Source organism: Pan paniscus, chromosome 16 (genome assembly GCF_029289425.2).
Source record: "Pan paniscus chromosome 16, NHGRI_mPanPan1-v2.0_pri, whole genome shotgun sequence".
Taxonomy (NCBI): Eukaryota; Metazoa; Chordata; class Mammalia; order Primates; family Hominidae; genus Pan; species Pan paniscus.
Window position 1 is genome coordinate 58040940 of NC_073265.2, and position 71257 is coordinate 58112196.

Sequence of the window (71257 nt, forward strand, 5' to 3'; positions counted from 1 at the left end):
TAACTCTGTAACTTTTTTAAAGGAAGCTTTTAATGAAGATACACCACTGAGTCTTGCTTTAAGACCAAAAATATCCAAACATAGTATCACATTATATATATCTCATAAGAAAAGCTATTCTATCAGGTAACAAAAATGAAGCTTCCCCCTCACCTAGCAGTTCATCTGGAATGCATCTTGAAAAGATCAATGGCCTGTTGGACTCAAAGAAGCCATCCCCAAAAAAATTGTATAAAAAGATTTATTGAAATTTATCAATGACAAACAGACATAAAACTCAAAGTTTGGCTCTTCTGAGGGGCAGGAGAAAAACTGGTGCAGATGTTCTTTTATACAGATGAAACATGGGTTCAGAAATTACACGTCACTTCTAAAGCAACCAGAAGAGGGACACGAAAGCAAACCTGTACATTCACTAGGAATTTGCAGTCATTTCAGATTTCCACTAGGTAAGAAAATACAATTTTGCGTTAGTTTTTCCGTGCTCGGGTGTATGAAAAAAAAAACCCAGCCGACATGCAGCAACGTCTCCAGCGCTTAGGTCTGTAAAAATGTTCTAAGCACAGAAGTACATGTGGAAGAATTCTCTCATCATTTTTTGTAAAACAAAGCGTTCTAATATTTTACAGAACAAGATAGGACAGTTTTTTTTCTTTTAAAGAAGTTGAAGTTTGAAGGTGTGTTTCTTCTAATTTTAATTACCAAATCCATTTTCCTTGTAACTTAACACAACAAGCCTGCTGTTTTCAGCTCTCTGGCTCATAAGCTCAAGAGTAACATCAGAGTCCTCTTTGTAGAGCGAAGCCCACCACCATCTGTGAAAGGGGAAAAGGGATGAGAGATGGGGAATGTCCCCAGACCAGTGCCAAAATACGCCTTTAGGTTGCTACTTACAAACCAGGGCGTTGGATGCCTCTAGCAGGCCCGAGAAAAGCAGGTATCATGTGAACCAAAGCAAAAGATATGGCTGGTGCTCAGCCCCTCCTGGGCATTGAGTAACCAAACTGAGACCAGCCACAGCTTTCCAACCAACCCAAGAGACTTGGGAAATACCAGGAAACGTAAGAGAACTCCAAACCATCCTCTTTGAGAGTCAGGAACAAATGCTCACTTAGTGTGTACTTAGCTATCGCATTTACAGGGACAAAAACCAGACACAAAGAAAAAGTAGGGGGAAAAAATAAAGAGTGGCAGTAAAAATAGTATTTTATTCCACCCCCACCCGCCATCCCTCCCCCCGCAACCCCCAGTACACTTTTCCCCTCTCGTTCCCACAGCAACGTTACAATCAGAAAAAAATAAGTTTCAGGGGGCAGGATTGGAGGGGGGAGAGGGGATATGGGTAAAAACAGTCAAATCACAATAGGAATTTTTCAAAATAGGTTATTCCACTTAGTCATCATCTTCTCCCTCATCTTCAGGTTCTCGTTTTCGCTTCTGACCCCTTTCTTCTTCTGGAAAAGTAAGAAAGTGGCATTTAGATTAGTTATTAATCCCACCTCTTTAACTCAACCCACCCAGTGAGAAGTCAGGGGACCCACGACTAGCAAGCTGTGCCATCCTTGGAAACCGAGGCAAGACATCTGCACAGCTGGAAGGGGAACCTGAGGCCTCTGACAGGAGTGTCCTGCCCACTGCCAGGGGCCTCTGAGTCTAAGCAATCTAAGGCCAAAGTGAAAGGGCCAGGCTGCTACCAGCTGAGAGTAAAAAGGCTGTCATACCACCAAGCTCTTCTTCATCTTCCTCGTCATCTACCTCTCCATCGTTATAACCTTCTTCATCCTCCTAGGAGAAAGGACAGACACCAGAACATTAGAAATGCCCCGCCTTGGGATATGCTGAGGAAGCCACACAGAGCACAAAAAGGCCGGGGTCACCCCCAGCCTCTCAGAGCCCCCACCAAGACTTGACATCTCGGGAGGAATGTAAAGCAGAGGTTCTTAATTTATTTCAGACCAAGGACCCATTGGGAAATCTGCAGAAAGCTTTGAACTCCTTCTCCAGAAAATGTCCGTATCATTTATAATATTTGCAAGCAGTTTCAGGGGGTTATGGATTCCAGGACCCAGGTTAAGAACTCTGATCTGAAGTCCCTGTAAGGCAGGCAGCTTTCCAGTCTGCACGTTCTCTGAGGAGAACAAGTTCCCGAGCAGACTCCCTGACGTGCAAAGTAGGCCATCCTTTCTTGCATCTGTCCTCAATCTAGTTTTGGCTTCAAGAGAAGACCCCAGTTTCAGCAAATCTAGATTCTGTGGGCAAGTCCAACGTCACCTGACCCAGCCCCTTCCCTAGCTTGCAAACTTGGACCACCTGGAAGGGTTGGGGAAGATAAATTCAAGACCCCCTGAGGACATCATTCCCAACCGGCTTGAGATTCAGCAAGATGTATGACTTTCTTTCTCAACACAGGGCCCTTGCTTTCCTCTGCTCCTGAAAGTATATGCAAGTTGAATCTCTGCTTGTTAAACCTGGTTCCTGAAGTTTAAAAGAACTTGGTGACAGATTTCTTTTTTGTCAAGGGAAACATTCTTTTAAAATGTCACCAAAGAGTTCCCTCATCAGTCTGTTTGCTAAGGTTCTGGTTTTTTTTGCATGTATAAGCTCTGCTTTACTGAAAGCTGGAAATATGCAGATGGTCAGTGAGATTATTTAAAAAACAAAAAACAAAAAACAAAACCCACAACCCTCCCCCCATCCCCACCCCCCCAAACCTCACATGCAGCACTCCTGTGACAGGAAGAGGAAGATGAAACAGCTATTAGCCAATACAACTTACTGCCCTGTTCTAGGGGAACCTGTTTTACTAAGACTTTATTTTTAAAATACAATATTCTTTAGAGATGAGCCTAAGAGTCTAGACCTAGGGAGAAGACAAAGCCAGCAGCACAACTAAACAGAAACCAAGCTCATCTGGCCAGCTTTTTTTTTTTTTTTGACTGAGTCTCGCTCTATTGCCCAGGCTGGAATGCAGCGGTGCCATCTCGGCTCACTGCAACCTCCGCCTCCCAGGTTCAAGCGATTCTCGTGCCCCAGCCTCCTATGTAGCTGGAATTATAGGCATCCGTCAACATGCCTGGCTAATTTTTATATTTTTAGTAGAGATGGAGTCTCGCCATGTTGCCTAGGCTGGTCTTGATCTCCTGACCTCAAGTGATCCGCCCGCCTCGGCCTCCCAAAGTGCTAGGATTACAGGCGTGAGCCACCGCGCCTGGCCTCCGCGATTCTATTGTCATTGGCCTGTGTCTCTCAAGCCTGGGCCGGCTGGCTGGAACTGGAAGACACTATCTGAGTGAGTCCATGTGGCAAGCGGATGTATCTGCATCCTCCATTGAGGGAGACAGGAAACTGCGGGGGGAGTTGGGAGGGGACACAGGCGCCTTGTCCATGCTATTGTCACTTTAAAACTCTCTAGTTCTAACTTTTGCAATTAGCAAGAGTTGATTTAGAATTCTGAGCAAGTCATAGAAAATGACTCTGCTACAGAGAGACTCAGAACACACAAACACAAAACCCAACACAGTGCCAGGAACCTGGAGGAGGGTGTGAACGCCTACAATAAGCAGTCAGACACTTACCCCTTGTCAGACACTGTCCTTAAGCATTTTACTTACACTTCACTTTATCCTCTTAACAACCCTGTGAGAAAGCTATCATGATCCCTATTTTACAGATGAAGAAATAGGCTCAGAAAGGTCAGGTAAATTGTCTGGGGACACACAGCTTGCGAGTGGTAGAGCTGGGACTCACCCCCTCACAGATCTTGTTAAAAAACTGGGAACCAGCCAATCTCTTTAGGAAAATGGCCAACTCCTGGTGCTCTATTTCCATAGTGTCACTCTCTGATTTGGGATCCAGCAGTGTTATTCTGCTACCTATCAGTTCAAGGCAGACTTTGGTTTTCCCTAGCACAGTTTAAGTGCTCAATGAATTATCTTAATTAGCATATGAAAGCAAAAAGCAGAAAATGGGGCCATGCATTCTGTACTTCTTCACATAGAAACAACGGCCAGGCTTACCCCAGCAGGTTCAGTCCCTGCCTCTAAAATCCTCTTCCCCTCTTCTAATCCAGCCTCCCCAGAGCTTACTGCAAGTCTTGTCTCCCCAGAAACAGCCCAGCGAAAGGCTCTGAAATGGACTCACTTCACTACCCATGGGGGAGCGACTCTCCTAACCAGGGCTCCGGGGCTGCCAAGACTGATCACAGAGGCAGTCAGTGGGACTGCCTCAAAGGGGCAGACGGTGGCCCTGCCCAGCCCAGCCTCCTTACCTCCTCCTCTCCACTCACGTCCTCCTCTTCACCTTCCTCCTCCTCATCCTCGTCCTCCTCGTCTTCCACTACCTGAGCATCTTCATCATACTCCTCCTCTGTGCAATTGAAATGGGGAACGGAAACAGAACTAGTGGTGAGCTGGCTCCGCCCCCCCAACAGCACAGGTCCCTGTAGCGTCTTCAGTGTGGGGCTCATGACCCTCCCACACCCACCTAAGTCCAAAGATGGAACACACTAACTCTCATGAAAACAGTGCTGACATAATTAAACACATCCTGAAGTTGTGCCAAAGATAAGCCCCCCTCACAAGTGTTATGCATGTGAAAGGCCCCTTCTGGAGGCCTCTCACACCGAGACCACCAGGAAATTGTCAGAGCACAGCAACAGGTTCCGGGGCCCGGGAAAGCGGCAAGGTCAAATCAAACTCCTCAGGTTAAAGGTGAGAGATCTGAGGCACAGAGAGAACTGACTTGTTCAAGGTCACGCATCGAGTCACTAGTTGAGCTGGGCCTAGGGGACCTGGTCCCGGGACTGCCAGTTTTGGCTCCTTTCTGCCATATCACAAGATCCCCACCAAGGCAAACATGGTCTCTGAGTATCTTGCAAAACACTCCCAATTGAACAAAGAAAACCAAAATCCTGTATCTGAATTAATTAATCAGGCAAGTGTCTCCATTCTCAACTTTATCTGGCCACGAAGATGCATGGGAAAGCTGCACTGTGCTGGTGGCAAGGGAGAAGGGGAGGGAACAGGACTCCCTTCTTTTCCCTCCTTCCTTCTTGTAGGCCTCGACTGCACACCACACTGCCAGGGAACCCAACAAGTGGCCTGCAGTCCTCCACTTCTGAGCACCTGGGGCTCCTGAGCACCTGAGCCTGTGCCCCTAGGTGTGGGGCTGTAGGCTGCAACCACCAGGGGGCCCCACAACCCCTCTAGCTCTGGACCTCCTCTCCACTACTGAATACCTAGATGGGAAAGAGGGGTCCTCAGGCCACACCCTCTTCTCTCTCTATCCCCTCCCTCCCTCCCTGGGAGAGTGTCTAAGTGCAGGTCACACTACAGAAAGACTGTAGAATCCCACTCCCTGGGGGCTTTGGAAAAGGGACAAAAATTGAAGTGGGGATTCAGTTGGATGGTTTTAAAGGAGTTATTATGCAGTTGGAGAATCTCAGGATATTTCCATGAGCATGGGACTCATGCTTTGTTCTTTTAGGGAAGTCAACCAATGAGACAGATTAGGGACTATGGAAAACAAAGCAGACAGCCCCACTCCCCTCCATAGCTTTGGAAGGTGGTAGCTACCAGACAGCCGGCCAGCCTTCAGTAGCTGGGTGGGGGCCTCCCAACACCCAGCCCACCCACCTCTGCAAAGCCAAGGACGAGCCCCAAGGCCTCAGCTGGGCCCCTGCAGCCCTGGGCCGCACCCTGTCACCCACCATCCTCATCCTCCTCCTCATCATCCAGGCCCTCCACGTAGCCCTCAGCATCCGAGTCAGGGGCCTCCTTGTCGTCCCGGTCATAGCCGTCGAGATATGTGAGTTGCGGGAGGAGCTTGAACACATTTTCTCGGTAGTCGTTCAGGTTGGTTACCTCGCAATTGAAAAGGTCTAAGCTCTTGAGGTTTTCTAACTTTTTCTGCAAGCGGAAAAATGAAGCCAACAGTAAGTGATTTGTGGGAGGAAGGTGGAGGAACAGCCCTAGCAAACAGGCAAGGATGCCATGAGATAGCATGGGCAGACCATGACTTCCAGGTGATAAGGAAGCTTGGATTTGGCTCTGCTTAGCCACAGTGTTTGCCCAGACATATCACCTGCAGTTTGTGGGCCTCAGCATCTCCATCTGGAAAATAGGGGGTTGGACTGGAGGATCTTTGAAGCCTTATCCAATGTTAACACTTTTATTCTGCAATTACAGCTTCTGTCTTAACAGTGATTGACTTGAAATTAGCCTGGGGCTTTCTTGGTGCATGAGCCAAGAGGTTTACTGCCTCTCCCTGAGACTAAGGAGCCAGAGGGAAACCAAAAGTCAACTTGAACTAACAAACTAACTCCTTCTGCATCTGATAATGATGATGATAAGGGCGGTTAACATGGCACTTCATGTACTGAGTCACTTTATCTCACAACCCCTGTAAGGTAGAAATAATTATTAGTTAATTTCACATATGTGGAAATGGAGGGCACAGGATTTGGTAATTCATCAGGCAGCCCAACTTCAGACCTGTGCTCTTACTCTTTGAATACTGCCTGTCAAAAAAGGACAAGAGAAAAAGCAATGGAGGACCCCAATTCTGTCCATGGTATTTGACACGATGTGCTCTGTCAAAGCTTTACACCAGACGGGTTCTAGCCAATGTTATCCCTGTTTGATGGTAGAGGAAACTGAGGCCCAGGAAGTGAAGGGTCATACTGCTTGCAAGTAACTGAGCTACACTTTGGCTTCCCACCTCACCCACCTTTGAGGCACCAGGTACAAAAAAATCCCATCCCAGGCTGAGTCCCCATTCCAAAGGGGGCCAGGTCTAACAAGGGAGTGAAACCATTGCTCCTTGGAGTCAATGTCAGGAGCTAGGTTGCTCTCTCTATGACCTTGCAGTTGAGACCTGGGTCATTCTCAGCAGAAGCCAAGGGCAGGGAGGAAGTCTTGACAGTGGTCTGTGTGGGCAAGCCCAGCACCTGCTACCAAAAGCAGCTTCCCGCCCCAGGAAGGTAAGGCAACACACACTGACAAGCAGAGGCGGAGAAAGCACTGAGACACGTGTGATCTGGGCAGGGGGCAGTGGAGAGTGTAAACATGGACGTGCCTGAGTGCCTGACCCCTAATGGTGACCGAATCACAATGTTTTACAAGGATTTTATATACTCAATCCCCATACCTCACCCATATACAGAACTTCAAAGACTTTTTCCTTTTGTAATGACATTATAAAATCAAGACTTCCAGACAGATCAAAATAGTTTGGCTTTTTCCTAGGAGACCAGTGGAAGGCCTGAAAAGAAGTTCTGTGGGAAGCACATTCTACTAGTTGGCCCCAATGCCATCGATGGACAGGTAAAGAGCTTGGAAAAGAAATGCCAGTGTCCTCTTCTGCCACATTGGCCACCAGCAAGTCCCGTGAGCATCCATGGAGAGCAAGGAGTGCCTTTTGGGACAGAAACCCTGAAAACTCCAGCCCAATCTGAGGGATACCCAACCTCCCCTATAAACCCAGAAGGGAAATTTGGCAAACGTGGCCAATTGTCCTCCTGGCCTTTCCCCGATTCTAAGATGCCTGAGATGCTGCTGCTGCTTTTTTTTTTTTTTTTTTTTTGGAGACAGAGTCTCGCTCTGTCACCCAGGCTGGAGTGCAGTGATGCGATCTCAGCTCACTGCAACCTCTGCCTTCCAGGTTCAAGAGATTCTCCTGCCTCGGCCTCCCGAGTGGCTGGGACTACAGGCGTGTGCCACCACGCCAGGCTAATTTTTGTATTTTTAGTACAGATGGGGTGTCACCATGTTGGCCAGGCTGGTCTCAAACTCCTGACCTCAGGTGATCCACCTGCCTTGCCCTCTCAAAGTGCTGGGATTAAAGGTGTGAGATACCACGCCCGGCCTTATGAGGTGACTCTTATATGTATATTCACAACAGGTGTATTTACTTCATGTGGTAGTATTTCCTATTCCAAAAGAGTTGTTTTCAGTGACACATCTTACAGTTGATTTCCTTAAAATCAAAGGAATACAGCGAATCAGATCCTGGTAATTATAGAAAGCGTTGTTCTGAACATGACCTGCCCCTTTCTGGCTGGTAAATCAGTGAAGCTTAGGGGATGTCTATCTCTACAAGGATGAGCAGAGGAGCCAGAAATGCTACCCAGGCCCCTGAGAGCCTGTTCACTATCGCACCAAGGACTGGTGACCAGGGGTCACTCTTCTCCACACCACGTTGAGGAAGGCCTGCCTGCACGAGGCTCTCACACCACACGGCTCTCAGTCATTCCAGGGTTCTATGTCAGGACTGACTCATCTCTCACAGTTCAGGGGCCAGCGACCCAAGGAGAAAACTGGAGTCCACTTCCAGGGCCAGTTTAATTCTTGGATCGCTCCTCCCTTCCCAAAAAGGGGCAACAAGTCATGCCCTGAACCTGAAGACATTACAGCTCAGGTTTCCAAAGCTGAGCAGAAACTGAGTGGAAAAGCAGGAGACCAGAAATTGAAACTAGGGTTCTACGCTACCCGTACAATAGCTGCCCATTCTGTCTGTGACCTTGGTCAAGGTATTTAACTTCTCTGGGTCTCAGTTTCTCTATGGACTCAGCAGAAACAATAGCTCAATTCTATCTCATAGCACATCATGAGAGTCAAAAAATTAAGTGGGAAAAGGACAAATGCAAAAGTAGTATTTGCTGATGCCAATTCCTCCCACCTCCTACCCCTGCAGGGAGGGGAGGGTCCGAATGACTTACCAGTGGCTCTATTGTGCTGAGGTCTTTAATTTTGTTGCCACTTAAATTTAGATGCGTGAGGTTCGGACACTTTTCTGCCAATACTTCCAGGCCCCCTGAGACTCTGTTATCGCTTAGTTCAAGCTAAATAAGGCAGGGAAAGAAAAAGCAGAAACAGCTTTTAAAATGAAGGCTGCCGGCTCAGAGCTGCCGGGCTTTCCCCAGACGGGCAAGAAGGGAAAGCAGTCTCAGGGAATTGTCTGGCATGTTGGTGCAAGCACCTGGCTTTCCCTTCAATTACTCTTTCTAAACATAGGTAATAACCCTTCCCACTCCCCACCCCCGCCTCCCAGCACACACAGACTCCACTCTATTTACCTTCTTAAGTTTGTTTAACTTTGGTAAGTTTGCGATTGAGGTGAGGCCTACGTTGATTGTACTTAAGAATTCCAGTTCTTCAAATTCATCTGTGAGGCCTTCGAGTTTGCCTTCATTCGACCGACTGTTGTCCAGGACAAGTTCTTTCACCTGAAAGAAGGCCCGACCGTGTGAGCGGGGCTGAGGAATGGGGCTGAAGCAGGGGGAGGGTGTTAGAGGACTCCTCAGAGGACAGGGAGACAGACGCAGGAAGCAGTCAGTCACTCCGTCACTTCTTCTAGCTTTCCGGATCACTGTGCTGCCAACGACCACAGGATGGATTTGCCCACCCTGACTTTTCTGCCTTTTCAACATCTGGGTGAGAGGAGGCCTGTGGTGAGCCGAGCTGCAGAACCAGGGGGCCACTCCAGACAGGGGCCTTGGCTGTACCGCAGAAGACAAATCCAGTAAGCCCTGCTGCCTCTGCAAGGTTGGTGGTCTCATTCCAACCCTGCTCTCGCATTCTCCCAAAACCCACATGCACCAGCCACAGCGTTGTTAGGGACTTCTGGGCCTTGCCCCGCCACCCCAATGCCCCCACGAGACCCCCACATGCCCAGTTGCTTTCACCCACTCCTGCCATCACAGCAAAGCCTGCCGCTGTAGCTGGCATTCACATGGCAGTACCCATGTGGCCTGTCCTGAGGCAGGCGCAGCAGACCAGGGGCTCCTCCAGCTCTCCCACCTCTAGCCCAGCACTGTCCAACAGAACTTCCTTCAAGAACGGAAACAGTCTGTACTGTCCAAGACAGGGGCCACTAGTCACATGTGGCCACGGAGTGTGGCCAGTGAGACTAAGGAATAGAGCTTTTAATTCTATTTAATTTCAATTAATTTAAGTGTAAACAGACACAGGTAACTACTATATTGGATAGCACAGCTCTAGACTTTGCTCTTCACGGTCCAGCATAGACGTGGAAGGAGAATGGAAACCCACAAACTTAGGATGGGCCCATAATGAAATGCTGAGATCTGTCTCAAAGTCTGTGCTTGGAGGCACCTCTGTGGCCCTGTCTTTTTCCCCACTCAGCTCCCTTACCCACAATTTGGGTCCTAAATCCTTTATTTCTAATGAGGTAGAACGAATAAAAAGCCACCCTCTCACAGGGTTGTTAAGAGGTAGACTTAGCTGAAGGTGAAACTGCAGGTTCTAATGAAGAAGGTAGAAAGACAGGCCGAGGAAGAGTAACCAGGTCGCAGGCATGAAATGACCCTGGGAGTAAGCAAAGGAGACCCGGCGTGTGGCCCTCCAGGCAGCTGGCCCAGAGTTCTCCTTCCTGTCCCAGAGCAGCCAGCTTCTGGGAAACCTGGCCTCTCTGGACTGGAAGACACCTTAAATGTGATCCCTGCCTGCACCTGGTATCTCAAAGAGTCCCTTCAGCCCAGGACACAGCAGCCCAAGCTCCCTGCAGGTGCCAGGAAACACTTACCAATGTCAACTGGATTTGTTGCCTCCCTCCCTGGAACTTCCATGCACAGGCCCTGATTTCTCACCAATGGGTCACATGGCACAAGCCTGTCCTTCTCAACAGCAGTCCAGCATTGTTCAAAGGGTTGCTCCTGCCCCTCAGGGCCTTTTCTTCTCTTGGATAAGCAGCCAGGCTTTCTAACCTGTCCCTGTCCAGGGCTGCTCCTGCTCCTTTGAGCAGGCCAACATGCCTAGCTTCTTCTTTCTGGGCCCAGAATGACTAGGTGCCCCTCTTACTCAGGCATCTCTGGGCCAAGTAGAGATATGGGGGAAAGGAGGTGGAAACAGAGTCCACATGAGGCCTGCTATGCCCCTCCTCAGCCCCCTCTTGCCAGTGGGCAGAGCAGGGGAGCACTGGGGTACACATCTGGATCTCAGAGTCCTGCAGGGCCCTGCAACTGCCCTGCCTTCATTCTTCACTGGTGGGTGGAGGCATGCCGCTCCGCCCGGGACAGCAGCAATTTGTGGGTTTCATCTAGCACAGCCCACAGAGCGGGAGAGCCAGGGAGCGCAGCCCTCTCCTGGAGCTAAGGAGCTCTCAGCCTAGGAAATGGTCACCAAAGCCCACCTTCCTGTTGGGTCTGGGAGGGGGAGGCTCAGTCCTTTCCCACCCCCTCAGTCCCTGAGATCCAGATGTCCAGGTCAAGCCACCTTCTCAAGGTCATGGCAAGAGTGCCTGGGAATAAATCCTGTGAGGCCTTCTGCCCTAGGGCAGGAAAGCAGCGTAGAGCCAGGAAGCCAGGCCTTAGGGTACCAGTGCAGATGGAGGGAGAGTAACTGTATTGGGGGAGGGGAGCCATCTCCTTCGTTTGCAGTAAACACTGGAGTCACATGGCCCACAGTCTTCTTTAGTAATTGGTTTCCTTGGAAGGCCTGGGAATTCTTGAAGCTCCACCAAAGCAAGGCAAATATGAGAAGAGATTCCAGTCTACCCTCAAAGACTGCAGACATGCGGTTTTTCTAGACGGGTCAATGGCTTCTCCTTACTGCCGTTGGCCGAGGAGAGGAGGGCCTCAGAGAGCAGTGCTGGGGAGCCCAGGGAATTCGTCCAGGAAGTCGGCCTCCTTCCTGGAGAGGAACAGTGCTGCCTGCCACCCCTGCCCACAGCCCAAGGGGCTGCTGCTGGGGTAGGCTGCCTAGGAATGCTACAGATAGACATAGGTTTCGGAGCCCTGACGAGGCCACTCCCTGGCTCCTACCACAACACCAAAACTGGTGGCTGCTCCTCTGGAGGACAATACTCAAGCAACCACTATTAATGCTTTGATTAAAAATAATCGTCATATCTTTCTCAAGCACTCGCTAGGCACACTCTAGGTGCTTCATACACAGTCCCGTTTAATCCCCATAACCACTCCTTGGGGTGTGTTCTCTCCGTTTTAAAGGCACGTCCGAACTGCTTATCCTAAAATCCCAAAAAGAAGGTCACAGGAGGGTGGGTGTCTACTGCACTCAGGTGGCTAGTGTTAGCCACAAGATGAGGAGGGACCCCTGATGGCTTCTTGGGACTCTCTCCAGACCCCCAAGTCAATTCTACAAGTTCTTGGCTGTGTTGGGGCTCAGAACACAATACCCAAATGTAAGGGGCTTTGGCGTGCTGGGTACTTTGAACTAAAGGAGATTGGAAGGCCTCAGAAGCAAGCTCTGTGAATTTCTCTTGCCCTCCTGTCTCTCACCCTCTCTCCCCAGAAGTCACAGAATCCAGAACTTCTCTTCCCCAAGGCGGGTCACAGAAACTAGAATTCCTCTCTCCCAAAGCAAAGCCGAGAAAGGTTACTCTCTCCTGTCCCTTCTCCCTTGAAGACCCTCATTCCAGAGAGGTCCTGACCCATATCTAGGAGGAAGGAATGCTACACAGAGAGGCCACAAAGAATCTGAACAGACAGGCCTTGCTGGGTTCCCTCTCAGCCTACACCCCTTTGTCCAGTCCCATTTCTTCATGGCTGTCTATTCTTCATCAAACCTAAGTATAAAAATAGGCAGTTTCCCTGGGTCTTTGGTTCTTCTTCTCTGAAGGTTCTCATGTCACTTACAACTTTGATTAAATAAATTTGTTACACTTTTCTTTTGTTAGCCTTTCTTTTGTTATAAGTGTTGGCCATGACTCTTACGACGGGTGAGGAAAGGGATCACACCTTCCCGCCCCTACAGCTGTAACTGTTTCTTTTCAGCTCCTCTTCTAACTGTTCCACCACCCAGGTGGGCACCACCCCTAGAGGTCTCTGCTCTGGTTACACATCCTTAGCAACCAAAGCACAGAGCCTAACCCTGCCCTGGCTCATATGACGCTGCAGGAGGGGGCAAGGATACAGAGAGGGGCCTGGGACCCTGCTCTTCCCCAAATAGCAAGAGGTTGCTTCCACTCCCTTGGGAAATCCCCATCGTTTTAAAGGTGGTGTCTTCAGAATCCCCACTGTTTCTGCATTTCCTCCCTGGTTGGTTTCAGCACCGCGCAGGGTGAGATCACAGAGGGGAAGGAGGGGACAGGGCTTAGACCTGAGGTTGCTGATACCACCAAAAAGCCCAAACCACATGGGGGAAAGACCCACTGCTTCGTCATGAGATGAAGAGGGGTCCCAGTGAGAGCAGCAGGTGAGCTGTGAAGTATCTGAAATGCACCAAACAGGACAAAACAAAAATGTCAGCCCAACAGCTGCCTGTGAAAGACATCCCATCCCCTTCCCTGCCTGCCTCCATGAGGGCCACACTTTCCTAGTGCTCCAGTTTCAAAGCCTAGACCCACCCCTGAACTCTTGCTACAATACCAACCCATTTCCTCTGTACTTGGTTCTAACCCTTCCACGCGAAGAGAACATCCCTTTTCCACCCAGGGTGTGTTCTGCTTTAAAAAGAAAAAAAAAAATCAAGGCCCACTTCCCCTGCCAAGTCCTGGGTGTGAGTGAAGCGCAAAGTTAAAATTAAACTGAAAATTTGTACTTTTGTAGACTTTTTCCCAATTCCACTGACCATTTAAAAATATCCAAATGTGGTTACTCTACCTAGTGGAACTGAAATTACTCTGCTTGTATCAGAAGCTTTTCCAACACCCCAAAGAGAAACCTACACAGGACCCAACGCTTCATTCCTCAAGTGAATACCTAAAAGGAGCCCTCATATTCATAAGAGAGGTCAATGAGGAGGCAATGAAGGTTCCCAAGATGTCAGATTGCTGGGGGTCCTGTACTTCCTGAAAAACTTGTCCCCAAAGCAAAGACCTGTCAGTCATTTTTCACCAATGTGACCTGAAAATTCCATGATAAACACAAATACGTTATTACTCTAAGGAACAATTTGTTGCTTAAAACTGAAATCTTATCTTTACAGATCTCTCAAATTTGGCCTTTCCCCTCTGTTCCCAACGTTGCAGCACTGGTCACTGTCACCTCAAGTCACTTCAAGCCTGCTTTTGCCTCCAGACCAGGTCTCTATGACTGTGAGGATGGAAGTGGTCAAGAGGCAGCCTGGATTACTGGGAACAGGCCTCGACCTAGAGGGCTCCACCGAACTGGCTCCATGATCTCAGCTCTCTCCCCCAGGCCTCAGGCTTCTGCCTCTGTAGAAAGGGGATGATGAGATCTGTTTAACCTATAAAGAGTAAACTCCAGCCTGGAAAACATTCCTGGCTTCTCACTGCCTTGGGAAAAATTCAAGTTCCTACACATGACCTCCAAGGTTCTCCATTCTTGGAGCTCCCTCCTCTTTATCCAACCTCAGCACCCCCAGTCTCTCACTCTTACCCTACAAATCCAGTTCCCCTCCCCAGGAAGCCTTCTCCAACCCAGCTCTGTGCATCCTGGGGCACCAAGGGCAGCTGCTGCATGAATCATTTAATCGTGTATTAAGCATCCGATCCTCCTAGAGGTCAGGGACTGTCCTCCGTAATCAGCCTACCAGGGAGCGGAGACCAGAGCAACTGCTTAACAAATGTCCTGTTTATTGCGCCAGGTATAACATTAGGTGCTGGGAATATAGAGGTGAGTGAAACTGTCATGAAACGTATTCAACAGTATGACGAATTAAATGTTGAATGAACCCTATCTTTTATAAACACCAGTGGTTTTTTGGAGTCTTTCTTGTGCCCACGACAAGCATAAGCCCCTGAGAGGCAGGTCAGCTGTGCACACTCCCCCTGACCTGAATGACCCAGTGCTCTGCATGCAGGTCTCCAGCCCTCTCCACATGGGGCACACCTGCGACACTGTTGGCTGAGGGGACACGGAAGAAACAGTAAGCCAAGGTCGGGGTCCTTGCCAGCAAGAGGTGTGGTGGCCGGCTGGGAGGAGACAGCCACCAGTAAACAACTCCAGTCCAGTGTGCCAGGTAGCAGGACTGGGGCCGGGCCAGGGTGCATTCTTCAAATGCCTCTACCAGATAGAACAGGCATGCTAAAGGCAGATGAGGGGGACCCAGAAGGACCAACAGAGGAGATACACTATATCAAAAGCCAGGACTGGCTTACAGGGCCCAGCATAAAATGAAAAACACGGAGCCCCTTGCTTAAAAATTATTAAGAATTCCAAGACAGTGACAGCAGCGCACTAAACCAAGTGCGTGCTGCACGGGTCACATGCCTGTGAAGCTGGCCCTGATTAAAGTGGACAGTTTGGGCCTGAAACAGAGCCCTTTGAAGGACAGGACCAGAGAGAAGGAAGCTTAGAGTAAGAACTGCTCCTTCTTTTTCTAGTACTTCCTGAGGCAACATGGAAAGGTGGACAGAAGGCAGGCTCTCGAGTCCAAGAGAACTGGCTCAAGTTCAATTTTTCTTCTTTTTAGCCCAGCTTACCTTTCTGAGCTTCCGTTTCCTTTAGTGACTATAATGTCCATCACCTAGGGTTGGATTAAATAAGAATGTACTTGGAGCATCCCCAGCTTGGAAAAAGCCACTTGCCTTCCCCTTTTTCCACGGCTATCTTTACTGTTGTGTACAGTCAAGGCACAAGAATGGAAACGAAGGGCAGGTTAGCAGATTTGAGTCAACTAAGCTGTCTGTACGGCTTCCTTATAGTAAATACGAGGCCTCTTAACCTGTTGGGGAACCAGGAACGGTGTGCTTAAAACCAACCCCTTTGGATTTTTACATCCACACCTTGTTTTGTTTTTCACACTAACCCTGACCACCCTTGATTTTCTTTTCCTTCACGGAGCAAGAATTCAATAAATATTTGTAGCTTTGGTTTCAACCTTGTCAGTCCCTGACCAATTTGGTTTTCAGGTTCCAGTCTTTGCACACAAGAGAAGACTCATATCAAATTGACCCTGTGTTTTTTGGTGCTCGTGGGTTTTAAATAGGTCAGCTTTTAAATGGGCCATCCCCTGTTGCAGATCCCATTTCAGCTAGAAGGCCAAACTGTCTGAGACACCAAGGTTTTAGACTGGGGTGATAGATGCTTGTGATTTTGTTGTTTTAACCATAAAATCGATGGTTTTGCTGAACAGCCAGTGTGGCAAAACCTGCAGAAATCAGTCAGGTTCCATGTTGGGGAAAAGTGAAAGCTCTGGCAGAAAAGTTGGACATTTTGAAAGCTAGAAGGGCCTTAGGGATCTCCTAGGCCAGTGGCTTTCTACATTTTACACCGTGGCTCAGTACACACGTTTTTATGTGTGTATAGGCATACACAACTGAAAACAAAACTTAACACCTGCAATTACTTTCTTATGTTACTTAGAACAAAATATGTGTAACGTGACCTACAGTCTGCAAAACTCTGGTGTAGGTCAGTTCTCTTTTTTCAGAGGAAGAAGCAAGGTCCAAAGTTGGGGCCAGAGTCACTGTGAGCTGGGCGATTCGTTTCCCTGCAGCACACACCACCACCAGGCATCAGAACTCACATCCCCAGTGGAAGACCATGGAATTAACAGATCACTCGTGTAGCTTTCAGGTTTCTGCTAACAGGAGGCTATTCTGCAGCCTCAACAGTAGTAGACCCAGATCTCCACACCTCTAGAAGATCTTTTAAAACCTTAACTAGGGGCAGAGTCCCCTATTACTTTAAAACAAACAAAAAATCTCCCCAAGAAAAAAGCATCCAAGTCTCTGATTTTTTTTTGTTGTTTGTTTCCTACAATAGAGCTCTGAAGGCAGGCGGGGAGCACATGGCCCGGGGAAGTCGGTGACGCCATCCTTATTATTTTAGGGAGCCAAGGAACACAAGCTGAGGCGCGCTGCAGCGGTAATTAAGCTGTCTGCCAGGGCCCCGGCTCATAGGCTAAGCCGCCGGCGCGGGGAGGGCCCGCATTAACATAAACCCTGTGACTTGCTCCTGCACCGCCTGGAACCGGCTTCCTCTGTCTCCTCCCGCGGGTGTGAGAGGGACTTGGGTTTCTGCTTCACCAAAGCAGAGGAGCTGGTTCCACCGCAGATGTTCCTCCAGCCAGAAACACAGACTCAGGGCAGTACTCCGCAGGCTGGCGTGGCTGCAGGACCTGAGTTTTGGGCTTGCCAAATGGGCCTGTTTAGCTGGTGAATCCTAGCTGGGCCCCTCCCTGATATTGTTCCTTTGCTTCCTCCCCCTTAAACCTCCTTCCTACCTTCCAGCTGGTATAGACTCCACATCAAGGACCTGTCAGTTCTACCTCCCGCAGGAAGCCTTCCCTGACTGACCAGCCTCTAGCCCAGGCCTGTCTGGTTTAAGAGCATGTATAGCTCTTTAAAGTGTTCACAGAGGAGCAGGAACTATTTTGGGGTCTGAAGAAAGGAAGGAGGGGTTTTGGGTCTAGCTTTGCTGGGGGATGGGAGCTGCAGTGTGGAAAAGGGGAGATGAAGGTTTTAGAACTGGCAGGGTACACGACCCAGTGAAAATCTTACAGACTCGACTCTTTTTATTTTGAGACAGTTTCATTCTTGTCACCTAAGCTGGAGTGCAGTGGCGTGATCTCGGCTCACTGCAACCTCTGCCACCCAGATTCAAGCGATTCTCTTGCCTCAGCTTCTCAAGTAGCTGGAATTACAGGCGCCCACCACCACGTCTGGCTGATTTTGTATTTTCAGGAGAGACAGGGTTTCACCATGTTGGTCAGGCTGGTCTTCAACTCCTGACCTCATGTGATCCACCTGCCTCTGCCTCCCAAAGTGCTGGGATTACAGGCGCCCACCATCACACCTGGCTAATTTTGTATGTTCAGTAGAGACGGGGTTTCACCATGTTGGCCAGGCTGGTCTTGAACTCCTGACCTCATGTGATCCACCTGTCTCCACCTCCCAAAGTGTTGGGATTACAGGCATGAGCCACCGCACCCAGCCGCAGACTCGACTCTTCTAAATGGTTGTTCCCCTCCTACCTTCAGTGGATGCTGGAAGACTGAAGAGGTAGGTGCTGGAGGACTGAAGAGGTAGGCACTGGAAGCAGAGTCCCAGCAGGTGGTGTGTGAACAGTAACCAGGGAAGAGAAGGAAAGGGGGCCAAGATGCACCAAGGTGTAGTGCACAGAATGCTTGTCAGGAACTCTGATGACCTGGGCTTTGGTCCGCCTTGCCGCTAACTTGCTGTGTGCCCTTTGGGAAGTCACTACCACTCTCTGGGCTTCTCCTAGTCCTCTAGTCCATACACTGGACAATAGAGCCTGAGTGCAGAAATAAGGTCCCTCTAGTTTCAAAATTCTCTCGGTACATACACTTTGAGCCTGAGTGCCCACCCCACATTCAAACTCAGTCACTGTTCCGGAAAGAACGTGGCCAATTTCATGGGTCAAGGGGCTCAGGATTCATCACTGAGGGATGCCAGGAAGGAAATCTGGGACATGGGGCAGTTACCCTGGGTAATAAGTGAAATGGGAAACTCAATCATCTAATCTCTTAAAACATATCAGCACCCCCAAAATAAGTACAACTATATCAATTTGTAAAATTAATTACAACAAGTTTTTAAAAACCACACATCAGGATATAAAAACACCCCCCAGAGGCTCCGGGTGCTGGGTTCTGAATGTGGGAGTCCAGCATTGTCCCATCTGATGTCTATCCTCTTACAGGTCATTGAGTGGCCTCCAAGATGCCTGGGGTGGGAGGAGAGGAGAGACCAGGATCACCAATCACTACTCAGATCCATGAGCTGACAATTCGGTGATTCAAAACACAAACTACAGCCGTTCTCGGTGATCTTATTACAGAACCACAGCACTGCACCCATGCAACAGAAAAGCCACAGAGAATGAAGACCAAGGCCTAGAGAGCAAAGAGGGTAAATCCTGCTCAATCTTCCTAAAACGCTGCTTTGATCACATCACATCATGTCTCATTACTCCCCTGTCCAAAAGCTTTTAATGGCCACAGGGATCAAGTGCAAATCCAGAGTACGATTCCCAGGCCCCCACCCATCAGTGCTCCCTGGCAAAACCCCTGTGCTTCCTCCCATCTCAGCCCTCTGCTAGCCTCCCTGATGTGCAGCAAAAATAATGACATCACTTGGTGTTGCATGTTACAGTTTACAAAGTGCTTCTCCCCTCATAGACAATGGAAATTTTACCCCTTCTGGCCCTCCCAGGCAACCTGCCCCTGTCCACCAGGGCCCTGAATGCTGCTGAAGGCCAGTCATTCTTCTTCCTATCTCTCCCCCAACACAGCCTTGCTAAGGTCTGAGGTCTCAGTGTCACCCTGGTGCCCTCCCCAGAGGGGCTGGCTTTCAGTAAATGCTTGCTGAATGGCCAAACAGGCTAGGGGAGGGGTGGGGTGTGGGTGGGGAATGGCTCTGGAGAATCATCTAGATTACAGAAGGCTAACCCTTTATTCACTTTCTGAGGCAAAGCTCCCCACTAAAACCACTCTTAGAAAAATCAACTGTCCCAGCTGACAGATACGGTTAATTCTGGCTGCTGAAATCAGATTGGGAGATTGAAGCCCAGCTTGGCTGGGACCGCTTGTGGACTGCGGGAGCTGTCTGCTTAGGAAATCCCATTGGAGTATTCAGGGAGCAGCCCAGGGTTTCTGCCTTGGAGTCCGGGATGGACCCCGAGTGGAGGAACTGTCAGCAAAATAGAAGTTAATTCATTTCTTCAGTGTTACTATTCAGAGACCCAGGAGCTGGCAATTCAAAGTTTCTGCCTATTCCAGCCCCCAGCATAACCCATCTAAGAAAACATGCCAATCAGACTCAGAGGCCAGGATGCATCCCACAGCCGTGGTGTAAGCGTCTGCCCCATTTTCAGATAGCTTTTAAAAAATGCTTCAAAGAACTAAAGGACCCCATCAATGCCACTTTTGGGGAACCACTGTATCTAATCCAACTTCCCTATCAATTGACGAAGCTGGGTGGAAACTAACTCTGTGACTCACCCAAGGCTACACAGTTACCCCACTGTAGAATCGAACCTTAGGCCATTCTCTCAAGACTCCAAACTTAGGGCCCACACCCTCAAAGTCACAGGACTCTCCATCCTCCTTGAAGCAAGAGGAAAGAAAGGTGGAAAATAAAATTAGCTGTTAGGAAGAGCCCAGACCTGAGCTCAGCCCCTGCTCTCCCCACCACCACCTTCCACACATCCAGGCAGAGCTGCAAGTGGAGAAGAGGCAGGGAAAGCTAAATGGCCTCACAGAAGAAACCTCGACCTTGGCCTCCTTCCCTGCCACCTCTATGCAAAATGACAGCAGCATCAGCAATGACAGAAGCAGAGCAAACGCCGCCTCGGCACTGAAGCCCTGTTGTCCAACCACTAATGGGAAATCGCTGATTTGGGCAGAAATGGGAACCAATCATGCAGAAGAACCTAAGGCTGGGGCTGAAAGTTTTTTCTATCCAAGGCCACAAAACAAATTAGCCAGGGGCTACACATAAGAAGCAATTTAACATTAGTTATTTCTCCCTTAGACAAGTGTGAAATGTGCAGCTTCCTTAAATCTGTGAATTACACATGTATGGCAAAAAATATTAGTGATGCAAGAAATGCTAGCAGTATATGTTAACTCCATATTTCTAATTGGAAGGAGGATTAATAAAAGAAATGGAATGAGGGAAAGCAAGGAAACTATGGGGAACTGAGGGGCTGCTGGAAGGAAGGGGAGAGGGAGAGACAGACACAGACAGAGAAAGACACGACAAGGGAAGAAAGGAGTTGGAGGCTTGGCAGGTATTGCTGAACTTCCAGAGTTCCATCCTCTTCATCTGGGTTTGGTGGTAGAACTTTACCTACACTTGTTGTTTTTTAAAAAGAGTGCAGGTTGAGTTCATTGTTGTTCACAAGTCTATGGCTGCTTTAATCTCAAAATGCTAAAAAACAAAAACAAACCCCAAACCAAAAAACTATGAAGAGAGTCAGGGAGGGTCCACATTACTCGAGACAATGTAAAAAGGAACTTAATGATTTTAGTCTTCATCAGAGGCTCATGAAGGAGGCTTCTACCATGGCAGCCAACACAGATGAGCCATCGAAGGCTGTGCTGATAGGAACACGTGGGATGGACCAGGGCTCCTTGGTCAGGGTCCTAAAACACTCTGCACTGACAGGACTAGACCTGAAATTCCAAAATTTAAAGAACAAATTTGAGGAAGGCAACCAGGGTAGGAAGGCATCTGAAAACTGGGATACTAGAAGAACAATTGAAGGAACTAGTGATGTTTAGGCTTGAGGGTAGGGGAGACCATGATTACTATCTCTCTCCACTTATTTGAAGGAATGTCATGTATGTTTATTGTGTTTTCCAGTGGTTCAAGAACTAAGATCAGAGTGCAGGAATCATAACGAGACAGCTTTCTCCCCAGTGTACTTTGTAAGAAGGCCTCTAGATCATTATGGCTGTCTCACAAAATAATGGGCTGCTCTGAAAACTTGGGAGCTTCCTGTCCCTGTATGAATCACAAGGCTGTAAGTGACCGTGGGCAAAGAGCTTCATACATAAAGAGTGCTGGATGCTTATTAGATGAATTAATAATATTGTATGATAAAGCCCTGCAAAGAGAGCTCTGAGTCTTTTCCCCTCTTAAAATGCTATGATTTGATTCTTTCTTCTTAAGCATTACTTGCTTTAGGATGCAGGCCCGATACAATCATTCAACAGTCCGTACAGAGTATTTACTACATGCCATGCCAGGTACTATGCTAGGTGTTAAAGATACCGTGGTAAACAAAACTAGGTGCCTGTCTCACAGATCTACATTCTAGCAGGGGAGCCAAAGAATAAACCAATAAATGTATACACATGTCTATAATGTGTATGAATGCTGCAAAGAAAAAAAAAAAGGACAGAAAGGCACCAGGCGCGGTGGCTCACGCCTGTAATCCCAGCACTTTGGGAGGCCGAGGCTGGCGGATCATGAGGTCAGGAGATCAAGACCATTCTGGCTAACATGGTGAAACCCCGACTCTACTAAAAATACAAAAAATTAGCCAGGTGTGGTGGCGGGCACCTGTAGTCCCAGCTACTCCGGAGGCTGAGGCAGGAGAATGGCGTGAACCAGGGAGGCGGAGCTTGCAGTGAGCCGAGATCCCGCCACTGCGCTCCAGCCTGGGCGACACAGCGAGACTCCGTCTCAAAAAAAAAAAAAAAAGAAAAGAAAAGAAAAGAAAAGGACAGAAAAGCAATAGTGACAAGGGACACTACTTTAGAGAGGGTAACCAGGAAGGCCTATCCAAAGTGAGCTTTCAGCAGAGACGTAAGGCCAAGTCAACAACTAGGAAGGGCCTTCCAGACAGAAAGAAGGAACAGCCAGGGCAAAGATCCTGAGTGGGTGGCATGCTTGGCCTTATTGGGGAACAGCTAGGAAGCCAGGTGGGTATGAGAGAATTTGTGGAAGGGAAGGAAAGGAGGTGGCAGCATGAGATTGGGGTGGAGAGAAGGCTGCTGTAGGTTACACACCTTTACCCACAGGGGACATTCCACATGCAACTGGTGGTAGGATAGTGGGTTTCACAGGCAATGCAAGAAGAATTGCTTAGACCACAGGAAAGTAGTTAAGACCTGAGATCTGGCCATAAGCCTAAGAGTTACCTTGCTCTGCCTTAAAGGAAGAAGAAGAAGAAAAAAAAAAAAAAAAAAAGCAAAGGAAAAAAGTGAAGGAGAAGAAGCTTTAATCAGGACTGTGCTTGCCCCATGTTTCCAGGTAGAAATGGGCCTAATCTACACCCTGGACATCTCCTATGGGAGAATGTTTTGATTATGGGGGTTTGGACACATGAGAAGTAGTCGGAAAATCTGGTTTGGTTTCAGGCTTTACTGCTTACAAACTGTGTGGCTTTGGACAAGACTTCACTGAGACTCAGTTTCTTCACCTGTAAAATGGGACGAGTCCCTACCAATCCCACCTGTCTCCATGGGACCCAATGAGATCATGGGTAAGCCAGGCTGTCCTAGAGGTTACTATGATTAATTTTATAAGCATGTTTCTTACCCAAGACTTTGCACCCCAGAAAGCAGAGGTGAGGTATTATGCAACTGATTCCCCCACACTGCCTTGCACTTAGCTTTCAATAAATGTTTGCAGAACTGAAAAGCATTAAAAATAACCCGGAAAATGTTCTGCCATTTGTTTCCTTCCTATTAAACTGTAGCACTTTGCCAGAATGCTCCAGAACAGTCTCTCTTCACTGTAATCCTTCACTTTGGAGGAAGAACCAACTGAGTCACACCAGAGGTGTGTGCTCAGAGGATAAACTCTGAGGAATGGGGACAGGAACAAGGCCTGACTCCTCTGGGGAAGGCTCCTCGCTCTCTGTGCCCCCAACCTTTCTCAAACATCCTGAGAGGGCCAGGCCAGGCCACCAACAGAAGGGACTGCAGATTACCCTAGCACAAGGTCAGGATCTCCTGGAAAAGTCCATGAAAGCCTGAGAAATACAATATTCACAACATTCCACTTCAGACTAAGGAGTCTCAATCTGGTCCAACTGCCTCACCATACGGATAGGGAGGCTAACACACAGGTCAGTGGACTCGCTGGTTCAAGGTCACCTCTTTTTTTTTTCCTTTTCAATTTTTTGACTAACACATTCATTCTCATGGTTTTAAAACCAAAATATATAAGACATACAGTTAACTCTCCCTCCTATCTTATCCTCTGTCTGCCCAGTCAACTATACCACCTGCTAAGCATCTCTCTAGAACGTTCACACACATACAAGCAAATTCAGAATCTTATTTCTTCTCTCTTTTATTAAAAACCTAGCATATTATACTAATCATTGCCTTGCCTTTTTTTCATGGAGTTTGTGTAATAGAGTACATAAAAACCCTCTTCGTTTCTTCTTTGCAACTACATAGTGTGTCATCATTTTTCTTAACCAGTCTCTTATTGATGAGTATCTGGGTTGCTTCCAATCTTTTGCGTAATAAATAATTTTGCAATATCAATAAGCTTGGGCATGTCAGTTTGCATTCACCTAGCTTACGGATAAGAGCTGGAATCAGATCCCATTTCTGACCTACAGGGTGGCAGTCATACAGCCTCAGAGTCCTATTATCTTATTTATTTATTTGAGACGGAATTTTGTTCTTGTCGCCCAGGCTGGAGGCCAGTGATGCCATCTCGGCTCAGCGCAACTTCCACCTCCAAGGTTCAAGTGATTCTCCTGCCTCAGCCTCCCAAGTAGCTGGGATTACAGGTATGTGCCATCATGCCCGGCTAATTTTTTATATTTTTGGTAGAGACGGGGTTTCACCATGTTGGTCAGGCTGGTCTCGAACTCCTGACCTCAGGTGATCCACCGACCTTGGCCTCCCAAAGTGCTGGGATTACAGACGTGAGCCATTGTGCCCAGCCCAGAGTCCTACTATCTAATGTCTAAGTTACTTAACCTCCATTCATTCAATACACGCTCCTCAGAACTACTAAATCCCAGGCACTACACCAGGTGCTAAGGGTACAATGATAAAGGTGTCTTTGACTTCTGCTCCCAAAGTGTCCAGCCTGGAAGGGACAAACAGAAGGGAACATTCCAACACACAAGGGCCGATCAGTGTGCCCTGGAAGCCATCTGATCTTTGTAGGCCAATCTCTGTCAGGAAATGGGTGGCCATACCTACACCTCAGGGATGTTTTAAAAGGTCAAAAAGATAATGTTTGCCAAGTACCTAGCAAGCAAGGACCACACAAAGCTCATGGCAGATACTCAATAAGGGGTAAGCCTCCTCTTGTCCCAGAATGGGTCTTAGTGATGGCAGCAGCAAGGTGTTCCAGGCAAAGGCACTGCATTGCCATGCCTGTTCCACAATGAGCAATTCTCTTTTCTTAGAGGAGTCTGGAATACACTGCTACTTATTTTTTAAAGCAGCACCTAAGCCCCTAATTATGTCTTAGCCTACTTTTATTGGAAAGCCATTTGCCTTTCTCCCGCATTCCAGACCCTCTTCAATATCTCTGAGGCACCTGGGTATGCTTCTCACCTGCGTGCACAAGCCCTGGTGTTTGATGGAGTGTCAGAGCCACAGAGGAAACCCACACACATTTCTTAAGACCCTGGCACAGAAAGGCACAGGCAGGCACATGGAAAGTCGCTTTTACTAGGATATCCCTGAAAGTATTAAATAATAAATAGAAAAAAGATAGGACAAAAATCATTAAATCTCACACATATTGTTTGGTTTTATGTGCTCTATTTCACAATCAAACTTTTTTTTTTTTTTTTTTTTTTGAGACGGAGTCTTGCTCTGTTGCCAGGCTGGAGTGCAGTGGCACAACCTCGGCTCACTACAACCTCCGCCTCCCAGGTTCAAGGGATTCTCCTGCCTCAGCCTCCTGAGTAGCTGGGATTACAGGCGTGCACCACCAAGCCCAGTTAATTTTTGTATTTTTAGTAGACATGGGGTTTCACCGTGTTGGCCAGGATGGTCTTGATCTCCTGACCTCATGATCCACCCACCTCGGCCTCCCAAAGTCCTGGGATTACAGGCGTGAGCCACTGCGCCCGGCCCACAATAAAACATTTTTAAAAATCAGAACTTTTGGCATAATCTATTTCGCTTTCCCAGGAAAAGAAATGTAGCAGATTTTATAACAGAGAAGAGAAAGTAAAGTCAAGTCAAGAGTCTAAGGTATTTCCATATTATCATCAAAGTTGCCGGGAGAAGGTTGGGGGTCAAAGCTAAGATTCCAGGTTGGATGACCTGGTTTGTATCCAAGCACAGCTCCTCAGTACTACCTGACCTTAGGTTGGTTACTTAACCTTTCTGAGCCTTGGTTCCCTCATTGGCAGAGTGAGCATAATTCCATTCATCCAGCAGCATTTCTGTATAGATTAAAGAATAAATATGGTGCCTGGCACATTGGCATGAACAAACAGTTAAAAACAAACAAAACACATTTTTAAAAAGATATTACTTTTTCTATTTAGTACAAAAATGAAAATCTAGTGTCTTCCCTTGTTTTCTGAGTCTCGCTCTGTGGCCAGGCTGGAGTGTAGTGGCACAATCTCGGTTCACTGCAACCTCTGATTCTCCTGCCTCAGCCTCCTGAGTAGCTGGGATTACAGGCGCCCACCACCACGCCCAATTAATTGTTGTATTTTTGTAGAGATGGGGTTTCACCATGTTGGCCAGGATGGTCTTGATCTCCTGGCCTCGTGATCCACCTGCCTCGACCTCCCAACGTGCTGAGATTGTAGGTGTGAGCCGCTGCACGCGGCTGTGTCTTCCTTTGAGAAGCTTCAAGAAAAACAGTGGGCATGAAATTATCCAGCCCTCATAATACTGGGAAACTATTTTCCTAACAGGCTAATTAATAAAGTCTTACTTCAGCCAGAAGCTCCTTTCAAATTGATGTAGGATTCCTGCTTTTAGATGAAATTATTGGCCAATTATAGCTCAGTCTGGTCCTTGGGAGAGGTGGGGTCTGCTGCTGTATTTGTGACCTCTGATTTAACTGTGGGCTTCTCTCTCCCTAAAATAAACCCTGGGGGCCCTGTGAGTCCTGCCTCACCATCTCTGGTCAGAGGCATCAGTAGGGTCTCTCCAGCCCCCATTCAAAAGCATCTAACCCCCTAAACCAGGTCCAGATGGAATCCAGAAAGTACAAATGGGGGTCCTCCAAGAAACACTGCTATTTCAGAAACACCAATGGAAATTCCACTCTGACAGTGACAGCAGCTGGTGGTACAAACCGCCTAGGCAGGAAAAACACCAGCTCCAGGCAGTCAGCCGTTGCCTTACCTGGAGAGTTGATCAACCGTCACAAATGTGTTTAAAATTTCTACCCCCTCCCCACACCCAGCCATGAGAAAATAAATTTATTATTGTTAATAAATGCAATTTGGAAGTCTAAATCTTTCAAAGGGCTGAGTCTTGAAGATAGTAAAACACATTCTGGGATGAAAAGGCAGAGGGCTAGAGCCCAAGGCTGGTGTGAGCAGAGCAGTGGCCGGCTATTATACTTGTCCTTCTTGGGTTTAATTTCATCTTTCCCATGAATCGCCCCATGAATTCACACCTTAAGCTCACTGGGCCTTAGCTTGTTTATTGGGAAGAGGACTTCTAGAGGTACTTCTAGATCAGGTATCCTAAGTTCCAGCTCATGGGGTCAGAAGTCCAGTGTAAGGCACTTGAGTGCTCAAATGCCACCTCCTCAGAGAGGCCTTCCTGGACCACCCATCTCCTTTAACACAGCCTTATGGGTCTTCATGGCACTCATCACACCAGCAGCCATGCCTTTGCTTGAAGGCTTACTACTGACTGTCTCCCTCAGCGGAACAGAAGCCCCACAAGAGCAGCATAGGTGATGTGTCTGTCTAGTTCCTAGAACAGAACCCAGTACAGAGTCAGCATTCATCAATGTGTGTGGAATGAATGAATGAATGATTAGCCAAGCCAAGGGTCAACCAGAAAGACAGGGATTCCAATCTTACACCTTCATTTGCTATCTGGGCACCTCTGGGTAAGCCACATAACCCCTCCACAGTATTGTGTATTTGCAGAAACCACCCCCATAACTCTGGTTAACATCAGACAGTAGTGGCCAAGTGCTGCTCACCATCAGGGACATTTGTGGCAGTAATAAGCCTCCTGGGGCTAATAAGCCATTGGTCGATACAAGTCTGGTTTCTGGTACGGTGGGTGCCTCTCAGACCAAGATCCACATCTTGCTGGAGTCTATGGCCACTGGTCAATCTCAGAGGCACATTCTCACTCCCATATCCAACCCTGCCACTCCTGATGATGAACACCGGCTGCTGAAACTGAAGGAAGACTCCTGAGTGCCTACACATGCCAACTGCCTGCCCTGAATGAAGTACCCTTCTGGCTTTAAGAGGGCAGTCAGCATTCCATTTCCGCTCCCACTACTCCCACCCCAAAGAGCAACCCTGGAGGGCTCTCCTCTAGGAGAAGCTTTCCCAGACTCACAGACCACACCTAAATGCAAAGACACACCAGTACTTTTAACCAAGACACAGAAAGGCATGTCTGCAACAGAGCCATAAACTAGACAAGGGCTAAAAAGAACACAACTGCTCATTATGGCTTCAGGCCAACCTCTGCAGATAGGCTTCATCAGGCCTACCAGAGACAGCTGAAAGCTTCACAAAGTACAGGCCTGCCCAGTCTTCAGAGGCCACAACCAGGGTAAACCCAAATCTTCATGGGAAAAGGAAGACGTGCAGAAGTGGAAGGAATGCCTGGGTGGCTGTGAAGGCCAGTTTCTGGCCCTCCATATGGAACAGCCCCCTGTGCCAGAACAGACAGGCTACTCCCACTGGCAGCCAGGCAAGAGGCTGGAGAACCACATCTGCCATCGTCACAGAGCTCTTCTATGTCCCCAGCTGCAGGAGAGTCACACTGGGCTCTGTACACCCTCAATGCTGCCCTCTGGCAGGGGGTATGGACATATAAAGGAGCACTGACCAGACAGAGAGAAAGCCACAGATGCACACCTAAGTGAGTGCTATTGGACTTGGCTGAGAGGCGAACGCTGCTGCGTGCCCTGGAAGTCCCCAGGACTTTTACCTTTATGTCACCTAGGTGGACACAATTTGCTCCCTTTCTTCCAGTGAGTTGAGGAGGGCTTCCCAGAAAAGGGGACCTCTCAGGAGCTGTATGAATGAAAGATAAAGGACTGGGAGAGGCTGGCCCAGACTTCTGCAGCCAGAAGGGGAGTTTAAAGGCAAGAAGGCTAGGGTCACAGAACAACTGCTACAGAAAAGGTGAGCCAGGGCGAAAGCCCCCACCCCAGAAGAGGCCCAGGGGCAGGGGATGCCTGCAGCTTGGCTGGTATTCCTCCGCCCCACCTCCACAAAAAACTGGGGGGAGTCTCTCCTTTGCCCAGAGCCTCCCTGCCCCTCCCCTCCGCTTCACAGCTCCAGGCGAGGCCTCCTCCTGGGGCAGGCCGAGACAGCTCTTCTCAGACTTGCTCCCACCCCAGCAAGCACCTTCTGGAGAGGGGCTGACTCCACCCCACCCCCACCGCTGACCAAACAGCTCATTCAAGCCCTGACGGGTAGAATCTAACCTTCAGGGTCCGTCTACAACACATACCTGGCATAAATGATATTTCTTTCCGTGCTAACAACAAGCTCTGGGAAGCAGGTTATTCACCATTTCACAGATGTGGCAACTGAGGCTCAGTGAGGTGACCTGCCAACATCCTCAGGCTCAGCAGTTCTCAAGCACTACTGCCCACTGTACCTGATTGCCTGGGTCTGCGCCTGGGCCCCCGCCCTTTTACAAAAGGTCCACGGCCTCTCAAGAGCTGGACATGAAGGATGGGCCGAGTCCAGTCTTGATCAGTAATGCCCACTTGACACTCCCAGGAGCAGCATCCTGAGATACACGTAAATGAAAAATTCCAAGTGTGATGAGCAGAACGTGGTTGTGTGAACAATCCCATGGTGGTGGGGATGTCGGGGGCAGGTCAAGGAGCGGATCCCTGAACCCCAGCAGATTAAATCCTGCATCCTTCTTTCCTATTTCCTGGTTTCTCTGCTCCATTTTCCTCTAGTTTCCACTTAGTTACTTCTTCCTACCTGCTGTGAAGCTCTGCACCCTGCTCCATGGGGTGGTTCCCAACTGTGCTTTAGAGTCCCCTTTAGAGCTTTCTAAAAATACACGGACTGGGGCACCACCCTCAGAGACTGATTCAGTTCAGGCAGAGCCTGGGTATTGCTTCAGATGCTCCCCTGGCAGTTCTGATCCACAGCTGGGGTTGAAATCGGCTTTACTAACCACACACCTTCTTCCCTGCAGTGTATGTGCTATGCTCCATCACCCCAGCTCCACCACAGGAGCCAGGCACCACCATCCACTATAACCACTCTCTTCTCTCCTACCCAGCCCAGGATGCAAGGACTGGATTCAAGAAATTAAATTTGCTACAAAAATACTTACATAGCATTTATACAACTCCTTGTCTCATTCCCGATGCTGGTCACACAGGCCATATCAGTGGACTCCCCTCACCCGTCCATTCAGTTACACCACTTAGGCCTGCCCATGAAGCCAATGGCTAAGGTGACAGTTGGTTACATAGAGTGAAGATGAGTCCCTCCTCCAGATGCATGGTCCCTGAAGAAATCTGAAAGTAATTCCTCTAAATTGAGAATGACAGGCCCTTGCCTCCACCCTATCACCCCCTGCACACGCACATGCATACACACATAGTTCTCACGAATTCTACAGGAGGCAGCAGAATCCAGAAACCCAGCACTGGGCACTGCTGGCTGCAGAGTCCCAGCACAACTTTGCTGAAATCTCTCAGCAAACACACTCTGCGGGCCTCTCTCTTTCAAGCTTCACTGTGCACCTCTGTCTCTGCCCTTCCAGCCCACACATCCTGCCTCTTACTTGTTCCCCACTCCAAGATAACTAGGAGAAAGCCACCTTCCCACCCACCCTGAGTCTATAGCTGATGGAATCCTTATCGTAGCTACTTCCTGGCCTCTCAGGACATGGGCAGAGAGAACCCGGGGGTTTACCTCTGTGGGACCCCAGGGGTGACTGGAGGGGACTTTGGTGGATCTGTCCACACAGCCTAAACAAAGAGCACCAAGCTGACACACGGCAGTGGAGCCTTGATTCACCAAGGATCTCAGGCAAGCTAGCTTATTGTATTAAAGGGAGACTGTGAATGTCCCCTACCCCTACTCATCACACACTAGAGCTGGAGAGATCTTAACAAGCAGTGTCTAGGAAGGTATGAGCATTTCTTTTACAGAGTGAACTTTAGTAACTGAATTTAATATAAAACGAGCAATTAATTAGAACAGTAGTCTCTTATGTGGACTGCCCAAGACAATCCACTGGGATGCAAGAATTTCAGGACTTTTTAGATTTTTAAATGTATCCTTTTTAATTTATATTTTTGGCGTTACATTTTATAATGTCCATATTTATAGGTAGTGTGTGTGAATAATCCGTAACTGCAAGGTAGACATACTGGGGCTCAGGTTCAAATTGTTTACTGATAAGGGATGTGATAATGAGAAAAACGTGATGACCAGCGACCTAAGAAGTGTGCATCACCCACCCAGAGCAACTCCATCAGAAACTCACACCAGCGGGCGTGGGGGTGCGGGTGTGAAGGTGTGCGCTTCGTTTCAGTGGCTTCGTGCTTGATGTACCAACCGGTAGGTGATGAAAGTGACAAGAAGGTGTAAGTACCACAGATCCTTCACTCCATCAGTACTTCTAGAATGCTTACCATGTGCCAGGCACAGTGTGCAGCTCTGAAGACCACAATGATGAGCAAAAGCAAGTCCCTCAAATCGTGCAGTGCACCCATTAGGCAAGGGGACAGAGATGCTAATTAAACACTCATAATCTGGAATATGTAGTTACAAACTGAAGCACTCTGAGGGAAAAGTTCTGTAAGAGTTTTCTGGCAAAAGAACTAGATCTAAACCTGATGGAGGAGGCTGGAGATGGTAAAGATGACTAGATGCTAACTGGATACAGTGGCAATCTCAGTGTGGTACAGGTTTGCAGGAATGAGAGGCAGCCAGGGAGGCCCAGAGAGAGTGGGGCAAGGGAACAGATGACGGGAAGTGGCCAGACCATGCAGCACCTGGTTGGTCTTATTAAAGATTTGGGACTTTATCCTAGGAACAATGGTGAATTTTAAGTATGGGGTGACATTACATGTGTGTTTTGATAAGATCATTCTAGTTGAAGGTCACAGCATGGCTTCAAGAAGACTAGACTATGATACAGGGAGATCAGTGGCAAGCAACAGAGCATGTTTTAAACAGACAAGACTTGTGATGATGATGGATGGAAAGAGGATCATGAGTGTGTGTGTGTGGGCAGTGGTGGGCAAGGGACAGAGGACATGGGTTCCCTTTGGACTTAAGAGTAGGGCACTTTTGGAGCACCCAGGTGGAGACATCAGGTGGGTCTCGAGCTTACTCAAGCAGTAAACTTCAAACCTCAGAGAGCAGCACGCAGTACCTGCAGCTGTCAGTGAGGAAGGACAAATTTCCAACTGGAGAGAATACAGGATAAGAATGCCCAGCACCCAAGTTTGACTAAGTCAATACTTCATGGCTAAACAGGAGAGCAACAGGACACCAGAAACTGAGGAGTGACTAGAGCCGTAGAAGATATACCAGAGAAAGGGAGAGCATCTATCATAAAGTCAAGAATGCTGAATCCCAGCCGGGCGCAGTGGCTCATGCCTGTAATCCCAGCACTTTGGGAGGCCGAGGCAGGCAGATCACTTGAGGTCAGGAGTTCGAGACCAGCCTAGCCAACATGGTGAAACCCCTTCTCTACTAAAAATAAAAAAGTTATCCGGGCGTGGTGGTGGGCACCTGTAATCCCAGCTAGTCGGGAGGCTGAGGCACGAGAATCGCTTGAACCCAGGAGGTCGAGGTTGCAGTGAGCTGAGATCAAGCCACTGCGCACTCCAACATGGGCCACAGAGTGAGACTCTGTCTGGAAAAAAAAAAAAAAAAAAAAAGAATGCTGAATCCCGCCACTGAGACATCATGCAAGATAAGAAATGAAGGCTGTTGGGATTCTTGGCACTATTTAGGAAGCAAACCAGACTTCACGTGGTGGAGTAAGAGAGGTGACAGGATGGAGAAGATAGACAATTCAGAAAGTTTAGGGAGTAGGGAGAAGAGTGGGATGGGCAGTAACTACAGCGCAACACGGGATCAATTAGAGTCTTTGCTTTAAGATGGGAGAAGCATCCCCAGCTGGAGAAGAATCCAAAGGACAGGAGTGGCTAGGTGCCCAGGAGGAACAAGGGAACTGAGGGAGGGGTGGACAAGACAAGAAGACCACTGAACTGGGAGGGATTAAGGCAGGTTCAGCCTCACAACTACTTAAGAAACCAGGAGGTTACCATTTTCTGTGAAGAGGACGTCCTGGCTGGGAGGGAAGGGGTGGAGGCCTGAAATTGCTGCTGAGGGCAGTAAGAAAAAGAGTTGCCCAGAAGAGGGACGAGTCACTTACCCTCAGTAGAAACTACCTAGAGTCCAATGTCAGGACTGTAGTGAATTCCTAGTGGGAAAAAGTAACTCCTGGTAACTTTGAGTCTCTAGCTTCTAAACCTCTTTTCCCATGGAAAGAAAATGGTTACTTTTGTATGTAATGTGTCTGCGGATAATGTAAGTTGGGTTTTTTTGAGACCGAGTTTCGCTCTTGTTGCCCAGGCTGGAATGCAGTGGCACGGTATCAGCTCACACTGCAACCTCCGTCTCCCAGGTTCAAGCGATTCTCCTGCCTCAGCCTCCAGAGTAGCTGGAATTACAGGCACCTGCCACCACACCCGGCTGATTTTTTTTTTTTTTTGTATTTTTAGTAGAGACAAGGCCAGCCTGTTCTTGAACTCCTGGCCTCAGGTGATCTGCCTGTCTTGGCCTCCCAAAGTGCTGGAAGTACAGGCGTGAGCCACTGCGCCTGGCCCTAAGTTGGTTTTTTTTTTTTTTTTTAAGTGAATGCCAGGTATGGTATTCTAGCTATGGTGTTCTAACGGCAACAACAGCTAACATTTCTTGAGAGCTTACTGTGTGCCAGACAGTGTGGCAGGCACTATTACAACCTCATTTTGCAGAGACAAAAAGGGAAGGTGCCCTGAGAGGGGCGTGCCCAAGTGCCACAGTTGGAAGTGGCGGAGGCAGGACATAACCCCACGCAGTCTATGTGGGGGAAACCAGGTGCACTGTCCTCTCTCCACAATCTTCCCTGACCCAGCATGCAAAGTGTGCAATGCACTGAAGGATGGGGCCCTGGGTGACAAGAGTGTGGAGAAGGGGCTGGGGGAACATGGCTGATGGGGGGCCACTGGCACCAGGAACGTTGGAAGGCACCTGTCTGGGGTAGGAGCCTAGGATTGAGTCCTTATGCTGAGAAGGTTGGAGGGGAGAAAAACAAGACATAAGGAGAGCAGCTGGAGAAGATGGGATGGGCTGGTTTAAAACAGAAGTCATGATTGACCCTCAGTGGAGAGGCCTCACAAAGTTACCAAGGGCATCCTCTCATTCCCCCAAACAAAACTACAAGTATTGAGTATAAAGAAACCTTAATATTCATCTTTTAATGGCTTTCAAACATTAACAAATAATGAAACTAATTTGTAGGTCCAAGCCAGTCAGTTTTTTTTTTAATGAATAAAAGTGTTTTACATGTAGTAAGGGAGGAGCATGGTGTCGGTTTTTCACAAAACACAGGAATGCATGTACATACCAGGGAGTGGTGTAAAATGTATTTCTCACTACTAGGAGCAGAAAGTTCAAAAGCCACTGATCTAATTCAACACTCCCATTTTAGAATTTTAGAATGGAGAAAACAGAGGCTCAAAGAAGCCAAACAACTTGTCCAACTTACTTAATAGCAAAGCCGAGAAGAGCATCCAAGTCTTTAATAGTTCTCTGGTAATTTCCTCACCAAACCAGAATCTCCAAATGTAAATACCTCTGGGAAAAACAGTGCTGACTTTAATCCACATTAGAGTAAATAACAGTGGAGTAGTAAGTAAGCTGATCTTTTAGATCTGCTGCCTGGAGCAAGTTTTGGTAAAGGAAACAGTAGCTGAATGAATTCAGGGGGCAGCTGTGGAGCTAAAACAAAATAAATCTGAGGGAAAGCACTGGGTTGCAGGGTGTGGCCCAGCAGGCCCAGGACAGGGCTTGGTGTGGTAGAATAAAGGGACTTTTATCTTCCTTAGAGTCTGTATATCATCAGGACAGCTAGTTCTAGACAAGGAGGCTGCTTCCATGTCTGAGAAGGTGGCTCACGGCCATGGTGCTTTGCTCATCTAGTTTCAACAAATTTTATTAAATGAGAAGTTCTGAATAACAGATGCCTTCACAAATCTCTGTCCCTGCCAGACTCCATCTCTTTAATGAAAACATCATTGTTGGGTATTTATCATTTGTTGTATAATTCTATTTCAAAGCTATAGAAGATTCAGAGTCAGGTCCATGTTTCTCTACTTGAAGGCAGTGGTGCTGGGGGACTGGGAGAGGGTAGTTCCTAGGAGACCAGAGAACTAGCTAGAGCAAGGGATGGACTGCCAAAACAAAGAGGAGGGATGCTGGTGGCAAACATTTCTAAAGGAATGCCTTAGACACCAGAGCTATGAGCCTCCTCTTAAACTAAGTTAGAATTCAGGCCAGACAATTGGGCCACGTTCATTGGGCCAGGGCCCAATCACCAACAAGCTCCCTGCTCCTTTCCTAAGTGACTGCACCAAAATAGCGAAGGCATGAGATGTCTGAAGAGTATCCTACACAATTTCCAGGAAGTTGTTTTTTTTTTTTTTTTTTTTTGAGACAGAGTCTCGCTCTGTCCCCCAGGCCGGAGTGCAGTGGCGCGATCTCTGCTCACTGCAAGTTCTGCCTCCCGGGTTCACGGCATTCTCCTGCCTCAGCCTCCGGAATAGCTGGGACCACAGGCACCCGCCACCATGCCCGGCTAATTTTTTGTATTTTTACTAGAGACGGGGTTTCACCGTGTTAGCCAGGATGGTCTTGATCTCCTGACCTGGTGATCCACCCGCCTCGGCCTCCCAAAGTGCTGGGATTACAGGCGTGAGCCACTGCACCCAGCCTCCAGGAAGTTTTTTATTTCAATGTGATGTAATTAATTTGGACCCAAGCTCTGGGATGGACAGCTCTGAAAGCTCAAGCAGATGTCTTTCCAATGGTATTGAAGAAGGGGGCCAGGCACGCTGGCTCACACCTGTAATCCCAGCGCTTTGGGATGCCAAGGTGGGCAGATCACTTGAGTCCAGGAGTTTGAGACCAGCCTGGGCAACATGGCAAAACCTCGTCTCTACAAAAATTATAAAATAAATAAATAAAAAAGGAAACAAGTCTCATACTGCTATGGGGAAAGAAAAAAAAAAGAAAGATGGCCAACTGTGTAAGTCTAGAGTAAGCCACCTTGAGAGGCTGGTGGTGCAGCAGCAGCAGGAGAGGGAATTGGGGCTGTGGTGTGCTGTCATAACACAGGCTGCTGTTATGGGGACTAGGATTTGTCCCCTTGAATTTATCTCCTCCTCCCCTTGACCTGGCCAATTTTATAACCATTCCTTCCGTTCATTAGCTCAGGCACAAGACGCTAGAGGGAAAAACTTCTGAAACTCAAAGCCACTATGCTGCTGGTTCATTCCCCAGGAAACACGCATGGTAGAAAAGCAGCAGGCCAAAAACTAGAGATTCCAGGATTATCTGTCATTTTCAAAGATCTGGGCTCTGAAAGGCTGATGTCAGCCACTGGGTGCACAGCTGCCCCACCTTTGGTTCAAGCCTCAAAGCTCTAACCGTTGCAATCCAAAGCTCTTTCTATCTCTGAGATGACATCTAGAACCTAAGAGTGACCATTCAACTACAAGATACACAGAAGGCTTTGACATGTTCTGAGTACACAACGAAGAATTTCAGCTGGCTATACAGAACTCTAGACGAGAAGTGCTTCATACTAAACCAGTAACAAGGATAATTTCTCTTCCTATGGAGGTTCCTGGGTTGAGGCTGATTTCCACTAGGCACCAATTACTTACAGGGCACAGAACACATAAAAGGACTTAAAAAGACCCTGAGAGTACCACCCAAATATATGGCTTGCCATTTGCTTAAACAAAGCACAACACTAGATCCCAGGGGCCCACCCTCCAATCTACTGAACCACCTTTTCAGCAAACCTCTTCTGCAAAGGGGGCAGATAGTAAACTTTATCAAGAGCCAAAATTAAGAACACTACATAGGGACTTTTATAACAAGAGAAAAATCTAACACATTTCCACAGTTCTTTTATTGATAAAGTTCAGAATATATTGAGTACAATTTTTTTTTTTTGTAACGAGATCTGCTAACGAGACAAGTGGATTTCTTATTTTTTGGGGGAATAACATTTCAAGTCATTGGGATTCAAAGAGTGTTCCATACCATCAAATTGACTGCAACGTTTATATGTACAAATAATTCTTAGCTCATGACTGTACAAAAATTGGGAGCTCAGTTATAGTTTGGTGATTGCTGTGGTACTCCTGTGATTGGGGTGGAGCCCAGGAATCTGCATTTTACATGCCTCTCACGTGATTCTGGTAATGGGCCATGGACCCAATGAACTATCCAATCCTCGGAATCTCTGTCCACCGAAGGGGCCTGTGGTTTTGCAGTGCGAGAACCCGGCTGTGCCACCTACCAGTTGCTCAACCTCTCCAAAAATCAGATGATTCATCCTCACAACAGGGGTGGCATTGCACTGCTTGGCCTACCCTTAAAGAGTTGCTGGGATGATTAAGTGAGATGATCCATGAGGTGCTATGAGCATACTATGTCCCAGATACTAAAGACATGCCAGTTATGTTGAGTTTTTTTGGCTGCAGATGCAGACTGCCTGAGCAGCTCCTGCTTGTCTTCTCCTTACTCAAAATGTGTCCCCCAGCACCTTAAAGGCCAGATCCACTTCAACCTAACCCACTGTGATGTGCTAAAGCAAACTCAGTGCAAGGCTTCATAAAATGATAATCCACAGCCCCTGGTCCTGAACTTCCTGGCCCTCTAATATCTCCAACCAGGATGCTATCCACTCTTCATTTCAGCATCTTCAATAATAGAAAACTCATTCTCCTTCTACGGTGGCACCACTCCAAAGCTGGAGAAGAAAAAGCTCTTCCTTACAGTATCTTAAGAAAAAAAGGGTGTTTCAAAGGAGGCAGTAGAGTGTAGAGGTTGAGTATGCAGACTGGCTGAGTTTGAATCCTGGTTCTGCCACTCACTGGTCACATGATAACCCCTGTATGCCTCAATTTCCATATGCACAATGACGATGATAATAATAATACCTACCTCATAGTGCTGTTGTGGGGACTAAATTAGTTGATACATGTAATCCACTTAAGAAATGTGCCAGACACAGCGTGGTTGCTATGTAAGCATTAGCTAATATTGTTATTATCCTAAACCATGGAGGAGCTCAAAGTAATGCCTGGAAGCACCCTGATATGTCTCCGAGACTAACACTGTCATATAGACGGCATATACTGAGGGCCATATCAAACCAGTTTTGTCATCATTTACTGATTAAATAGGATTATTCCGTTTTACAGGTGAAGAAACAAAGCTTCAAAAAGGTAGGTTAAGCTCACCAGCCCAAGGTCACAAGGGCAGGTAAACGTATCCTACCTCCTTGTGGCAGGAGGAATTCAAACCCAGGTCTGTGTAATTCCTAAGCCCATCTTCATCATGGAGCCCCTCAGACTCGAAACTACTATCAGCAGCAGAACTCAACTGACTATGACCATAGGGGAACTCAGGCTCAATTTTCTGCCTGCGAGTTCCTGGTTGGCTTGCATAAACTGTAGTTAATATCATGCTACTTGAACCCAATTAGGCAGTAAGTCAGCCTGGAAAACATCATGCGATGTATTCCAAAGGTCAAAGTAAAAGCTGGCTTCCAAGGCAGCCTCTGCTGGACACTGCCATGAAAGTTAGTTTCTGCACAGATACCAGAGTTCAGCTCGTGAGGTGCTTAACCAGCACCTATATCGGCTTTTTAAAATTCTCAGAGATGCCAGCATCGGAGGACCCGACGCGACGAATTGCCTGGCTCCTAAGTCAACATCCAGAGAAAGGAGGTTTACTTTTTTCAAAAGCAAACCTTCATCCCTCTCTTTCGCTTTAGGATCTCATTACTATTGTAGCTGCCTTCTCCCAGGCAAAAATAAAAGGGGGAAGGAGCAGGTTTAGACCGAGGAGGAGGGTTCCCCTAGCCTGCAGGGCGCTGCAACATCCACCTGAAACACGGAGCTCGACCTACCTTCCCGGAGAGCCCAGCCCGGGAGGGCGTTTCCCCAACGGATCGACAACTCTTCCCTCCCGGGGAACAGGCTGCTGTCCTTGGCTTCAGTCAGGGCCACTAGAGTCGCGTGCGCGACACCCCTCACCCCCGCCAAAAGAACCTCATGTTTAATGTTCCCCTTACTCTATCACTTCCGCCGAAAGAGCAAACACCAGAGCGATCGGTTAGTCCTTAAGGCCACATTTAACTACGTCTGAGCGCCTGCAGGAGGAACGGCGAAACCCCGGAGAGGAGGGCGGGGGAGGCAGGGAGCGCGTGGGGGGGCATTTGCACAGAGGATCGTCGTCCTCCCGGCGCCGCGGCCGCCGTGACGCTCCAGCACAGCCTCAGGCCGTTGGCGCGGGGCGGAAACCCCCATCGGGGCTCACAGCACAACTGGGGGTCCCCAAAGCCAGCTCCCCCTGCCTCCTCCGCGCGGGAGGCCGTCGGGGTGATGGCGCAAGACTCCGCTCCCCCCGCCCCCCACAGCGACAACAGCCACGGTGACAAAATGGCAGCCCGGCGCCCGGCAGTCGTGCCACAGGCGCGCAGGGCCCTGGCGGCGGCTCCTGCCCCCCAGTAACGCCTCGGCGCCCTTCGGGCTCAGCCCCGGGTGGGCCTAGCCGTTAAAAAAAATAAATAAATAAAAATAAATAAATAAAACACCTGGAACTCAAAACCAGCCTAGAAAGCCACAAGGCCGGCCCCGCGCGTACTGCACCCCCGCCGCCCGCCTGCCAGCGCCCCGCGCCACATGGAGCCCGGAGCCCGCATTCCGAGCCCCGCGCCCCGCGCCGGGGAGGAGGGGCGGGGCGTGCGGCGCGAGCCCCGGGAAACATGGCTGCTCGTCCTATTTCGGCGTCGCGGCATGGCCACCAGCTCCCGGAGCCCAGTTGGGAGAGGTGCCGAAGGTGGGTGTGTGGGGGGCCCAGGGGCAGCGCGGCGGGGAGGGGCGCAGGGGGCGCGCTCCGGGAGCCATTTGTCTTAAGAACGTTTAAAAAAATACAGTTCCTCCTCCCCCAACCCTTTTGTCCCTCTTTCGCTAGCTTTCTCCCCCTCCCCCGCAAATGTGCAGAAAGTGCCCCCTCCTCCGCCACCCGCGCCCCACCCCGCCTCCAGGCAGGGGGCAGGCGTGTGGGCCGCGAGGCTGGGAGGCGAGGGGGCGAAGCGTGAGAAATCGCTCCCAGTACGGCGCGGTGCGCTCCCCTCCCCAACACACACACACACTCGGGGAAGTTTAAAGAGCCGGTTCGACCCGCTTTCCTGCTTGCTCCCGGGGGGCCGGCAGCGTCGGTCGGGTTCGCCAGGCCAGCCGCGCCCCCGCACCCACCCGCGGCGACCCCGGCCCCGCGCTTGGCGCCCTTCCCCCTCCGCGCAGGGGGCTTCCGGAAAGTACGCGGGAAGACCGCGGCCCCGGCCCCCTCCCCCATCACCACACCCAGCCCCCAAACGCTAGGCGCCGGGTCCCGGCCGGGACGAAAGCGGCCGGAGAGAGGCAAACCGCCCGCAAATAGTGCGCGGAAACTCCGGCCTCCACCGGCGGCGCCCCCTCCTCTCCCGCGGCCGCCCCCTCCCCGCCCTGCGCGCCATAAGGCACTCGCACGTCTCCAGTCCACAGCTGCGTTAAGGCGGGGAGGGGGTAGACAAAAAGGATCTTGTTTTCAAAAGTCTCACTCAGGTTTGGGGGAGGAACTAGGGAAAAGAGGAAGCGAGGCCTGCCTTCGCCGGGATTCGGGTTTAACGGGCTAGAGGGGCGACAGGCCAGCGCACGGTGCTGCCCAAACTCCCAACTCATGGAGCTCGGGCCACCGAGACTGGGGGTGTCCTCCCGCCAGCGCGTCCCCGGTCCCCCCAAGGGGCCAAGAGGGGAGCTGGCCGGAGTCTCCGCCCCAGAGCCGCCAACTCGCCGAAAACACTCAGGTTTGAAAGCGAGAGGGAGGCAGAAATAAAAACCAGCGTTCGAGTCACCCACCCTCACCTTCCCCCTCCTCAGGGGTAAGCTTTCGCTCGAGCCTCGCGATTCCCACCCGTGTAAGTTTCCTCCGGCCGTGTTCCCGCCGCTGCCCAATCAATAACGGCGGCTAGCGGGCAAACTCCCATCCTAGAGCTGCGTGTTTGCCATGCCCGCATAAACGTGGACCCAGCCAGTACCCACCACGGGCGCCAGCTCCGGGCAGCTCGCGTCCTGACAAAGTTTCCCGTGCCCATTTATTAAGCAGGCGCCGAATGGCTGCCGACGAGCCCAGCACTGAGAAAGACGGGCCGGGGGTTCGAGCTGGCGGGCACCAGGGCCCAAAGGCTGGCATCTTGGGGAAGCCGGAAGGAGCTGGGGCGAGGGGGCACCGGGACGTAGCCTTTGGGCAACTTGCACCAGCGATCGCTGGAGGCAGGGAGACGCGGGGATTATCTGTGCCTTAGCACGTTTGAAAATCCCTCCCCCTCCTTCTAATTTATCCTCCCTTCGGAAGGAAAGGAAGAAACATCAGCATCTGGCCCGAAGGTGGGGTGGAAAGAGTGAGGGAGAAAGAGGAGGAGAGGAAGGGAGGCAGAGAAAGGGAGGGAGGGAGAGAAAGGGCGCGTTCACGAACACTACAAAGTTACAAATATGGCTCCCCCGTCTCTCGCCTCATCACTGCAAAGAAATGAAGACGCACTTTAAACTCCAGCCATTCCCAACTCCGCTGCAGCCCCCTCCCCACGCGCTCTCCCCGGGGGCCTCGGCCCACATTTATCAGAAACTAAACCGGACTCGCGAAGCCCCAAACTTATTGTGTGTGCGAGCGAGCGAGCGAGAGAAAGGGAGGGGGGAGGCGCGGGAGGGGGGCGGAAGGGGGGATACATTTATAAAATGTAAAACCCCCTTTTTTTGTTGTTAAATCCAGGAGGCAGCCCCTCTCCTCCTCCTCCCTCGTTAATCTTCCCCCCAGACGGAGTCACGGGAGCAGCGATCTCCGAGGGTGATTTCGCCTTATTCTCTCCGACCCAAACGCGTGCGCCCGCCGGCCCCCGATGGGTGCACACTCGCACGCACACTCTCGCACCCACACTCGCACACGCGGGAGCACACGCACAGGTAGTCACACACCAAGGGCAGCGGCGGCGGCGGCCGGAACATGCTCGGATGGCATTGCAACCCCCCAGCCTTGCCAATTCGCTTGCAGTCCGACCCCCAAACCCGCACCTCCCGGGCGCCCCCCCCCAAAAAAAGTGCCTCCCCCCAGCGCGCGCACACACACACACACACACACACACACACAAAGTAGGAGAATGGACCGACAGAGATATTTTTGGCAAATGCTCACATCAGAGGGCGTCCTGTTCCGCAGCTCTAAATGAATCCGTCTGCCCATCTCCATCTCTCGCGCTCTCTCTCTGCAGAGGCTCCCGCGCCGGCGGAATTCAATCAATAAACCCCGAACCCACGGCCGCGCGTTTTAGGACTTTGAAGGCTCAACCAGCTCCGCTCGGTTCTCGAGCCCCCAGCACCCGCGGCGCACACTAACCTGATCGCCGTGGAGGCGGGATCTGCGGCCCCACGGACGAGCGGCAGCGGCCCGAGCCAATCGCCGCCGAGGGTCTCCGGGCAACAGCCAATGGCAGTGGCGGCGGGGGGGGGAAGGGACCAATGGGTGGGCTGCGCAGCCGGCCAGGGAGGCTCGGCCATTTGGTTGTGGTGCCGGAGACGGACCCCTTTAGATTTCGGGGCGGCTGAGGAGCGCGGCGGCTGCTCTGTGGCTGAGTGAGGGGGGTGGGCGGAATGGCGGGGGAAGGGAAGGTGACTGTGCCTCGAGGGCCGAGCCGCCCGGCCTTGCCAGCCAGCCGCCGCCTCAGCGTTCGGCCGGGGGCGGGGCCGCAGGTGCGTTCTGCGAGGGGGAGGGGCGCGGCCGGAGGGGTTGGGTCGGGGTCCCCGCCCGGCCGAGGGCTTCGCGGGGCGGCGCGACGGGGTTGCGGAAGGAGGCGGGCGGCTTGAGGTCCGGGGACCGCGGGCTGCCCAGCGGGAGGGCAGATGAAAGGCCTGGAAGGAGGAGAGGGGTCAGGGTGCAATGCCGGGAGGGGCTCGTCGGGTCCCGGGTCCGGCGGCTCGCGCTGGGGAGCGTGGCTGCCCCCGTCACCCCCGCCGCGGCTGCCCAGCCCGCGCGCCCCTTCTCCTCCGGCCTCGTCCCTGTCAGGCCGCCACCATCGCCACCCTCGTATGCATAAGTCAGTAAAAGCAAGATGCTTCCACTTTTGGATGACTTACCGCGCGGTCGCGACCCTTCCCACGAAGAGGCTTTTCACTTTGTTGTCATATTAGGTCAGCTTGGAAGAAGTGATCACCAAGAGACACCCAAGATCTTGTTTAGGCAACAAATGAATGAAGACCATGGATTAAGAACTGTTGCTGGATATGTAGAATATTAAAAGGTGGAAAAGGAAGGTGCTCATAACTCCTGGTTTTCTGGACCAAACATAATTTATGGGCTTTATAGACCTAGTGAAAGAGAACGGCGCACGGTTTATTCTAATCGTCCACCTGAGTCATTTGGTTCGGTTTGGGTTGCCAAGGAGGCTCTAACTGGAGCACTTTCTCCAGGTTTTTCGGCGTGTTTGCCTTGGGTATTTTTGAATCACATTAAGTTTTAAGAGACCTTAAAGCCCTGATGCCCACTGGGTTACCGACTTACGGCACTAAGTTGGCTGCCTGTGGCTGTTAATAAACCACGGGGATTGTTGTCAACAAGGACAGATACATCCTTACCTTTCCACACGACTGTATTTTAGTGTTTGTTTCTACATGTCTGCACTCTTCCCCACACACCTCAAGGTAGTTTTTCTGGATACATGTGTTTATTTTTCAGGAACAGGAGTTCAAAGGAGAGATAAGCCAGTATGTATGTTGCAAAGTTAAAATACTGTTGCATAATAGCAATACAGTTTCATTCTTAGACATATGAAGTTGAGGAGGAAATAAAAAGTGACAATGTAAATAAAACACATACAGAATGCTTACACTGGGGAAGAAGCTGTAGTAACTTTAATATTGCAACCTGATGGATTGCAAGTGTAAAGCCCTGCAACTAAGGATTTTACTCAGTAAATTCTTTCAGATAAAATGATAAATGGAATTTGAAGTCTGATGTTTACTCTGAGTAGGTGGGAAATGCAACATAAAAGTTAGAAGTCATTGTTTTATTTTATCTGGGTATAAATAGTATAATTTATTTAACTTGTTGACTTGCCTGTCATCCTCAGATTTTGTTAATCTTATTGAAGCCTATTTGTATAGTTGGAATTTATTCTAAGTTTTATTGGCTTCTTTGTAATACATGAGGAACCCCAAATTTCCTATTTATGCCATTGAGACAGTTGTTATTTCTGGATATGGTGTTTAGGATTGTATTCAAACAGAACTCTTCTCAAAACAGGTCAATATGGTGTGTATGATCTGTGTAACATAGGAGTCCTGAAGTTTGTGTTCTCTTTGATGGTAAATGTTCATCTTCAATTTAAAAGTTTAACCACAGTTAAGACCACGCTGCTAGCAATGCAATATGAGACAGTGTCTTTCCAGAGGAGTAATCCCTTAAAAACCAACCAATCAATGCAGAGATATGCCCCATCCAGCTTTGCTAAATAGAAGCAAATAGCTCACTTTATTGTACAAAGACTCAAGAGGAAGACTTGGAAGCCCACCCCCTCCCCCATTAAAGAGAAAGTACAGGAACAAATTAGAATCGAAAAAGTCATGGCCTGATTACTAAATCAAAACGGTAAATGTGACAGTTGTTTTTAGAAGCATCTTACATTTATACATTTTGATGACTTTTGTATTAATGTTAGAAAATTGAAAGAAGGCTTCACTGGATGTCAGTCGTTACAGAAATTGAAATATCCAAAAGTATATGTATAACCAATTGAGTAATTTCCGCTTTCCTTACATACTTGAAATAAATTTTCTTTTGCTTTTACAAATACATCTATTTGTAAGAAAATTTTCATATGATTTTGTTTTATTATTAAAAAAGGAATATAGCAAAGCCAAAGCTGAGCTGTATTTGCCCCACACAACATGACCAAATATAAAAAAAACCACTGCTCTTACATACCTTATTTTACAAAGTTGTTTTTTAAATTACATTTTATTGTATATTATAGTAGTAAATAAGTGTTCTAAGTGGCACTGCATTTCAGAAAATATAGAAAGAAATCCCATATCAAGGAATCTTCGCTGAATTTTGAAACGGAGTTGGGAACAGGTAAGAGTTCCTATCTACTGAGTAATTCTACAACAGGAATTGTGTTTGAAAGATGTAGAGTCTCTAACCTCTGAAACTAGGTTTGAGTCACACTGAGAAGAATAAATGAGATACAATTCAAAGTTTAACCCCCTAGAGAGATAGATGGCCCAGGAAGGAAAGATCTTCCCGCCTTCCAGAATATCCTCCATCAAGAACCATTCCAAATAAATGAGCAGCCTATTTTGTTCTCAAAGACATGAACAATGAGTGTCCTTAGGCTCTTTTGAAATGTGTAGGAGAGTACTGTTTTACAAATAACCATATCGTTACTATTGCCATTTTATTAGGTTGGTGCAAAAGTAATTACCATTTTTTTTAAAAAAAGGCAAAACCACAATTACTTTTGCACCAATAGCACATTTGCCCTTGTTTGGTCTCTAAAGATGGAGACCCTTTGGTTAGCATCCTTTTTATGAGTCAAGCTAATATACCCGCAGCTCAACTTTTTGTTTTTGAGCTTGAATCACATCACTGGCAATCGGCCATAGTACTCTCTTACCTACATCATGGTTCTGCTGCTTGGACCCCAAAGACAATGACATGGAAAAACTCCAGCTTAATTATGTTCTTTTTTGTTTGTATATGTAAATAGTTTTTAGGAATGTAGATTATTCTTTTGAAATCTGTGGTAACAAATGTGAAAACCACTACATTTTATTTATTTTTATTGAATAGCAAATAATGTTGAAGCCTGGGATCTAAAAAGTTAAATATTATTTTGTTTTGCTTAATAAAGTATTGGATAATTTAGAAAAAAAAAATTTTTTTAATGATTGGATAGTTACCTTATTAATGGATTGGTCAGGGAGAAAAAGCCCTGTTGGATGAAAACTGTCATATATGTGACTTTTAAAGTGAAATTAATAAGCCAGGCATGGTGATGTTCCCCTGTAGGCCCAGCTACTTGGGAGGCTGAAGTGAAAGGATCACTTGAGCCCAAGAGTTCAAGAACAGCTTGGACAACATAGCAAGACCTGTTTCTCTAAAAACAAAAAACAGTAAAAATCTTAAAAACCGCTTAAAGATGGTTGGTTTCTTTTAAAAAGGAAAAAAAGGCTCAGGTGCAGTGGCTCACGCCTGTAATCCCAACACTTTGGGAAGCTGCAGGCAGATAGCTTGAGCTCAGGAGTTCGAGACCAGCCTGGGCAACATGGTGAAACCCCATCTTTACCAAAAATGAAAAAAAAAAAAAATTAGCCTGGCATGGTGGCGTGCACCTGTGGTCCCAGCTACAATAGAGGCTGAGGTGGGAGGATCCCTTGAGCCCGGGAGGTGGAGATTGCAGTGAGTAGAGATCACGCCTCGGCACTCCAGCCTGGGCAACATAGCCAGATACTGTCTCATTAAAAAAAAAAAAAAAAAAAAAGGCCGGGCGCGGTGGCTCATGCCTGTAATCCCAGCACTTTGGGAGGCCGAGGTGGGCGGATCACGTGGTCAGGAGATCGAGACCATCCTGGCTAACACGGTGAAACCCCGTCTGTATTAAAAATACAAAAAATTAGCCGGGTGAGGTGGTGCACGCCTGTAGTCCCAGCTACTCGGGAGGCTGAGGCAGGAGAATGGCGTCAACCCGGAAGGCGGAGCTTGCAGTGAGCAGAGATCACTCCATTGCACTCCAGCCTGGGCGACAGAGCGAGACTCCGTCTCAAAAAAAAAAAAAAAAAAAAAAAAAAAAAGCCAGGTATGGTGGCTCACGCCTGTAATCCCAGCACTTTGGGAGGCCAAGGCGGGTGGATCACCTGAAGTCAGGAGTTCGAGACCAGCCTGGCCAACATGGTGAAATGCCATCTCTACTAAAAATACACACACACAAAAAAAGCCGGGCTTGGTGGCACGTGCCTATAATCCCAGCTACTCAGGAGGCAGAGGCGGGAGACTTACTTGAACCCGGGAGGCAGAGGTTGCCATGTGCCAAAATCGCGCCATTGCACTCCAGCCTGGGCAACAAGAGTGAAACTCCATCTCAAAAAAAAAAAAAAAAAAAAAAAAAATCACTTGCACACTTGTTTGGAAGTCTCTAGAAATTTTGTGAATCGGTTTCTTAAATATATTTATTAAAGACAGTTTTGAAGTAGCAATGAGGGAAGTTTGTTTACCATTCATCAGGAAGAAAACCAGAGCTGTAAGCTCTTACTTTTAGTATTAAAATATGGCTGTGAAGGAAAAAAATAAATGCCTTAAAGACAAATAATGGAATGAGGAGCCATAGAACAAAGTGACATAAGGCAATTTTGGTTGAAAAATAGAAATGCAATTAATTTAGATTCCACTAATTTGTTTTAATCCATCTAGAGTTGAGGTTTACCTCTATGAAGAAAAGAATACTAAAATCTATTAAGATATGAGGTAGAGATCAGACTTTTTAAGAACTTTTAATGTTTTTACCATTTGCAAATGGCATTTATAACTTTCGTATACATAGTAAAATTATGTATACAATAATTAAATCCTCTTAGATTCTCTGCTTTGTAATGGCAATTATTATTTGTACCTCTAAGTAATGATCTATTTGTAAAAAATTTTCTACAGCGCCTCTTGAATTAGAGATCAATTTAATGCATTCTGAGAAATTAGTAAATTTTTAACGTATTTCTAGTTGAAATATTGGGTTCTTTCAGGCGAGTATATGTATACCCTAAACTTTCTTTGGAAGTTCTGGATCCTAGCAACTATAATATAAAAACTTTGAATTCATTTGTACATGATGAAATGAGATAGCCATGATAGGTGTTAGAGGACTTTTACCCAGTGGAGGAACATGTTTTACTCTGCTGCATTGGTCTTTTTTTTTTTTTTTTTTTTTTTCCTTTCTTTTTGAGACAGGGTCTCACTGCCACCCAGGCTGGAGTGCAGTGATGCGATCATGGCTCACTGCAGCCTTGACCTCTTGGGCTCAAGCAGTCCTCCTGCCTCAGCCTCCCAAGTAACTGGGGCCACAGGCATGCACCACCACACCTGGCTAATTTTAAAATTTTTATAGAGATGAAGTCTCACCATGTTGGCCAGGCTAGTCTCAAGCTCCTGGGCTCAAGCGATCCACCTGCCTGGGCCTTCCAAAGTGCTGGGATTACAGATATGAGCCGTGGTGCCCAGCCTTGCATTGGTCTTATAACTCAATAATGTACGTGAAATTATTGTATATGCCTTCTTGTATATGAGAATTACCACTTCTACATATATATTGGAGGGCAAGTCAAGTAAGTGTGACAAACATTTTTCACTAGGCTAGGCCAACTCATGTCTGTGTTCATGTTGAGAAGTAATTCTATAGATAAGGCAGAAGAGCAGACAAACTCAGGATACAAGTGTGCAAAGATGTATAACAGACATGTTGATCATTGTATCATAGCATTTTTATAATAGCGAAAGAAAGAAAAGAAAGGGGAAGAGGGAAAATGAAAAAGAAAAAAACAGAAAAGATTCATATGCCCAGGAAAAAAGTCTGGGAGAGTATGTACCAAAAAATGTTTAAAAACTTTGATTACAATGGTTTTGCATGGGTGATGAGGTCATAGTGGTTTTTGATTTTGGGGTCTTTTATTTGTCTATATTTAAAAAGTTTTCCATTGATAATTTTTGCAATGAAACAGGTATTTTAATGGAAATTATAGGTGTAGATGATATGTGGAATGTTTATGCTAGTCAGAATTTTTGGTGAAGATAACAGAAATTTACCTTGACCAACACAAGAAAAAGGCAATTTTTATAAGTCTGTCACAGAACCAAAGAACAAGGTCCAGGAAAGAAGAAGCCAGGGAAGCTGGCAATTTGGAGCACAGCCAAGATGGTCCCTGCCCTAGGTAAAGTCTTCAGAGGACCTCACACCTCAGAAGTCATCTCTGCTATGGGCTGTGAATCCCACCATACCTACAATGATCTCAGCATCCTGCCTTTTTGTGTCACTCCCTCGAGGTTCAAAGCCCTTGGCAAGAACATTTGCAGATGCCCCAGCTGTCAGAGAAAAAAGATTATCTTCCTCCTTTAGCTTCCACAGTGGGATGTGTGACCCTGCCTCCTGCCTATTTTAGGACTCTGCCTAAACTAAGTGTTCTGGTGCTAGGTGACCAAAACCAAAACTCCACGAACATGTTCTAACAAAATAATGCTGTGAAGGTTTCCTGATGATCCATGTTACTCCCATATATCTCCCCTCTTCCTCCCTACTACTTACCAGCAAGAGACCGTACCACCTATTTAGGATCAATGTAAAGCAGAGCTAATATCTGAAATCCCAGTTTCTTTTCAAATGCTTCCCTTTCCAAATTTGAAGCCAGAAGAAACAATGTATCACTGCTGATGTCAATAAGACTTCCTCGGCTGGGCACCGTGGCTCACACCTGTAATCCCAGCACTTTTTCAGACCGAGGTGGGCAGATCAGTTGAGGTCAGGAGTTCAAGACCAGCCTGGCCAACATGGTGAAACCCCAACTCTACTAAAAATACAAAAGTTAGCTCAGTGTGGTGGCACACGCCTGTAATCCCATCTACTTGGGAGGCTGAGGCAGGAGGATCGCTTGAACCTGGGAAGTGGAGGTTGCAACTAGCCAAGATGGTGCCACTGCACTCCAGCCTGGGTGACAGAGTTAGACTCCGTCTCAAAAAAAAAAAAAAAAAAAAAAAAAAAAAAGACTGTACCGCAGCAGAACTGGTGATAATCTTAAGATTTGGAAAGGAAATGTCCCTAGTAGAGATATTTGATTTAAATTACAAGGAATTTAGTTCTAAGGGATAATCGACATATTTCATAAATAAATGCAGATATCTCTAGATATCAAATGATAAAAGATCTTGAGCAGTGATGGATTACTGCTAATGGGTTTCTGTCTGCTACTCTGAGCACAGTTCAGGCTCAAGTTAAGAACTGACATGAAGGGTTTGAGAATTTAGTCAAAATCTGGAAGTAGGCAGGTGGTCACAGGCTAAGAGTTCATAACCGGATGCAGTCGTTGAAGGACAATTGTGAAGAAAAAATGCTGATGGTGAAACGAATGCAAAAACCACAAACACATTGAAGAGGCCTATATTCCTGGGAACAAAGAGGAAGGTTATCAATGATGTGCTTGTAGAAAACATATCAATACTGGAATATTGTCTTCTTTCCCATCATTTCAGGTCAGTTAGCTTAGATTACTATTCAGCTAGAAAAAACAAATGATACCCTTGCAAGGACTCTGAACAATATTGGAATTCAGCTGTTTTGTTTCTAATAAAACATGGTTTAACTGTTACATGAATAGAAGTTCCTTATAAGTGCCAATTACTTCTTTCCAGAGAAGCAGTGCTAAAGATTCTGTTCATTGGTACACTAAGTGTTCTTCATGACCCAGTGTTTTATTTCCTATAAGTTAGCTTTTTTTCTCAGATGATTTAATGAAAATTATGGCAGTCTGCGCATTGTTCAGCAAAATCCATTTCCTCTTCTCCTTGAACACAAAGCTTGACTATGTTTCCTAGATGGCCCTTGCAGTTAGTTGGGGCCATGTGACTGGGTTCTAGCTTGTTGATTATAAGTGGAAGTGATGCTGCCACTTAAAGGCTTGAAAGTGCCACTGCATACTGACTGAGATGCAGTGGAAGCCTTGTGTTTATGAGGTGGACCCCCTCTCAGGCTGAAATGTCTCTTAAGAGTCATTTCAGCAACCTATTTACTTGCCCACCAAGAGAGAAATTGTGACTAAGAAACTTTTATGGGGCTGTGCCATTATATGCTTGTATCCGTTTGTTACTGTAGCCTATGCTAGTAACTAATACAATAATAAAGGTTTTTTTCAGTCTTAGTTTTCTATTCATTTGTAGACCAATTGTAAATGTGAATATTGTATTTCCATTGTATCTTGGCTTACATGTTCAAAGCACCATAAAACAGATAAAAGGATTATATTAACAAGTACTTAATGAAGAAAAGATCAGTGCAAGGGAGTCTATGGAATAACATGCAAATATGTCTCTTTCCCCCAAACTTAGTGGGTGGCTCATAGTAAGTATAAAATAAATGCCTGTTGTTTCATCAATAAGTAGTCCTCCCCTCTCAAGCTGCAGACTGACATTTTAATTGCTCATTGGACATTTCCAAACAGGTATCTTACAGGAACAAACCACATGACATTTCCAAAACGAATCTCTTCCTTGCCAGCCTCTGCCTACTCTGCCTCCACCAAACTACCTTTATCCTTCTGGCTCTCCTGTTTTGATTAATGGTACCCTTGGAACTGTCCTCTGTTGACTCCCATAACCAAATGGTTAACTCGTCCTCTAAGTTTCCAACTACCTTTCCTCCTATCAGCCCCACTTTTTCACCACTCTATCCAAGCAAGCTCGCCCCACCCTTTCTCATGTCTAAATTGGCACCGTGTGCTAAGAGTTCCCAGGCTTTGGGTTTTCTCACCAATAACATTTCAAAAAAGGGTTTAGGACCAACATAGAATTCCCAACTTTTAATTTTGCCAGATAAAGACATTCTTTAAAAAACTTATCTTTTATTGTTCTATAGACTATTTTTAAAATGGCAATGTAGGGAGGACTCAGCTTTAGAATATAGGACACTCCTCTACATTGAATTTAATTTTATGAGAATTCACTACCTTGTTCAAGATTGAGTAGTTGGAAACTCTTGTCTAGATCAGCACTGGCCCTGAGGTCTTGATGTGGTTTTGTGGCCAGATGAATGTTTCTGAGTTCCAGTTCCAGTGCTCCTCCGGTCAACAACAGCCTCTCTGGTTCCCTGTGGCCTGCTTTCCCCCACCTGGCATTAAAACTCCCCAAAGAAGGCCTCATACTACCTTCCAGTGTTATCTCTAATTTCCAGGCAAATTAGACCTTCTGTTATTCCTTTTTCTTTTCTATCTTTGACTATGCAGTTCTTGCACCTGTACAGTCTATCCTTTTTTCCCCACCACGCAAAATTCTACCCAAAATTTAAGACCACATTTGATATCATTGCCTCCTTTGAAACCTTTGATGATCCATTTTACCCACACAAACAAGAGCTTTCCTCTCCTTGAACTTGCATAACATGGTAAAGTATAGCAAGTGGCTGCTTTCTTCCACATGCTGTGCTTATTTACCTCTCCCACAAAATTACAATAAATCCTTAAAGATAAGAAAAATGTTTGATTCATTTTTATTACCCCTCCATTATTTGAACATTAAATGTTGAATATATATTTAATGACTTAATCAATACTTTAGACATAGTGAACTCCAGACTTTAAAAAGTATCTTTGAAACGTTTAAATAACTTTAATCTTCAATGTCAAGTAAATAACAGTAGGGTATTGGGGAAACAGAGATTGCTAAGTAACTTCTTTATTCTTTCCAAAATGAGGGAAACAAAACTAAATTCCAGTTTCCATGATCATAACACAGAAGCTTTTCTACTATAAACATTGTATTTTAGGCTCCTACCCAGGAATTGTCTTTTATTTTAGGTGGCTAACCAGGAATTGAATTGTCTTAAAAGACAATGTGTAGGAGAAATAGCAATTACAGATCTTCCTAACTCTGATCTAATTTTGTGTACAAGCCATTTTTAGTGAAGGTACTTGGGCACAGCTTTTATTCCTTTAGATTTTGTATTCATCAAAAAGCGAGAAAAAATGGGGTGACAAAACTCATCTATTTCCCTCTTATTTCACTTTTGAAGGAAATCAGAGCACTTGTACTTCCATGTTCTGTCTTTGACCTAAGAAATATTTATTTCTATAGTGTTCTATTATTAGGAAAATCAATATTGGCCGAGCACCATGGCTCACGCCTGTAGTCCCAGCACTTGGGAGGCTGAGGCAGGCAGATCACCTGAGGTCAGGAGTTCAAGACCAGCCTGGCCAACATGGTGAAACACTGTCTCGACTAAAAATATAAAAATTAGCTGGGCATGGTGGTGCACACCTGTAATCCCAGCTACTCGGGAGGCTGAGGCAGGAGAATCGCTTGAACCCTGGAGTTGGAGGTTGCAGTGAGCTGAGATCACGCCACTGCACTCCAGCCTGGGCGACAAGAGCCAAATGTCTCAAAAAAAATAATCAATATGTAAATTTTAAAGTTTTATTCTACTTATATGAATAATAGAAAAGTCCACAAAGATTAGGTCAAATATATTCTATCTTGTTATTAATCGTTTTTGGGTTTTTTTTGTTTTTTGTTTTTTTGAGATGGAGTTTTGCTCTTGTCGCCCAGGCTGGAGTGCAATGGCACGATCTCGGCTCATTGCAACCTCCGCCTCCTGGGTTCAAGCGATTCTCCTGCCTCAGCCTCCTGAGTAGCTGGGATTACAGGTGCCCGCCACCACACCTGGCTAATTTTTGTATTTTTTAGTAGAGATGGGGTTTTGCCATGTTGGCCAGGCTGGTCTCAAACTCCTGACCTCAGGTGATCCACCTCCCAAAGTGCTAGAATTACAGACGTGAGCCACCACGCCTGGCCATTTTTTTGCATTTTTTAGTAGAGACGGAGTTTCACCATGTTGGTCAGGCTGGTCTCGAACTTTTAACCTCAGATGATCCACCCACCTCGGCCTCCCAAAATGCTGAGATTACCAGTGTGAGCCACTGTGCCCAGCTGTTATTAAGTGTTTTATGGAAGGTATGAAAATAAAAGACAGAACCCTATAAAAATATAGAACTTTTCTTGGCTCTTAGCACTGGCCAGGAAAATACAATTTGTAATCTGAATTTTAGAGCATGTGGTAAGAGGCTTTTTATGTGTAACCATGCACTACAACTAGAGATGGGAAAAACATAATGGTTTTTTAAATTTATTCCTTTTAAAAAATAAATTTCTTGACATCCAGTTCTAGTCACGATTGAGTAGCTGGTACTGGACTCACCTTTCTGATGTAAACAACAATAGAAGCTAGACACATTACGTAAAATGACAACATGCGTCACTGGATTATTATCCTTCAGAAAAGGGAAGCACGTGGCCAACCTCACATTCATCCCAGCACAGAGAGATGGAGCCCAAAGAGAGAGCGGCAGTGTCTCTGGGCAGAAGAAACAAAGATCGGAGCTCAGGCCTTCTAACACAGCTGGGTTTGGAGGGCAAGGTCACTTAGAGGCAGGAGCTACAGAAAAGGAGCCCTCAAAAATTGCATTAAAATTTCCCTCAGCTATTCAGCCCACTGTTAAGATCTGTATTTGCAGGGCAAGACTTCAGAATGTCTAGCAGATAATAGTTTTTGGGAGGCTGAGAGCTGAACAGAGATTTCAGAGGCTGCACAATAATGTGGATATGCAGGAGGTTAGGCTCATTCTAATGTAGAATGTGTAAACCTTCGTGGATGTCTAGGTATTCATGGAGACTCTAGAAAGCCCACATCCTAGGATTATGGACCATGAATGACCAGTGTTACACAGTAGGAGTGAGGGCTACATTTATTTATTTATTATTTATCTATTTTTTAAATGTAATACTGTTTATTTAACTTCAAAAACATTTCAACATTCTAAGCAAAAAATAACAAAATAGCAAATTGTGTTTAAGTACAGAAGGTTCTTGAACTTTCATTGATACAGTGGCTCTTCGCTTTGCTGACAATGAAGAGTTCTACAGTTTGTTTAAAAACAAACAGTTGAAAAACTACCCCACTTAACTAAAACAAAACAAAACGAAACAAAAAAACTTCTCATGCCAGCTGATCCCCCTTTGTCCACGGCTAAGATGGCAGCAGAATGCTGTCATTATATACAGAAACAAGACAACCTGAAGCTAAATGGATGCCACTGCAGAGTCAACAGGCCCAGCCTCACAGTGCAGGTCCTGAGCTATCGCCCCTCCAAAAGGCATCTTCTCCACAGCCTCGATGCCAAGCAAGGAGCATCCGAGTTCGTCTCGTTTGTTTTGTTCTTTTTACAAATATATGTATATACACACACACACACACACACACAATTGATAACTTAGAATTTCTAGCCAATAACCATATAGTTAACACCACCTTACCAAAAAAAAAAAAAACAAAACAGAAACATCTTTAGATGCCTTGTCACACACCAAAGCAAAGTGCACAGAGGGAGGAGAACACGAGAGTGCCTTTTCATTTTGAAAATGTTTGTGTGGGGTCGACGGCTGAGGAGAAGCTGGGAGCGAGCCCAGGCGGCAGTTTTTAGGTCCATCAGCACTGCACTGCAGGAATGGCAGATTTTGGGATCTCTGCTGGCCAGTTTGTGGCAGTGGTCTGGGATAAGTCATCCCCAGTGCAGGCTCTGAAAGATCTGGTGGATAAGCTTCAAGTGTTAACTGGCAATGAGGGCCGCGTGTCTGTGGAAAACAACCAGCTGTTGCAGTCTGCCCACAAATAATCCAGCTTTGACATTATTTTGTCGGGTTTAGTCCTGGGAAGCACCACTCTACTGAGTGCTGAGATTTTGGCTGAAATCGCCCGGATCCTTCGGCCTACTGGATGTCTTTTTCTGAAAGAACCAGTAGATCCAGCTGTAGATAACAACAGCAAAGCGAAGACAGCAAGCTGTGTTCAGCCCTGACTGCTTCTGGTCTTGTGGAAGTGAAAGAGCTGCCATGGGAGCCCTTAAGCCCTGAGGAGGTACAGTCTGTTCAAGAACACCTGGGTCAGGAAAGTGACAGCCTGCTCTTTGTTCAGATCACAAGCGAAAAAAAAAAAAAAACAAAAAACAACTTTGAAGTGTGTTCTTCTAGTCAGCTTAAGCTTTCCATCACCAAGAAGTCATCTCCTTCAGTGAAGCCTGCTGGGTACCCTGCTGCTGCCAAGCTGTGGACCCTCTCAGCCAATGATATGGAGGATGACAGCATGGATCTCATTGACTCAGAGGAGCTGCTGGATCCAGAAGATTTGAAGAAGCCAGATCCGACTTCCCTGCAGGCTGCTCCTTGTGGGGAAGGGAAAAAGAGGAAGACCTGCCAGAGCTGCACCCGTGGCCTTGCCGAAGAAATGGAAAAAGAGAAGTCAAGGGAGCAGATGAGCTCCCAACCCAAGTCAGCTTGTGGAAACTGCTATCTGGACAATAGTTTCCACTGTGCCAGCTGCCCCTACCTTGGGATACCAGCCTTCAAACCTGGGGAAAAGGTGCTTCTGAGCAATAGCAGTCTTTACCATGCCTAGGAGGGACCCGACATGGGACACATCTGCTCCTTTGGCCAACTCCTGTTCCTCAAATCCCACCACGGTGCTCCTCCCACCTCCTCTGGATTTCTTCTCTCTGAGATCCATTTGCAAAGTGGGTGCTTAGCAGACAGATTGAAGCTGGCTGGGGGGGCACAGTGGTGTGTAGTGTATATCAAAAGACCAAGGTATTATGGGGCCCCATTACCCAGAATGGGATGGGTTTCTTCACCTCATGTTAAGAGAAGGGAGTATGTCCTGAAGAAGCCCTTCTCCTCATGTTAAAATGCTGACCAAAACACTCTTGAGCCCAGGCATCCTTGAGCATCAAAACTCTGTGACAAAGCTCCAGGCCCTGGCCCCTAGTCTAATCTCAGCAATGCTGCCAGCTACTTGTCTTTCAGAGTTGTTAGTTTACTCCATACTTTGTGACACGGTCAAGTGTCTCATGACCTCAGGGCACCAGAGGAGTCATTCACTGGTTGGCGTGATGATATCCAGTGTCCCTCTGCCCCCTTCTACCCCCAGCCCCATTTTACTGTAGCATTGCATCTGTGTCCTGTTGCCATTTCTGTTAACCTTCAGGTATTAAACTTGCTGCATATCTTGAAAATAAATAAAACAAAAATGTTTGGAAATATGTACAAATTTGATACAGTTTCAGGGTTCTCTGGACACCCATGGCCACTTCATGTAAACCACTGACAATTTCTAGAGCACTTTGAGAGGCTACAATATGATCATGATCAAATTTTATAATTCTCAGATAAAAGATGTGTCAATTATGTCATGTGAGGGCTAAATTTAAATAGACACTTGCTGCTAGAACAAGATTCAACATTCAGAAGAATATAATCTAGAGCCCATCCACTGTATTAATCACTATATACAGCATACAAAAAAAAGTCACTGAACATGCAACAAAAAAAGAAAAAGGAAGAAACAACCAATCAGGAGATAAAATAGTAAAAGAAGCAGACCCAGAGATGATTCAGATACAAGAGTTAGTGGACAAGGATTTCAAAATAATGATCATGAGTATGTTTTAAAAAATTGGAAAGATGGATAACATGGATGAAAAAGTACTTTAACCGATCATTTGAATCTATGAATATGAATCAAATGGACATTTTAGAAGTGCAAGTTGAAATGTCTGAAATTAAGAACTATTTGAATGGTTACAGCACCAGGCTAGATTCAAAAATATTCACAGAAAATATTCAAATGGAACACAGAAGGAAAAAAACATAATGGGGATAAAAAATAACAGAGAGATGTGGGGCATAGGCAAAAGGTCTAATGTATGTGCAATTAGCATTTAGAAAGAGAAGAGAAAGAGAAAGAACATAAGTAACCTTGAAAAAATAATGGCTGAGAATTTTCCTAATCTAATAAATGATAAAGTTCACAGATTCAAAAAGCTTCACAAAAAGCTTCAAGCAGGATAATAAAAGCACACCTAAGCAAAGCACAATAAAACTTCTGAAAACTTAAGATAAAAAGAAAATCTCTTTTTTTTGAGACAAAGTCTTGCTCTGTTGCCCAGGCTGGAGTGCAGTGGCACTATCTTAGCTCACTGCAACCTCCACCTCCTGGGTTCAAATGATTCTTGTTCTTCAGCCGCTTGAGTGGCTGGGACTACATGCATGCGCCACCACACCCAGCTAATTTTTGTATTCTTAGTAGAGATGGGATTTCACCATGTTGGCCAGGCTGGTCTCCAACTCCAGACCTCAAGTGACCCGTCCTCTTCGGCCTCCCAAAGTGCTGGGATTACAGGCATGAGCCACCACACCTGGTCCAAAAAGAAAATCTTAAAAGCAGCCCAGGGCCAGGCATGGTGGCTCACGCCCGTAATCCCAGCACTTTGGGAGGACAAAACGGGTGGATCACCTGAAGTCAGGAGTTCGAGACCAGCCCGGCCAACATGGTGAAACCCCGTCTCGACTAAAAATACAAAAATTAGCCAATCGTGGTGGTGTGCGCCTGTAATCCCAGCTACTCAGGGGCTGAGGCAGGAGAATCACTTGAACCGAAAGGCAGAGGTTGCAGTGAGCAGAAATCGTGCCACTGCACTCCAGCCTGGGCAATAGAGCGAGACTCTTAAAAAAAAAAAAGGCAGCCAGAGAAAAAAATGATATAATTTCTCTTGGGGAACAACAATAAAGATAACTGATCTCTTAACAAAAACCTATGGACAGCAGAAGACAATAACATCTTTAAAATGCTGAAAGAAATACAAAGCTAAACAAAAACCCTGTCAACCTAGAATTCTGTTACCCTCCACCAAAAAATACTTCAAATATGAAAGTGAAAAAAATGTCCTCAGACAAATAAGAACTGTGAAGCTGCACACCTAGTAGACTAACATGAGAAAAATCCTAAAGTAATTTATCAGGTCAGAGAAAATGATCCCATGTCATCATGCCCAGTAAATATGAAAGAAGGCCATTCACCCTTTTTTTTTTTTGAGATGGAGTCTCGCTCTGCCACCCAGGCTGGAGTACAGTAGTGTGATCTTGGTTCACTGTAACCTCCACCTGCTGGGTTCAAGCAGTTCTCCTGCCTCAGCCTCCCTAGTAGCTGGGATTATAGGCAGCTGCCACCATGCCGGGCTAATTTTTGTGTTTTTAGTAGAGACGGGTTTTCACCATGTTGGCCAGGCTGGTCTCGAACTCCCGACCTCAGGTGATTTATCTGCCTCAGCATCCCAAAATGCTGGGATTACAGGTGTGAGCCACCATGCCTGGCAGACCATTCACTATTAAAACAACAATCATAATATATTTGCAGGGTTTATAACATAGGTAGAAAATAAAATATACCATCTTGGGCAACATAGTGAGACCCTGTCTCTACAAAAAGTTCAAAAAATTAGCCAAGTGGTGGGAGGCTGAGGTGGGAGGATTGCTTGAGACCAGGAGGTAGAGACTGCAGTGAGCTGAGATTGTGCCACTGTACTGCAGCATGGGTGACAGAGCCAGAATGATACCTCCCTAAAATGAGGAAAAGGTAAGAATATGCATTATCACCACTTCTGTTTGACATTATATTGAAAATCCTAGCCAGTGTGATAAGACAGGAAAAAGAAATAGGTGTGCAGATTGAAAAAGAATGAAGCAAGACTGTCTTTATGGCAGTCATGATTATTTACATTTAAAATCTTTAAAAATCTATGAAAAAATACTAAAACTGAAAAGTGAATTTAGGAATATTGTGTAATACAAAGTCAATATACAGTCAACTGTATTTTTATCTGCTACCAACAAACAATTGAAATATAAACTTTAAAAATGCCACTTAGATAGTATTCAAAAATATAAAATATTTGGGAATACATTTGATAAAATATCTTCAAGACATTTATACTCCAAACTATAAAACATTGTAAGAAAATTTAGCAAATACCTAAATGAATGGCAATATATAATGTTCATAGAATAGAAATTTAGTATTATTAGGGTAACAATTTTCCCCAATTTGATATATAGATTCAACATAATCCTGATCAAAATACCAAGCAGCCCTTTTTTTTGTAGCAAATGAAGATGAGTGTGAAATTTATATTTATATGGCATTGGATTGGAATGAGAAGTATTGGCATAGACTGGGCACGGTGGTTCACACCTGTAATCCCAGCACTTTGGGGGCCCAAGGCGGGCAGATTGCTTGAGCCCAGGAGTTCCAGACCAGTCTGGGCAATAGGCTGGGAAACCCTGTCTTTACTAAAAATAAAAATAAAGAATTGGTGTAGATTCATGGTTTTCAACACACATAGTTAGGTATAGAAAATTCAAAGACCTAGGAAAAACAATCTTGAAAAAGAAGAACAGAGTTGGAGAGCTTATACCACCTGATTATAAATGTTATAGTAACCAAGTACCATGGGATATTGGTGTATTGATAGACTACAGATCAATGGAACAGAATAGAGAGTCCAGAAATGAATCTCCAATATATGGTAATTTATTTACTTGTTTATTTTTTAGAGATAGGGCCTTGCTCTCTCTCAGGCTGTAGTGCAGTGGCACAATTTTAGCTCACTGCAGCCTCTATCTCATGGGCTCAAGTGATCATCCCACCTCAGCCTCCTGAGTAGCTAGGACTACAAGTGCACACCACCACACCTGGCTAATTTTTAAATTTTTGTAGAGACAGAGTCTCACTATGTTGCTCAGGCTGGTCTTGAACTCCTGATCTCAAGCAATCCTTTCCCCTTGGCCTCCCAACATGCTGGGAATACAGGTGTGAGCCACCATGTTCAGCTGGTAATTGATTTTTGACAAAAGACCCAAGGTCATTCATCAGGAAATGAATATATTTTTCAATAAATGGTGTTGGAAAACTGGAAATCTGTAGGAAAAAATAACCTTGACCTCTGTCTCATAGCATACACAATTTTTTTTTAAATAGGGGAATACATTTCTGAATTTAGGGTAGGTAAGTGTTTCAGACAGGACACACAAAAAAGCGCACTAGCCATAAAATTAAAAACGTATACATTGGACTTTGTAAAAAGTAAAAATTCCTGCTCAATACCATTAAGAAAATAAAAGGCAGGCCACAGTGTGGTTGAAAACATTCTCAATGTATTTATTGAAAAAGGACTTGGATCCAGAATAGATGAACTCCTACAAACCAATAAACAAGAAAAACAACTTTATAAGTGGGCAAAAACCCAATCAGACTTTTGACAAAGGAAGATGTATAAATGTCTAGTAAGAACATGCCACGTGATGGGGATTTGGTGAGGGTAGGGGGAGGCAGCTGCAATGGGTTAGAACAGTATATCAGAGCCTGAGAAGGGTGAGTAAAGCATCCCCACAGTGGGAAGTCCTGGCATGGTCAGAGCCCAGGTAGGGGGAGAAGGCTAATCATGTAGGAGGAAGCCTGGCATGGAGGAATTCAGAGCTCCAGCAGAGAGAGAGAGAGAGGTGGTCATATCCAGGGACAGTTCAGCATGGCATATTGGAATAGGAGCCCCAGGGTGAGACAAATATCCAGATAGGGGCAGCCCAGTGTTGGATATCACAGCCTGAGCTAGGAGAGCAGAGTCCATAGAGGAGGTAGCCCAACCTGGGGAGTTAGAGTCTCAGCCGGGTAAGAGAGGTGTTACTGTGAAGGTGGCCCAGCATGGGGAGTCAGAGCCTAAGTGGAGTCAGGAGGGCATCTACTGGAGGGAGGCTCAAAGAAGATTATAAGGTGAAGACTTCAAGAGGTGAGGTGAAGAGGGCACACTGGCAGAGGGATGACCTAGAATGGAGTGTCAGAGAGTGAACGTGATGAAGAGGTTACCACGCTGGGGAGGGGATGGCAATGAACATGGAAGGTTGGATGCACTTAGCACATTGACCAAATAAGTGAATATAATAAGGACAGCACATGTCAGAGAAAGGGGCTATTGGATGCAGAAAGGGGGATTGGATTTAGAAGTATTGGCATAGGCTGGGCATGGTGGCTCATGCCTGTAATCCCAGCATTTTGGGAGGCTGAGGTGGGCGGATCGCTTGAGCTCAGGAATTCGAGACCAGCCTGGGCAACATGGCAAAACCCTGTCTCTACTAAAAATAAAAATAAAAGAAGAAAAAATATTGGTGTACACTCATGGTTTTCAATAAACATAGGTACAGAAATAAATACAGTTGTAAATGTATATGTTTGTGTGTCTGTATGTGTGTGTATCCATCCATATATTCTCCAGCTCTGTTCTGAGAGAGGCCCTGGAAGCAGTAACATGACAAGTACCTAAATTTTGGTTTCTAGATACAATTTTTCACTAAAAGAAACTAGGCTTCCTTGGAGAAATGGCTGATTCCAGGGATGGACAGAAAAAATATAGGGGACTCTGGATATTTTTGTTCCAGAGAGGAATAGGTTGTTCCAAGAATGATAAGAACATGTGTGTCAAAAGGACACAAAAGCCAGTTTGGAGAGCCAAATTTAGTACCATTTGAGTATTAAAATAAATGATAGATTATGACCCACCGAAGAATATAGGAAACCACAAGTTTATGCAGATATAAATTAATAAATGAACAAATTAAAAATCTGTCTGGGAAGCAACTTGTTAACTAATCTGAGAGTACCTCTGCAGAAGTATTACTTACAAGGGGAAAACAGTAATTTTTTAGCGGAGAAGACTTGCAAACACCACCTTATTCAGTGATCAGTGAACATCATCAGTAAAGGGGCAAATGAAAGTGATGTGCCTTCTATGATAACCTTGCCAAAGCTGCATAATCTGAATGTAATTATGAAGAAACATTAGATAAACCCAAATTTTGTGGACATGTCTAGAAGTGAAATTTTTAGATAAACCCAAATTTGGGGCTGTTCTACAATGCGATTGGCCTGTAAACTTCCAAAGTAGCAAGGTCATGAAAGTCAAGGCAACCTGAGAACAGTTCCAGCTTGGTGGAGACTAAAGAAATTTGACAACTAAATGCAGCATATAATTTTTGAATCATCCTTTTACTAGAAAGAATATTATTGGGATAATTGTTAAAGTTTGAGGCTGAGCACGGTGACTCATGCCTGTAATCCCAGCACTTTGGGAGGCTGAGGCAAGAGGATCACTTGAGCCCAGAAGTTTGAGGCCAGCCTCGGCAACATGCCGAGATCCTGTCTCTACAAATAAAATAAAATAAAATTTAAATTTTAGAAAAGCTTGAATAGGGTCTGAGAATTAGATGGTTGTATGCACCAATAATTTCCTAATTTGATGGTTGTAAGTGGTTAAGTAGGAGAATGTCTTTGTTAGTATAAAATGCACACTAAAGAATTAGGGGGAATGGAGCATCAGGTTGGCAATTTATTCTAAAATGTTCAGAAAAAAAAGTTCTTTGTTTTGTTCTTGCAACTTTCTCTAAATATGTGATTATGCCAAAATTTTGTTAACTATTATCATCACACACACACACACACACACACACACACAAAATAATACCAAGTGTTTGTGAGGAAAGGGAGCACCTGTCCCACTTTGGAAAATTGTGTGTCTGTTTCTCATAAAGTTAAAGTTACACCTAACTTAGGTGTAACAAACTTTTGCTTCTAGACACATCCACAAAAGGACCTGTGTGTTCTTAGCAGTTTTATTCAACATACCCCCAAACTAGAAAGAACCCAAATGTCCATTAATAAGCAAATGGATAAATTGTGGTTTGTCAATACAATGCGAATACTATTCAGCAATAAATAGGAATGAGCTGCTAACACACAGAACAACATGGATGAATCTCAAAAGTGTTATGTTGCATGAAAGAAGTCAGACACAGGTGAGTTTATACTTATGATTCCATTGATATGAAATTCAAGGACAGTCAAAGCTAAACTACAGTGATTGAAATTAGAATAGAATAGTTGTTGCTTTGGGGGAATGGAGATTGACTGAAAAGCATTGTGGGAAAATTTCTGGGTGCAGAAATATTTTATATCTTTTTTTTTTTTTTTTTTTGACAGAGTCTTTCTCTGTTGCCCTGGCTGGAGTGAAGTGGCGTGATCTAAGCTCACTGCAACCTATGCCTCCCAGGTTCAAGCGATTCTCCTGCCTCAGCCTCCTCAGTAGCTGGGATTACAGGCTCCCGCCACCACACCTAGCTAATTTTCATGTTTTTAGTAGAGATGGGGTTTCACCATGTTGACCAGGCTGGTCTCAAACTCCTGACCTCAAGTGAGCCACCCACCTCGGCCTCCCAAAGTGCTGGGATTACAGGCGTGAACCACCGTGCCTGGCCATGTTTTATATCTTGATTGGGTGGTGGTATATATTTGACAGAACTAATCAAATTGTACATTTAAAATCTATGCATATTGATTTAAACTATATCTCAATTTAAAAAGCTAACTATATCTCAATTTAAAAAGCTAAAAACTTTAAAATGTACTAAATCCTCAGCAGTGGTTATCTCTAGGGAACAGGATTCCCACATTATGTATTTCCGAGGTTTTGAACTATTTCAACCAGTATGTCTTAGTTATTAAAAAGAGCCACACTGAGCATCTAAAAATATAATTACATGAAGATTGTAGGATTTGTCCAAATTGCACTCCAGCAACTAGTTATTTTGGGGAAAACTTAAGTTAGATCTTCTTTTAATATGTACAAAAACTGCTTAGATAAGTCAAAGAGGTAATGTATAAAATCAAGCCATAAATTTTAAATTGTCAAATAATTGAAAACAGGGGTTAACATTTATCTGCTTTCTGAGTTGCAAAGAAACTTTCAACGGTTAAAAGTAATGTTAGGAACTCTAAACAAGTAAATTTTTGCTGCATGAGAATACCCCAATACATAATGAAATGGAAGCAATTAAATGCAACAGGAAGTTGGGGGAATCTACAAAAACATAAGGACATTCAACAGATTTGTAACTAAAGGATGTAAATTCTAGAAAGGAAAAAAGGATGGAAAGAAGGGAGGGAGGAAGGTAGGAAAGAAGGAATGGCAGGAGGGAAAGAAAAAAGACAAGAAGAAAAAGGGAAAGGAGTTAAGGAAGAACAGAGGAGGGAGAACACAGAGGGCTAATCAGCAGGTGAATAAAAAGTAAACCTGAATTTTTACACCCAAATTAAATCTATCAAAGTAGCAAAATTATTGTTAAATGATAGCATTCGATGGCAGCTGTGGCATGGCCAGATGAATGTATGTTCAATACATGGAGGGGTGTAATTGTTAGATTTCTGAAAGCCAATCTAGGGATGTGTAGTGATAATCTTTAATATGATTATATATTTTGAACCAGAAATAACCACATTTTGGAATCCATCTAAAAGAAATAATAAAAACACTGTTTTCAGGATTATTCATAAATCAAAACAAGAAAAATAGTCTAAATGCCAACATTTAGGGACTAATTCTTAAATTATGAGACATCCGTTTGATGGATTATTATTCTACCATTAAATGGTGTTTACAAGGGGTTTTTAATACCACGTTTTTCTTTTTTTAATGCTTTTGTGTGTGTGTGTGTGTGTGCTCACGATAACTTAAGGATAGCAAGGCTGAACTCGTTCAGTTCGGAAATAGAAACTTCCCGGCACAGTTGGCCTCTAAGACACGCTTCAGTTTTGTTCTCCTTCATTGTATTTAAATACTGCCTCCACACCCCCTCTACCCCCACACACATACACACACACACGTGTGTGTGTTTCAGGGGCTGCTCAGGAGGACAGGCGGCTCTGCGCTGCGGCTGTGGTGGGCTCCGTGCACACCGCGCTAGGCTCACAGGGCGGCTGGCAGGTCCAGAGAGCGGCTTGGGAGCAGCTGCTGCGACGGTGGCAGCGGAGATGAAGGTGTCAGCCTGACGCGGGCGGCTCCTGAGAGCTCGCTGGGGCGCCTCAGCGACTCTCACATCTGTTCAGCATCTGGCTGTCACCCCCTCAAGAGAATAACAGATCCCCTTCCCTTCTCCCTTCCAAATGTCCCTCAAGTTCCTCCCAAGGCAAACTCCAGCTGGAAGGGGGCATACTGGGAAGTGTAGTTCCCGTTGCTCTGCATTGCGGAGGAGGGGCGGGAAGGATGCTGAGCGCTGCCTGTCTATCCCAAACAACACGCCAGGTCAAGCTGGAAATCATCCCACCCTACCTGTCAGTCAGCCAGGGAGTCAGAAGGCCACAGGTTGAGTAGGAAAAGGATCTGGATTATAGATAGCAGAGCTTGGACTATACATAGTTTATAAGTAAAATAGTTTTTTTTTAATGTGTATGTCATTCCCAGTATATTTTATTATACGTTTGCAAAACAATACAAGACAGAAGCTGTATTATTTAAAGCAAGTTATACAAATCTTTTAGAAGTTTAGAAAAGAACAGCATTAGAAAGTTTTCACTTGAAACCCTCATATATTGGAGGGAACGTAAAATATGCAGCCACTGTGGAAAACGACTTGGCAGTTCCTCAAAAAGTTAAACCTAGAGTTATCATTATAACCCAGCGATTCTATTCCTAGGTATATCCATTTTCATGTTTACAAAAAGATTGTAAACGTGTTCACACAAAAATCTGTACACTAATGTTCACAGCAGCGTTATGCATAATAGTTCAAACATGGGAACTAACCCGCATATCCACCAACTAATGAATTAACAAACAAAATGTGGTATATCTAGACAATTAAATACTATTTGGCCATGGAAAAATATGAAGTACTGATACATGCAATGACATAGATGACCCTTGAAAGCATTATGCTAAGAGAAAGACACAGAGCCACCTATTTTATTTCATTTATATGAAATGTCAAGAATAGGCAAATCTGCAGAGACAGAAAGATTTGTGGTTGCCTAGGGCTCGGGGTGGGAGGAAACAGGGAGTGGTTGCTAATGGGCTTGGGTTTCTTGTGGGGGCGGGGGGATAAAAATGTTCTCAAATTAGATAGTGATGATGGTTATACAACTCTGTGAACTGAACAACATTTTAAAAATTGTGGTAAAATATACATAATTAAAACTTACCATTAACCATTAAAATATTAACCATTTCAAGTGTACAGTTCAGTGGTGTTAAGTACATTCACATTGTTATGCAAACATCATAACCAGCCACCTGCAGAAGCTTTTCATCTTCCCAAACTGAAACTTTGTGCCCATTAAACAATAACTGCCTATCTCCCTCCACCTGCATCCCCTGGCAACCACCATTCTACTTTCTGTATGAATTTATTATTCTAGGCACCTCATATGAGTGGATTCATACAGTATTTACCCTTTCGTGACTTGCTTATTTCACTTAGCATAATGTCTACAAGGTTCATTCATGTTGTGGCATGTGTTAGAATTTCCTTCCTTTTTAAGGCTGAATAATATTCCATTATACACTTATGCCACACTTCGTTTAGCCATTCATCCATCATGGATACTTGGGTTGCTTTCACCCTTTTTTTTTTTTTTTTTTTGAGATAGAGTCTCGCTCTGTCGCCTAGGCTGGAGTGCAGTGGCGTGATCTCGGCTCTCTGAAAGCTCCGCCTCCCGGGTTCATGCCATTCTCCCGCCTGTCTCCCGAGTAGCTGGGACTACAGGCGCCCACCACCATGCCCGGCTAATTTTTTGTATTTTTAGTAGAGACGGGGTTTCACCGTGTTAGCCAGGATGGTCTTGATCTCCTGGGCTTTCACCTTTTGACTATTGTGAATAATGCTGCTATGAACATCGATGTACAAATATCTGTTCAAGTCTTTGCTTTCAGTTCTTTTGGATATGTACCCAGAAGTGGCATTGCTGGATCATATGGTGATTTTATTTTTAATGTTTTAGGGAACTGCCACACTGTTTTCCATAGCGTGTATACCATTTTACTTTCCCACCAACGGTGCACAAGGGTTCCAATTTCTCCACATCCTCATCAACACTAATTTTCTAGTGCTGTTGTTTATAATAGCCATCCTAATGAGTATAAAATGATATCTCATTGCAGTTTTGATTTGCATTTTGAATTGTACATGTTAGGATGAATTTTATATGTGAATTATATCACAATGAAAAAATGTTCATTGAGAGACCCAAGTAGCACCAAGCACACCTTGTGCCCAGATCTTGGCTTCTAAATAGCTTTCTTCACTAAAGTGGGCCCAATATGGGGCAGAGGAAGTACAAGGTGAGCCTGGGATATTTCACTGTACAAGAAAGCAAGGAAGTGCTCAAAGAATGGCAAGCATATCTAAATGACACTGGTCAAATTTGGGAAAATTTGAGCATCAAAATGAATAATGACCATAATTATTTGTAAATACCGCAAGTAACAATTCATGAGGCCGGGCGCGGTGGCTCACGCCTGTAATCCCAGCACTTTGGGAGGCCGAGGCGGGCGGATCACGAGGTCAGGAGATCGAGACCATCTTGGCTAACACGGTGAAACCCCGTCTCTACTAAAAATACAAAAAATTAGCCGGGCGCAGTGGCTGGCGCCTGTAGTCCCAGCTAGTCGGGAGGCTGAGGCAGGAGAATGGCATGAACCCGGGAGGTGGAGCTTGCAGTGAGCCAAGACAGCGCCACTGCACTCCGGCCTGGGCGAAAGAGCAAGACTCCGTCTCAAAAAACAAAAAAACAAAAACAAAAAACGAAACAAAACAAAAAACAATTCATGAATTCATGGTAATAGAGAGAAAAAGGCAATTCTTTATGGAAAAGTGCTAGTAGCTAATAGATGTAAAAGGAATGATAGAATTTTAAAGTCACCATTTTACAACTTCTAATGAAATAATTTTGGTTCCAGCTTGGTTTGGATGGCAATCCCATCCCAGTTGCTGGGATTGGCAATGGATGTTACAGCCATTAGGTGAACAATCACTAGGGAACCAAATATTCACATGATTATTTGAATCATGCAGATTATTCGTTAACTGCAAATGGAAACATACATTTGCAATGAAGAAATCTGGCAATTACCACCTTAAGCAAGTAATCAAACTCAACATCATGAATCATAGAAAAACTTGATATGTATGCTTCCTAACATGATGTAATATTAAGCATACAACATCACCTACAAAGCATTTTTACTAAAATGTGTGGCCTGAGTGTAAGCAAGCTCCTCTAGACTGGGTCTCTACCTTTCAGGAATTCAGGGAATAGTGGGACAATTTAAGGAATACCATGCAGAATATTTAACAAGGCAATTGACCTGAAATCTTCAAAAAGCCAATATCATGAAAAGAAGCAGTAGCAGTAGCAAGGGGACTGCTGTAGATGAAAAACACTTGAGGGACCTAATTAAACAATTGCAACAACAAAACACACCTGTTCAGTGAGGGCCTACTGCTAGCTGTACTCAGATTTTATAAATGAATGCAAAAATGATGCAGGCATATTAATTTATCATGTATTAGCGATAATCTAAAATATTTATTATTAAAACATTTTAATAAATGGAAATTTTTATTGCAATTTTCTTTCATATTCCCCCCCATGGGAAAAGAAACCATAATCATATAAATGGCTATCCTTGAAAGCAGATAATATAACATGTGCTCCAAGATATTTGTATGATTTATCACTAAATCACAGATTCAGCCTGGAAGAAAATAGAAATGTATGGAACAATTTTTTATTTAATTGGGCATGAGAAACCTTTCTACCTGTTAATGTCATTAATTGCAACATGGGCATCTCCATAACATAATATTTCTAGACATAATGTGCTTTTTTTTTTTTTTTTGAGACATAGTCTCAGTCACCCAGACTGGAGTGCAGTGGCGCAATCTCAGCTCACTGCAACCTCTGCTTCCTGGGTTCAAGCAATTCTCCTGCCTCAGCCTCCCGAGTAGCTGGGATTACAGGCATGCACCACCACAACCGGCTAATTTTTGTATTTTTAGTAGAGATGGGGTTTCGCCATGTTGGCCAGGCTGGTCTCGAACTCCTGACCTCAAGTGATCCACTTGCCTCGGCCTCCCAAAGTGCTGGGATTACAGGTGTGAGCTACCACGCCCAGCTCATAATGTGCTTTTAAAATATCACTGTCCAACAGAAATATAATGTGAGCCACAAATGTCAGCCCATATATAATTTTACGTTTTCTAGTAGTCACATTAAAACAAGTAAAAAGAAAATAGGTAAAATTAATTTTAATATTTATATTTTACTCAATATATCCAAAATACTATCATTTCAATAACTAATCAGTATAAAATGATTAAAGAGATATTTTATATTCTTTTATTGTACTAAGTCTTTGAAATCCAGTGTATATATTACGCTTTCAGCAAATCTCAATTGGGACTGGCCACATTTCAAGTACTCAGTAGTGGCTTACATGTGGGACAGTTCCAGTCTGAAATAAAAATACTGGGCCTAATAGAAGTGGCTTTAGGTGTTGCAGGTGAGCAGTATTAAGTACAACATTTTCAAAGGTGAACTTTCCAAATACGTACTTTTGATTTGCATTTGTTCTGGAATATTTTCAAGAATGGAAAAATAAGCTGAAAAATTCTATTTACCTAGCAAGCAACTAATATTTTTGCATTTAGGATAAGAGAGTGGAGATAACAGTGAAAAGAAAAGAGAACCTTCAAGCTTTGTATGTATATGTCAGAATCATGAAACACTGAATTACCTTATAATACAGTTTGCCACTAGGGTCTGAATGCTAGGGACATAAAAGTTCCAAATCCTGTCTATCCTTCCTTCAAACCAGACTTTGCATTTTCCCGTTAGGTTCCCACTGCCCAGACCTTCTTAACCTAAACTCTTTGCCAGTTTTGAATGTAGGCTTCCAAATAGACATGATCTGTGTGGACGCATGGGAGGAGAGGGGAGTGAAGAGTCTGGACCCCCACAAACCAGTCTTGGCTCTGCCAATAACTGAGGAGGATATCCAGGGAAATGCCTTTCACCCCCTGGGCCCGGTTTCCTTATCTATGAGACAAAGAGATCCAACCAGGATAATCCTACAGATTCTTCTAGATCTTTATTATTTCATTTTCATGAACACTTTTAATATACGTATGTTACATATAGTCATTCTCACCCAACCACCTGGGTTGGTAAAGAAGGCTTCTCTCTGTTGTCTCCGCTTCTGAAGTTGCCCCAGCTCTGCCTCACAGATACCACCAGATTTGTCCTTCTTTTCCATGCCCCTGCCTCGAAGACCAGGTGTAGCCCCAGCCACCTCATTGTGTCCCAGCCATCCTGAATGGAATGTTTCTATTATCTGGACTAACCTCATCTTTCCACCTGGAATGCCATCTACCTCCCCGCAGCAACCCAGGCTCATGCAATTTCCCTCAGCTAAGACATTCTCCCCAAACTCCACCTGGCTACTTAAGTCCTCTTTCCCTGCCTAGTGTACATTTCATTGCCTTCAAGGCGCCTCTGCTGTCCTGACTGTTGGCAGGCTGCTCTCATCTTCCTCTGCCCATGTTGGGGTCACTTGTGGTTCACTGCCATTCACGTCTCCTGATTGTTCCCATGTGTATCTTATCTCGCTTGCGAGCCTGCAGGGACAGCTTACTGATTCCTACAGATTCGTGCCTCTGTACTCTCCTCAGCCTCACACTGGTGCTGAGCTCACAATAGGCACTCAGCAGATACTTACAGACCTTTCCAAGGCTTCCCCAGAGTTTAGGGAGGAGATGTCTAGAATGCCAAAAGACAAACATAATACTTGCACTTGAAAAAGTGTGTATGGGGCCCACTGCTACTTTGCCTGGAGAAAATATCAGGTTGTGGAAGACATTGGCCATTTGTGG

General features: G+C 45.9%; 2 protein-coding genes and 1 pseudogene across 4 annotated transcripts; 1 reads left to right on the plus strand and 2 right to left on the minus strand.

Moving 5' to 3' along the window:
• Nucleotides 1–225: 225 nt before the first annotated feature.
• On the minus strand, nt 226–42387 carry ANP32A (acidic nuclear phosphoprotein 32 family member A). The gene is made up of 7 exons (XM_034939020.3): nt 42020–42387; nt 9074–9223; nt 8717–8839; nt 5708–5906; nt 4268–4365; nt 1722–1785; nt 226–1454 (listed from the first exon to the last, which is right to left on the minus strand). The coding sequence occupies exons 1-7, from the start codon at nt 42071–42073 to the stop codon at nt 1393–1395; spliced, it is 750 nt and encodes a 249-aa protein (XP_034794911.1). The 5' UTR covers nt 42074–42387; the 3' UTR covers nt 226–1392.
• On the minus strand, nt 9230–42013 carry LOC129393935 (uncharacterized). 3 transcript variants are annotated; one of them, XR_008621029.1, is made up of 2 exons: nt 38697–38855; nt 9230–9496 (listed from the first exon to the last, which is right to left on the minus strand). XR_008621029.1 is itself a non-coding variant. In XM_055098164.2 (2 exons), exons 1-2 carry the CDS (start codon nt 40145–40147, stop codon nt 9421–9423), a joined length of 840 nt encoding a protein of 279 aa, XP_054954139.1. In that variant the 5' UTR covers nt 40148–42013; the 3' UTR covers nt 9230–9420. The 3 variants fall into 3 exon arrangements, 1 of the variants encoding a protein (XP_054954139.1); XR_008621028.2 differs by lacking the exon at nt 38697–38855 and adding an exon at nt 10543–38689; XM_055098164.2 differs by lacking the exon at nt 38697–38855 and adding an exon at nt 39384–42013.
• An 11904-nt stretch (nt 42388–54291) lies between the features above and the next one.
• Nucleotides 54292–58854, plus strand: LOC117976048 (anamorsin-like; annotated as a pseudogene).
• The last annotated feature ends 12403 nt before the right edge of the window (nt 58855–71257 follow it).

Coding starts and splice junctions, on each gene's coding strand:
- LOC129393935 (XM_055098164.2), bottom strand. CDS start 40,147: ATGGGGGAGGGGGCCGGGGCCGCGGTCTTCCCGCGTACTTTCCGGAAG. Junction 9,497..39,383: donor AGGCTGGTTTTGAGTTCCAG/GTGTTTTATTTA, acceptor TCTGCGGTACAG/CCAAGGCCCCTGTCTGGAGT.
- ANP32A (XM_034939020.3), bottom strand. CDS start 42,073: ATGGAGATGGGCAGACGGATTCATTTAGAGCTGCGGAACAGGACGCCC. Junction 8,840..9,073: donor AGTTAAACAAACTTAAGAAG/GTAAATAGAGTG, acceptor TGCCTTATTTAG/CTTGAACTAAGCGATAACAG. Junction 1,455..1,721: donor AGATGAAGAAGAGCTTGGTG/GTATGACAGCCT, acceptor TTACTTTTCCAG/AAGAAGAAAGGGGTCAGAAG.